This window comes from Seriola dumerili, unplaced genomic scaffold (assembly GCF_002260705.1).
Source record: "Seriola dumerili isolate Sdu_G_001 unplaced genomic scaffold, Sdu_1.0 BDQW01005691.1, whole genome shotgun sequence".
NCBI classification, from domain to species: Eukaryota; Metazoa; Chordata; class Actinopteri; order Carangiformes; family Carangidae; genus Seriola; species Seriola dumerili.
In genome coordinates, this window is record NW_019179946.1 from 148,723 (window position 1) to 209,670 (window position 60,948).

At 40.3% G+C, this 60,948-nt stretch overlaps 5 protein-coding genes across 7 annotated transcripts; 2 read left to right on the forward strand and 3 right to left on the reverse strand.

Moving 5' to 3' along the window:
* Positions 1-3,706: 3,706 nt before the first annotated feature.
* On the reverse strand, positions 3,707-4,945 carry rxfp3 (relaxin/insulin like family peptide receptor 3). The gene has a single exon (XM_022769846.1). The coding sequence runs from the start codon at positions 4,943-4,945 to the stop codon at positions 3,707-3,709; it is 1,239 nt and encodes a 412-aa protein (XP_022625567.1).
* Positions 4,946-10,486: 5,541 nt separating this feature from the next.
* Positions 10,487-17,775, reverse strand: LOC111239887 (probetacellulin-like). 2 transcript variants are annotated; one of them, XM_022769824.1, is made up of 5 exons: positions 17,489-17,775; positions 16,568-16,675; positions 13,054-13,171; positions 12,605-12,751; positions 10,487-11,757 (listed from the first exon to the last, which is right to left on the reverse strand). In XM_022769824.1, exons 1-5 carry the CDS (start codon positions 17,526-17,528, stop codon positions 11,610-11,612), a joined length of 561 nt encoding a protein of 186 aa, XP_022625545.1. In that variant the 5' UTR covers positions 17,529-17,775; the 3' UTR covers positions 10,487-11,609. The 2 variants fall into 2 exon arrangements, with proteins under 2 accessions (XP_022625545.1, XP_022625544.1); XM_022769823.1 differs by having other exon boundaries at positions 13,054-13,174.
* A 2,137-nt stretch (positions 17,776-19,912) lies between these two features.
* On the reverse strand, positions 19,913-21,039 carry gng10 (G protein subunit gamma 10). Its single transcript, XM_022769835.1, has 3 exons — positions 20,871-21,039; positions 20,117-20,244; positions 19,913-20,027 (listed from the first exon to the last, which is right to left on the reverse strand). Exons 1-2 carry the CDS (start codon positions 20,949-20,951, stop codon positions 20,119-20,121), a joined length of 207 nt encoding a protein of 68 aa, XP_022625556.1. The 5' UTR covers positions 20,952-21,039; the 3' UTR covers positions 19,913-20,027; positions 20,117-20,118.
* A 2,179-nt stretch (positions 21,040-23,218) lies between these two features.
* Positions 23,219-26,242, forward strand: nxnl2 (nucleoredoxin like 2). Its single transcript, XM_022769834.1, has 2 exons — positions 23,219-23,820; positions 25,512-26,242. Exons 1-2 carry the CDS (start codon positions 23,519-23,521, stop codon positions 25,678-25,680), a joined length of 471 nt encoding a protein of 156 aa, XP_022625555.1. The 5' UTR covers positions 23,219-23,518; the 3' UTR covers positions 25,681-26,242.
* A 3,667-nt stretch (positions 26,243-29,909) lies between these two features.
* csgalnact1 (chondroitin sulfate N-acetylgalactosaminyltransferase 1) lies at positions 29,910-60,748 on the forward strand. Of its 2 annotated transcripts, none has more exons than XM_022769821.1 (8): positions 29,910-30,035; positions 40,718-42,051; positions 44,888-45,104; positions 47,291-47,392; positions 56,131-56,309; positions 56,398-56,492; positions 56,732-56,813; positions 58,440-60,748. In XM_022769821.1, the coding sequence occupies exons 2-8, from the start codon at positions 41,247-41,249 to the stop codon at positions 58,733-58,735; spliced, it is 1,776 nt and encodes a 591-aa protein (XP_022625542.1). In that variant the 5' UTR covers positions 29,910-30,035; positions 40,718-41,246; the 3' UTR covers positions 58,736-60,748. The 2 variants fall into 2 exon arrangements, with proteins under 2 accessions (XP_022625542.1, XP_022625543.1); XM_022769822.1 differs by lacking the exon at positions 29,910-30,035 and adding an exon at positions 31,565-31,695.
* Positions 60,749-60,948: the final 200 nt, after the last annotated feature.

Below are 60,948 nucleotides of genomic sequence, written 5' to 3' on the forward strand. Positions count from 1 at the left end.
ACATTACTATTTTGTTTACAAACGGAGTGAAGGAAGGAAATAAAAAAATGTGAAATAAAAAGTTTTGGCGTCTTCAAAGAAACATAATATGTCACAAAGTCCTCGTCCCTTTCCTCTTTATATCATTCTGAGCCCTTGCAGCTTATCGCACTCAATCACTTCCCAGGTGACGTCAGTGAAGTCTGTGAGGGTTCAGGACTTGTAGGCTTCGGGGGGACATTGGGATTGGGCCTTACTCACTACGACACTGGAAGGCCGTTTTCCTTTCCTTGCCATCTCCACCATCATCTACATATCAAGATGATTCTGTGTCATTACAACTAGTTTGGAGCCAATCCTGGTCCAATGTGGAGCTTACACAAGATATTTTGTGTTCAGCATTCAAACTTTTGAAATGAAAAATAATTGCATGTCCATAGATTCTACATATTTTACAATGGGGGAGGGGAACAGACATTTTTTTTTAAAAAGTTAGCTAAACTTTTTTTGTGGAAAAAACTACATCAGAAAGAAATGATTATTCTGAGCAGAGGTTTTTTTCCCCATCTTAAGAAATGTCTGCAGGAGATCTTTAAACTTGTCAAAAATACTCAAAGTCTAACTTCTGCGCAGTAAAACAGCCTGTCTAATTTAGCTACTGGCGGGAAGTGATTTGCAAAAGAAAAAGAAAAGTGACTAATGTGTGGTAACCCATGGGTGCCACCATCCTTTGGCAGCCATGTAAGATTTTTTACCGGCCCATGGTGAGGAAAATTAGTTTTCCTTCTCTGGCCCTGATTATGTGACTCCTCCTGCCTCCAGAGTTTGGTAAGGAGAGAGATCAGTGGCTCGCTCACTTTTCAAAAGCTTAGTTTCTCTCTTGTCTGTTATTCTCTTCTAATGTACTGACGTCTACAGAAGACAGCTGCTGCGTCTGAAAAACCACTATAAATATTTCTACCAACATTTCACAGGTTTCAGATGTTTATCACTGCGAACTTTCAAACGTGTTTTCATGTAAAAATCCCTTCTTTTTTTTTTAAATAATCGAGGTACACAACAAAAACATCCATAAAATATCAAAATATCTTTGAAAATCTGTTTCCTAGACATTCAGAACGCATCAAAGGGTCTTCTCCAGCTCGCTCCAGATTATCTCTTGAGGAATACATTTGAATGAACAATCTATTTCCATGATTGTGATTGATGTCATTTCTCTTCCACAACCAGATGAAATGCTCTTTGTGTGCGTTGAATTGATTCATGCGTGTGTCTGATGCAACATTCACATGACAGATAGCTCTGGTGGAACAATTCCCAGGTCCTTTGGGCCACTGGCTATTTATTTCATAATTACATTAGCCTGTCGCTATGTGCGTAAAATTAGTCCCTTTGCTCTCAGCTATTTAATTTAAAAGAAAAATAAACAGTGTTTATCTCAAGTTGTTTATTGTTACAGTGGGTTTACCAGACTCATGCTTGTCTCATCTGTCAGATATGCATGTATTGCTTCTGTTGCCAACAGTCATTGTTTTGTCTAACACTCACTCTCTCTCACACACACACACACACACACACACACACACACACACACACACACACACACACACACACACACACACACTTTCTATTTGTATCTTAGTGCAGAGTTCCCTTAAGAAAAATGATTTACCTTCAGCCACAAATATTTCATTAATATCGAAACATAACTGGCTGCAGTGGGCAGCCATCTGTCGCATTTGACTGCTGTTGAGTTGTTTTTAAAGGGTGATATTTGGACGTATTTAGTGTTTAGGTTGGTGATTTTTATTGGAAGTCACTGATGATATTCCTGCACATGGTCCTGAATAAATGAAGTGAGAGGAATACCCAGGAGATTTACCCGTCTGACTCCCTGCACATCGCAGCAGTTACTGTAGATTAAGTGGTTAATGGTGCTGCTTGCTTCCCAAAATCAAAAACATTTTATTCCTTAAATGCTCCCAATTTTACCATTAAACCAGCAACAATTAAGGGTTCATATGTATTTTTAGATGAATTATTAATGGTTAGATTCATCAGTGGTAATGGAGGGATATTTAAATTCCTTTTTTGCTTGGTTGCAATATGACTAATTAAATTTATCCACTAACTGTTTATCTTAAGTTGTACTCAATTTGACATTTAAAAGTATGCACTTGCACTTTTTTGTGCTTTAATAGCAAATATCACTAGAGTTAAAGGACTCAGAGATGAAGTGTGTTTTAATGAGTTTCTTCATGAAAGTTTCATTAAGAGGAGAAAGTAATTTATGAATATATTCACTTAATGAATTTGAGGGGAGTTGTGGATAAATTATCCTTTTCTTTTTTCTTTTTTTTTTTTTTAAATGTGTCTGATGTTCATATGACAGTGTGTACACATCCCAACATGTTTTCAGACGCTTCCAGAGACAGAAACAGTCTCAGGAGCAAAAAAAAAAAAGATGCTCACTGAATAAATGCTCCCAAAAAAAGCATTTATTGAACACAGATATGACATTTCAACTTCATGACTCATCGGTTGATGTTCAGCATGTGACCAAGAAGGCCCACATATAGATTTCACAGAGTCTTGTGGATCCCTGATTGAGCCGATCAATAACAGCAATATGGGCCACAGATCAGATTATTTACAATATTCACGACACAATACTCAGAGCTATCAACTCCATATCCACATTCCACACAAATTCCCTGAGACAAGAATAACCATCTGAACATAGTGAATCTTGTTAACTTATAATATTGAGACTGTAGCACATATCTTCCTCCAGTGTGAATCTGTACGGGAGATTTCCGTCTTTCATTTCAGAGCTGGCTTCTAGAGACATACTGCTGCACCCCCTACATGTGATGTCAGTTAAAGCTCATTAAAGATTTCTCATAAACAACTGGATTTCGTCAAGTAAACACTTAATTCATAGATGTAAATGTTTAAAAGGTTAAACATGTCCTCATTGCATGACACAGAAACCTTATTATTTATTGGACCTGACACGTTATGTATTTCTTTCTTTATCTTGTATACCTTGTATAATAATAATAAAGAGGGAGAAAAAAATCCTCTTTGTGAACTTGAAGCCAAGAGAACATTTTGGGGATTATAGGCTGCAAATCTGATGTAAGAAAATGCTACTTTACTACATCACTATATAGCTATACTGTAGCATCAGGAGTAATAGAACTAGTATAAATCACCTTTGTTGAGAGTATTAATGCAGTACTTTTCACACCATATGGGTTTATGACACATATTTTAGGCATTAATTCAACTTCTTTCCTCACAGTTCCACATTTAAAATTGGTATACCTCCCTGTGTGAAACTCATTTGACTCATTTTTATCTACTGTACCATGAGGCCATGGATTTCTGCGGCTTAAAAACTGAATAACTGGATGACTGGACTGTCCACCTGAGTGTACACATTCTCAACCTGAACCAAGAGAAGGACACTGTACATTCAAATTTTCTTCGACAGACGAAGCACATTCAAATGATGTCTTCTTCTTTTCTTATTCACAGGTGAAATATGTGAAGCGGCCAATGGCAATTTCTATTTGAGCGTTTCTTACTTTCTCAACAACGCAGATCCAACTTGGACTCAGACCACAGTTCCGCTGACAACTGCGAGGTAAGAAATAGTCCAGTTAACATAAATGCATAGAAATAACACTCACAGAGGATTTAAAAAACTGTCCGTGGCACTTTAAGTGCTGTTCTGCGGCAGGTCTCGCCTGTCACTGTACATGACTGCCCCCGGAGGATAAAACACCACAGCGGGCTCCTCGGGCGCGCTGATGGGGACCGGGACTTGCCCTTGCCCGTAAATCTCTGGCTTTGTGGTGGCTGTGATCGGCCTGATGGTGGTGATGGTCGGAGAAGTCATCCGCCAGAAGAGTTTTTTCAGCGCTTTTCTGAACTCCCGCCTCATCAGGCAATACAGGATGGGGTTCAGGCAGCTGTTGGAGTGCGCCAGGCACACGGACACGGGGAAAACGTACACCTGTGTGGTGTAGTACTCATAACTGAAATGAACCACGTTGAGTTTGATGAGGATGCCCCAGGCTGTCAGCGCCTGGTTGGGGAGCCAGCAGAGGAAAAAGGACAAGACCACGATGGTGACGGACTTGGTGACCTTGGCGCGTCGTTTGGCGCTGGAGGTGTTGATGTTTTTGGAGGTGATGAAGCGCAGAAGGAGCAGATAGCAGGCAGAGATGATGCCCAGAGGCACCACGAAGCCCAGCAGCACTTTCTGAGAATGATAGAGTCCGAGCCAAAACTGCGAGGTTCCGTTGGTTTCAGGGAATTTGACGAGGCACAGGTCCTCATTGGAAACTGTGACTGTTGTGGAGAAAACTGCGTGCGGCAGTGCGGCGGAGACAGCGGCAAACCAGATGAAAACGGTGATGCACCGCGCGGAGCAGCAGTGTGTCCGTCGCCGTCTGCCCTTGAGCGCAGAGGCGAGAGACCAGTACCTCGCCACGCTCATGGCCGTCAGGAAAAACACACTGGCGTACATGTTCATAGCCGTCACATAGGAGACTATCTTACACATAGCTTTGCCGAAAAGCCAAGTGAAGTCCAGCGCGTTTTCCACCGCCCAGAACGGCAGAGTCAGGACGAACTGGAAGTCAGTCACTGCCAAACTAGTTACGAAAAGGTTGATGGAGGATTTTTTCCACACTTGTTTCGACTTCATTAGGTACAGGACCAGCAAGTTCCCAACCAGACCCAGCGCGCAAACCATAGAGTAAATGACAGAGATGATGATTCTCAGAACAGCAGCGCCGTCTCCCACAAAATCTGTTCTGTCAAAGTCTGACAGGTGGAAGTAGTCGCCGGAGGATCGGTTGGTCGTGTTGAAAACACAGCTGAAGTTGAAGGTGGCAGCATAGACTATTTCTGCTGAGCCTTCGTAACTAGTGTCGACGAATTCTTCAGACATTTTAACTTAATTCCCCGAGGATGTTCAGTAAAGTCATCTCCAGACCGAAATTTTAGGTTCTTCCGCCAGCCTCCATGTCACTTAAATAATACATTAATGAACACTGAAAAACTGGGGGGATTTTCTGAGACTCGAAATAAACAGAAAATGACAGAAAGGTAGCTGTGCGGGCGTCAGAGCTCCTCCTCGGGTTGCCGGTGTTGCTTTGAGGTTTAGTTTGTGCGTCTGAGCTCTCCAACCGAGAAGAAGCGTCCTGACGCAGCGCTCAGGCGCAATCTGGAGCTGTCCTTGGTTCTGATTAGATGCCAACTTCAATTCGTGGAAGAAAAAAGAAAAATCATAGAACCATATCGATTTGACTTGGATATAAACAATTTAAACGGTGGGAAATGTATTTTTTTCCCTATGTTAACCCCCCCACCCCCCACCCCCAATACACATACACACACACACACACAAACACACACCCACACACACACTATCCTCTCTCACCACCCCCACCCCCAACCACCCCCACCCCCTCTGTGGATTCAGTCCTCCATTAATTTTAATTTATTTCCTATTGATCCCACGTTACCTTGGCTGGGGGTCAGTAAATTCACCACCAATGTTTCCCACTGGAGGCACTGATGAAAAGGGTGCATGGAGGTTAAGATAATAGGGGAAATATTAAAAAAAGGGAAATAATTCAAAGTGAGGATGAAGGGTGAATTGAACAGTATTAGAGTAGAAGAAGAACGGGGACATGACTGGAGACAATCAGCTGGAGGAGAGGTCAAAAGAGGAGGGTAAATTAGATTGTGATCATATTAGAAGACAGCATTGTATCTATTAGAGACAGTCTAATAATATACACAGGCGGGACTACGTAGGCTATGGATACGTAGGATATGTAATTAACCATTTTTGCATCAGAAATAATGCCTAAGACCTCTCATACTTACATTAGATAAAGTATCAAAACGAAAAGCTCCTCGAAAAGCTCCTCAGACATATTTTAGCATCTTCTCACTGGGATCTAATCCTTGGCCTATTAATATGGAATTCATTATGCACACAGGTGGATATAAAATATACATTTCTATTTTAAAAGGTTTATTCATCATCCATATTCACAAGGAGCATTAACCTTAAGGGGAGCTTACTGAAGTGGTTCAGGCACCTGCAAACATGCAGTTTTGTTTTTCTTTCTTTTCCTTTCATTCTCACTAAGCTAAAGGCTGTTACATTGAGCTAGGATATTAACTATTCACCTTAACAAATTCTTCTTCAAGACATTCAGATCAAATCTGCTTTTGTACTTGCTTTTTAAGTCCTGAAGGATTTGCCCAGGGTTGTTGAACAATGAAAGAAAATTACACCCTTGTACATGTCCTCAACTGAGGACAAAGAGCAAACTCTCCAGAAGTTCAGTAGGAAGAAGAGTGGAAGAAATGAACATATAGTCACATCAGAAATACTCTTCAACAAGAGACTGGTGAGAGTTGTTTTGAGGTTAAATATACTAACTAGCCTCATTTGCTTCTGTTTATTTCTTTCTGACAGGCTGCTGGCATGCTGGGATACCTCCACACAATCTGTTGCCTGAGCTGATGCCCATGCTTCAATAACACAGCCACTGAGTTACTCGTACTACTAAAAGGTGAGTTAGTCATACCACTGTGTATTTAGTCTTTGTTAGTCATTCAGATTTTATTACTACCATTAAGCTTAAAGCAATCAAGCCTTAAAATTAATGATCTTTAATGATCTACATGCTAACGAAGGGAGGGCACTATAATGCTTATAATAACAATGGTAACATGTTCTGATGTTTAGCAAGTAATATTTACCTTGTTCTTCTTCAATATGTATGTTTTATATTGTTTTTCTGCATAGGGATTTAATGCACATTATGCATTGTTGCACCACCAGGAGGCAGAAACACACTGTCAAGCCTTCACAGTTTATACTGTATGAGATTATAAAGTTCTTGCTGCTAAATACTTTAACACATCTAGCAGAAAAAAAAACCTTTTTCTCTTTCTGTTACCATCACAAGTGTAAGTCCTCATAGACTGACCGGTGTTTTCTCACTGGTTTGTTTCACCAACTCATGAAAAAATATCACATTACTCTTAGTTTGTTAGGAATCTTTCAATAGTCACTTTTGTAGGTTGGTCTCCACAACAATGTTTCTTTGTAGGCAGAGAAAGTTAAATTTACATTTCTAATTGTGCTACAGACATCATTTGGCCAAGTTTAGTTCAGGGATCCAAATCAGAATCATAGATGAACATCCAAGTTCAATGTTATACGAGACGGGACACAGAGTGTAAATCTCAACATGTCAGGTTCAGTTTCTAGATGTTGTTATCCAGTATTCATCATGCTGTATATTTGATTTGACTAGACAGATAAGACGGACAGGATCATGAGGGCAAAATAATTCATCATCAGTGCTGATGATAACTGAATGAAAAGGAAACCAAAAATCTCTATTCATTATCCAGGAAGTCAGCAGGGCAAGACCTTCATCCTTATTAAGTTTGCTCCCTGATCCATTTTCTATTCGTGGGTATCAAAGTAGGACAAAAGAAAACCTGAATTATCTGTGTAATGTTCCTTCACCAAACATTTGCCCTTTTGTTTTGGGCTCATACACCGCAAATGAACAAGTCAGATCCTCTCTGAGCCTCTACAGCACTGAGGGAGAAAAATAAACGTCCGTGACAGAAGAAATCTTTGCTATAACAGTTACCTATTCCAGTCACTGCTACCTGTCATCCCTGTAATGGTTTCTTGATCCCCCTGGTTTTGGATGATATCTTCACATGACAGCTGATGTCATGAGGTGGATGAATTTACAGAGGGATAATGATAGTTGCAGAACTCACACTGTATTTATCCACAGGGCACCTAAAATCTCTATGATTAAAATTTCCTCTTTCCCAAAATGGATTTAGTTTTAGTTTACGAGAAACAGATTATAACCATTCCTCTTTTGCTACGTACTTCTGGTACTAATAACAATTAAACACAACTGCAATTGTGTTAGAAGAAATAAAACTGTAGTTGTTAGATGTGAGCATCAGAAAAAACCTTTGTGAAATTTAAAATGCAGTGGTTTAAGACACATTCAAATCTGTTGAAAAAAATACAGATGCTGTATTAGGTGTTATAAAAGTAGCAGTACATATGGAAGCACAATGGCTCATGCCAGTGTTTGTGGTGTTTTGTATTATTATTTATTATTACAGAAGCAGTCATATTTCAATTTTACATCTGGTTGAGGTGTAACTAATTTAAAGTATTTTATATCCTGCAATTTGATACAATACATCATAATTTATATGCTCATTATAGGTTTTTGAAACCTCAATCTGCAAAGTAAAAAGCAACTATGTCAAATAATAAAGCAAATATTTCCCTCTAAAATGTGGTTAAGTAGAAGTATGAAGAAGCATAAGACGGAAATACATGTTTTTTCTCTGAATTAAGGTCTATGTTCAGTATTTTAGAGGGCTGTTGTGTTCTGCTGACCCCCAGTGGTAGTCATGCAAACTACAAAAACTGTACACAAACTGAACAGGGGAGGAAACACACCTAAACAACCCCCCATGTTCACTTCCAGTGCTGACCTATGTGGTGCCCTGTGTGGTGCAGTATCTCCCTGTTTGGTAGTCACAGAACAGTTGTTTGAGCCGCCAGCTTGCCGACATACCAGAGGAGAACAGATGGAACGATTAGCAATCAGTGCGAAAACTGTACAGAATGAGCCCTGCGGTCACATCTACACTTCACCCAAGGTCTAACATCCACTAGAGGTTTACTGATGCATTTCAATATTACTCTCAAGGTTTATGAAAGAGATTTTACTGCGTCTCCGTTCCAAATCAAACATCAAACAGTTTGGCTGGTATCTGTTGTTCTTATCAGCCTCATTTCTAAGTCCTGCAGACACACCCCTCATATAGAAACTCCAGCATTCCACAGCTGTCACTCTTTTGAAGACAGTCAGCCACACAGGCCACCTGAAATTGGGTCAAAGATCCTGACACCTTCATTGTAAACAAAGCAGAGAATAGATGTCCTCGCTGACTGGCAAATCCGTAGGTCAGTGTTCTTGCAAGGAAAAACATGCAGCCTTAAGTTCTGTTTGGTTCCAAAAATATTAATATCGTCACACCAAAATAATGTTGTGAGAAAGTGGTGAGAAACATGCTCTATCATTTCTTGACAGTGTTATCAGTGTATAACATTGTTTTGGTTGCATTTCAATCCATTCTCCTCAAACTTAACTTCATATTGGCTTTGAAATGATCTTACTTTTGAGCAAAGCACTTCACAGTAACAGATGCCATGATGGATTGAAATTAATTAAAGTGGGCATATTGCAAGACACACGCAGCCATGTGTCCTTTTCATTAGATTCAAGCAGACCGTGACCCCAACAATTAGTAACGAGACTTTCAAAAGGGATTTAAAAAAAAAAAACATTATTAATACATTCATCACTGAAACCCTGAAAAATAAAAGGAACAGCTAGCAGGTAAGCTAATGGGAAGAACAGAATGAACAGGATTGTCCAGTAACTTAAAGGAATAGTTTTGGGATATACGCTTATTCGCTTGCCCAGAGTTAAATGAGATAATCGATCACTCTCTCATGTCTGTACACACTAGTATGAAGCCACAGCCAGCAGATGGTTAGCATAGCTTAGCATAAAGAGTGCAGACTGGGTGAAACAGCTAGCCTGGCTCTGTCCAAAGGTAAAAAAAAAGGGGACAAAAATCTGCACCTCTTAAGACGTAACATCTTGTTTCTAAATCTTCATATAATTAGCTAAAGGTAACCCAGTTCCTCAGACAGACACACCATTGAACTTTAGCAGAGAGGCTGCATTCCACATTTTAAAGAATAACATTTAAAACAGTGTTATCTTCAAGGACAAAGTCAGATACAAGATGAGTCCCTTGTGCCTGGAAGATTAAATCACATTATGTCAGAGGACGGCACTGTATTATGTTCACACTCTCACACTGGAATTTGTTGGCTTACACTGCTGGCTCCAAGCTGGTAATATGGCACCATAGCAACAACAGCAACACAATAAAACTATAACCAAAGTACAGTCACCTGGAAAGGTGTTTGTACTTTACATAATCATTACTTAATGTGAACATTTCTTGCCCATTTGTTTCTGTAGTGATATTGTAAATAATGCATGTATTCGATTAAAATTATGAGGTTGACACTGATCATGTGGAGCATGGGTTACAGTGGAGCTCATGGAGCATTCTGTCCAAGTCAGCACTGGTCTTGTGAACTGGCGCTCATTGGATTGTGATGAGATCAAAACAGACTGTGGTCATGTTGAGTAGCATTTCTTAGAAAACGGCAAGTGGCACTGAGTAACTTTCCTTATGAAACACTGCGTGATGATGTGGGTTTCATTGCAGTAGATTACAGCTGTGACATTTTCTGCTGAATTGTTTGAGAAAATAATTTAAATGGACAGCACATGTACAGTAGACATATTTATTCATATAAACAGCAGGAGCAGACTTCACTGACTTTCTCCTAACTCTGCTAATTCTACATTTAGATACAGACATACAGATACACTTTACCAGTGAAAGGCTGGCAGTTTGGAAAGTGTCTCATACAGTGGAGCACTTTCACCTCAGTCGAGCCTCCACACACAGGCTCGGCTGTTCTGCCTCTGTAGCTCGGAGGCTGACCGGCTCCAAATATACAGATCAAAAAAGCCTCCAGCACAAGTTCTCCTTGTCCTCAACCAACCCAAGAGTCCAGAACTGCAACCTTTAATAATATAGGAGACTCTTCTTGGCTCTTCTTGCATTGCTAATGTTTACAAGTAACAATATTCTGTGTGAGCTTACATGGAGACGTTGCTGTGCACAGAGGAATAGGTGATCATGACTCTTGATTTTGTGATTAAGATTTTGAAATATCAATACTGTGTATTTGTGACAAAACACTGAAGCAAAAGTAGCAGTAAACAAAGTAGAAATTATATGACACAAGACTACAGTATACTGTACTGCTGGTACTTTTTTTTTTGCTATTTCTATACATTCAATGATTTATTTACGAGACAAGAGTTCCCTAAAGAGAACATGGAGTATCTTCACACAGTCCCTTTCCTCTCATTTTTAGCATCTAAGTGTCTCCAAAGCAGACCAAAAACATGATCATCTCTTATCACTGGCTACCAGCTGGTGTCACAGCTTTTTTCCAACATAGCAACAATTCATTTGGTGCTGTGCAGTCAGCAGCACTCAGTGAAAGGCTACATGTGCCTGTTGCTCTCCAGTATTGGAAAAAAATGCATCCTTGCCAGCCCAACACTCTTCTCCAATTTGTGTTTATTATAAATCCTGGAAGGCATCGTCTTTGCTCTGCACTTTTCGACAAGGCTGCCCTTTAAGAGAAGCGGTACAAACTGTGCTCCTGCTTGATCTAACGCAGCCAGAGACACAGTTTATCCACAAGTGCCCCCCTTAGAGCACGCCTCAGTCCTGTCCAGCACAGAGGCACCTCCTGTAGCACACTGCCGTCACTGTGAGACAAAAGGCAGCCGCTGTCACATGACGGGCAAAATCCCTCATATCTAAACAATCCCCAGACTTGTGGACGCACACGTACTTATACACACTCCTCATACTGTATTTGTGTGAGGTGGCTCTGTTGAGTCTGGCGTTAACGTTGTGTGTGTTGCTCTGGTATCCATCATGCTGAGCTTCTCTGTCCCGTTCCTTGGTTCTTCCCTCCTTCTTCCCCTCCGCCCACACAATCTGCACCTACGACTGACAGAGAAGCAAAATCATCACATAGAGGTCCCACATACCTCTCATTTATATACCGCAGAAATAGCTAAACCACAGTTGTTCAATAATCACGCAGCATCCATTTTAAAGGGAAATAGTTCCACAGTTTGGAAAAAACGTTTGTTCATTGTCTTGTAGAAAGTTAGATAACTTTACGTCTGTGCGGTAAATATGAAGCTACAGCCAGCAGCCAGATAGCTTAGCTTAGCATAAAGATTAGAGGCAGGGGAAAGCAGCTAGCTTTGGGTGCGCCGCTAACAATGGGAGGAGGCTTAAGATCACAGTGCTGGGAAAACAGATTTTAAAACCTGAAGCTTATATCAAATTCACTTTTGAATTCTGGCTCAGTGGTGGATTAATTCAGCAGCTATGGCGCCATGTTTTGTTCATAAACTTCACTACAAAACACACCTCTGATTCTGCATAGCAATGCTAAGGTGGCCAAGGCTCATGGGTATTGTAGTATTCACCTCTGACCCTCTGTAAAACCACAGTTTGTAATTTTCACACTTCAATTTTGTATGAATTAAACAAACCAGATGTAATGTGTTATTATTTACTTTAGCACAGAGCTAGGCTAGCTTTTTCTCTCTGTGTCTAATCTTAATGCTAAGCTACGCTAACTGTCTGGCTCCAGCTACCTTACCGTTCAGACATGTGAGTGGTCTTGATCTTCTCTCACTCTGGGCAAGAGCATGAACAAATATAGTTCCCAAAATGTCAAACTGTTCCTCTTAGCTCAGGAGCAACACACACACACACACACACACACAGACACACACACAGACACACACACACACACACACACACACACACAAAGCCTTACTGTGAACAGATGCAAATGAATACAATGAGCAGAATGAGGAAAACAAGCCCTGCAATGACGCAGGCAATGATGATTTGTCGTTTCTCGCCGATCCGCCAGTCCAAGTCCACATATTCACACCTGGGGCCAACGAAACCACCCTGACACCTGAGACAAGGAAGGAAAAAAATAACTTTAATGGCTTTCATTTTCACATGATTTTGTGACAGTTTTCCTCACAAACATCTGTTTTCTTCTCTAAATTCGTCAGAATGTACTGTACCATTCCAAACCCAGCGCAGGAACATAACAAACAAGAAACAGTTTCGCTCTCATCCTATCTGTAATGAGATCATCTTACTCCTTCTTTGTTGCCAAGTTTCTCCTTCCTGTCCTTTTTTACAAAGTTATATCTAACTCTGTACAGTTCCCAGTCATCATTTCCATTTTTTGTAGTGGAGGTTTCTCACCTGCAAGATGGTGCCTTCTGTTCTTTAATGTAACGGCACTCTCCGTGGACACAGTAGTGAACTAGTTCCTCGGGACATTTTGAGAAGTGGCCATTCCACTGTCCCGTATCTGTTGTGTCTGCTGGAGAAATTAACCGGCACATTTTAAAATTTGTTTCAGATGAGTGCAGCACTTCAGTTACGTCACCTCAGTTAAGGTTCACAGTATATGGAAGGATACAAAAGTTTCGGTATCCCATTGCAAATTACATGATGATTTTTGAAGTGTAAATACAGACATTTAAAATTAGTGTCGTCAAATGTGTTACTGTCCAGACTAACAGGGGAATCAGTTAGTCTGGACATCTTCAAGCACCTCTGAGGCTCACAAATTAACACGTCTGCTCCTGGCCAAGAAATAGTCCACAACATAAGCCCTTGTAAAACTGCACCTTTGCTGTTAGGTGGAGGCTAGCTGTTTCCCCTGTTTTCAATCTTTATAAGCTAAGTTAATCACGCCACAGATGCTTTCTTACCTGATTGCCATTTAAAAAATTAAACCTCTTTTGGATCTGATACCATTATGGTTAAGGTGTGATCAGGTAAGTTAGGAAAATCCTGACCATGAATTCCTGTTAAAAGTCACATAGTAAGCATTACAGTTGCTAGACAGCTTACTTGAACATAAGCATATGTTGTTTTTGAGCATTTACTGAAACAAGTGATGAATGATGTTTTTCTTGACACAATCTCCATTTAGTGTAATGACATCTCAACTAACTTTTGGCAATAAACAAAAAGCAAATTTCCAAAAATGTTGATCTATTTCTTTAACTGTGTCATGTTTTGTCAGCGTGCTTCTCGAACTTGCACCCTCCCCTCCTGGCATGGCCTGATATTATAAATAGAAACTTCGCAATACGATCCCGAGAGGAAGCCTGATCATTCAGTGCCAGAAAAAGCCTGGTGACATCAAGGTCTAATTAATCACACTTTTCAATTAATATAATTCTTCACTAAATGAAACACATAATACAGTTGGGATATAATTAAAATTTCCATTCTCCTCGTCTGTGTCCCCTTTCCTTTCTTCCCTAGCCTACTCACAAACACACACTAAAACACACCCCGCAGCTGCTAGTGGGCCATAATGCTGAACTTCTGACCACCAGTTGCATATAGTGCTTCTCATGCCACAGGCCGCCGCTATCTTTACAACCCATTCCCGGGAGATTATCTTTTCAAACGAGCTCGTAAAGCAATACTGCTGTTCAGGTGACATCAATGAGAGCGCTTCAGTTGTTAGTCGAAACATGATATTCGGCTTGCTGCCGTGGCCTCGGTGCTGAAAAGAAAAATATCCAGTTACAAAGTTTAAAGGGATAGCTTGGGAAACGCATATGTTTAAAATGCTTTATTGATGAGTTAACCTAGATGAGTACATCAATCAATCAATCAATCAAAATGTTGAGTAATTTGATAAGGAGGTTCCTTTATGGTGAAAAATATTTGTTTGCACCAGTTGTAAATAGTTTTCACTTCAACAACCGAGTCATTATTATGACTGGGAAGGTTTTAAAGCCCATATCCGACTTGGCACTAAAAAGTATGGAAGAGCCAGCACACACTGTTAAAGGTAACTGAACGCTGCAATTATACAGTTCAATTTGCACTCCTGTGTAGTACCTAGCCATTAATAGTGTTTTTTTTAAGAAAACAGTTAGTTTGCTAGGTGGTCTTTGAGGAAATTAAGCTAATGTTTGTGTCTTTCTGTTAAGTTTTATTGATGTTTATCTATTATGAAAGCTGAAATCTCCAGTAATGAATAAGTATCAGTATCACAAGAAGACTAAAAAGCTGCCATTTTGAGTTGTCTGGTGACACAAATGCTCATAAGTCGTAAACATCATTATTTCCCCCCTGCATGATGCGAATGAGGCATTCAACTGTCAGTAGTTACAACAAATACCCAGCAGAGTCAAACCTAGCCTAGCTCTAACAACGTTCCACAATGACAAAAATAAAACTTTTAGGAAAACCTGAAATATCTCATTCTAAGTATTTAAACACTTTACTCTGTACTTAGTTGAAGCACCTTTGGCAGCAACAGGCTCTGCACACCTTGATCTTAGGATTTTCTGCCATTCTTCTCTGCAGGAAGATGGGTATTGTCGGCGGACAGCCATTTTCAGGTTTTTCCAGGGATGTTAGATTGGGTTCAAGTCAAAGTCTGTGGCTGTGTGCTTAGGGACCAGGTTTCATTACTTTCTGTACTTAGCTGTGTTCATCTTTACCTAAATCCTTTTGGGCAGGTGATGAGTGGTGCCTGGTTTCTTCCAGACATGACACTTAAAATTGAGGCCAAACTGTTAAAACTGGGTTCCATCAGAGCAGAGAATCTTGTTTCTCATATCTGAGAGCGCTTTAGATGGATGTTCAAAAACTCCACTGATGGATCCTTCTGGCTTCTCCCATCTCCACACAGGATCTCTGGTCAGCCAGACTGACCATTGGGTATCTGGTCACCACCAAGGCCCTTCTCCCCTGATTGCTCAGTTTGGACAGGCAGCCAGCTCTAGGAAGAATCCTGTTTGTTCCAAATTTCTTCCATGTAAGAATTATGGAGGCCACTGTGCTCCTGGGAACCTTCACTGCAGCAGAAATGTTTCTTTAGCCTTCTTCAGATCTGTGCCTTGACACAATCCTGTCTGTGCTCTGCAGGCAGTTCCTATGACCTCATGGCTCGGTTTTTGCTCTGATCTACATTGTCAGCTGTGAGACCTTATATGGACAGGAATGTCCCTTTCCAAATCATGTCCAATTAATTGAAACCCTAACAACAGGTGGACTACAACGAAGATGTAGAAACATCTTTAAGATGTTTAAGAGAAATGGGAGGCAAATGAACTAAATTTCAAGTGTATAGCAAAGGTTTCAATACTTATATAAAAAATTCTGTTTTCACTTTGTAATTATAGGGTATTGAGTGTAGATTGATGATAAGGCTGCAATTTAATACAATTTGCAAAAAGTGAAGGGGTTGAAGTACTTTCTGAATTTACAGTGTAATAGCTTGTGATGCTACATTGACTTGACTTGTTTGCATAGTTCATTGCTCTTGATCAGACAGCACTACAGATACTTCCAAGCAACCAATTCACACATTACTAAAGTCTTTGGTAGCTAACAAGCAGATTTAAAAGTCACTGGTTTGAAACTAACTTGTAGTTACTAAGAACTTCGGAAGGATTTGTTCAAACTTAGTGATGGATTTATGATAAGCTGGTGGGACTCAGTTCTGGTCTCTGGGCAGCCTGGAATATGACTCCTCCACAATTACCTGCCTCTACCTCTGTATTTTTCTCATTTTCTTTCTTTCCTGTGAGGTGTGTCTGTGCACAGGTGTGTTTGCATGTTTATATCCACAACCGTGCTTTACCCATTCTTCTATTAAACCTCCACCTTAAACCCTCAAAGCAGCCAACCATTTATGACACCATGAAGGAACCGCCCCTCACCTCCTGTCCATATCTACCTGTGCAATTGTCTCTGTTGCCATGGCGATGACAGTGGGACACAGTTCGATTGGCAGACTCCTCAGTGGCATTCCCCTGTGCCAGGCAGTGTTTGCATAAGGCCAGAGCTGCAGCCACAAATACAAATGCACAAAAGCCCATCACACACACAAACAGACCACCACAACAAACAGATATGTGCACAATGCTCGAACATTTTAATCAATTTGTGACCTACTATGTAGGAGCTATGTAAGAGATAATGGGGAAAAAAAACATGATCACAATATGATTTATTGGTGCTGGTGAGTCATGATGGCACTGAGCCTTATATTTCCCCTGTTCACACCCACTTCTGTCTCAGTAAACCCATTTCAATACAACACACACCTCTACCACTCTAAACACAAACCATACTGACTGTTCTGGTCACTCTCAAAGCACTTTAATTACACAACCAGCATTGTATAAACCTTTATATATATATATATGAGGATATTTCCCAAATGACATATTTCATTCCACATTAGCAAAGCCTGTTTTGACAATGATTAGTAATCACAACAGATATATTGCTGGTGTGTGGACTCTTCATTCAATCATTAACCGACACTTAAGTCTTCTGTAGCAGTTGAGCACCCGCTTCAAACCTGATGTGGCTGCATTACACATCAGGTGTAAAGTGAGCCAGCTATCAAAACGATATAGGATAAACCAATCCAATGATGTGTTTCTGTGTTTCCCTAGAAAAGTAAACTGTCACTAGGAACGTGTAAAAATTTATCACATGTAATTATAGGTAAAAAACACTTTGTGTCTGTCTTGAGGCCCTAACCCTACTATGATAATATCTACATTATTATACTGTAAACCAGCCCTCTGTTCATAGGGGAAGGTGAACACTGATTCAAGTAAAAGGATAAAACAACAGTAAACCTTACCTGTTAGTATTCCCACATAGAGTCTGTACACCTTGGCCATCTCCTCACTTCATATAAGTGCTCATGTGCACATGAAAGTTCAGTGTCATTGGCGAGTAGAAGTCAAACTGGATCAGTCATTTCTCAGAGGTCAATGACCTTTGAAAAAAGTGTGGACAAGCTGTGAAAGTTTCCCAGTGGCGGGTCGTATTGTGGTCCTTCATTGATGGCAGTTAAGCTCATAGTCAGACAGGAGAGCTTGAGGCTATAACCAAAGCACACATACAGCCCAAGGTTGCTCCCTGGACTGTGACTGGACTGCAACTACAGTGTGTATGAGAATAGAAAAGGGGGTGGCACCGAAACCCAACTCTGCTCTCTGCTCCCCGCCCACACCTTTAAAGGAGAATACCACTCCATTCAAGCTGCTCAAGTTGTTTCCTCGTCAAAGAACAACTGCACCTTTATACCTGACTTTCCTTTTCTTAATGAAGTGACAGGAGGAGCAGTCATTGACAGCAAACAGCAACCTGTTTAACAGCAAAGCATTTAAGAAGACATACTTTCCACTGCATTGTCTTACAGAGGAACAGACTGAACTGAGTTTTGCAGGTCCCTGCACCAACAGAAAGTAGATAAATGTAGGAGACACTGAGTAACACTGCTGCAACATCTGGACTTGTTGTTGGTCTGGACTGACTCCTGCAGAGTATGATTGAACTGGAAGAAAGTTCAATGTGAAAGTTCAAGTGGTTACAACTAATCTGTGTACTTTACCTGGGTGTTTCCATTTCATGACACCTTATACTTTTGTTTCAATACATTGCAGCGGGGAATATTTTCCTTTATTCCACTACTTTTATCTGACCGCTGTAGTTGTCTACAGACAAAACATATGATGCATTGTTACTGCATTGCTGATGACACATGAATGCATCAGTGATAATGACCTTATACCATAATATTTAATAGTGTAACACTCACATGGGCCTTTTTTTGAAACTGGATACTCTAACTGTTGATACTTTAATTACATTTTGTTGATACTACTTACATACTTGTACCCAAGTAACATTTTCAACGCAGAGCTGAACTTCCATTCCATAATTGAGTATTTCCACTCTGGGGTATTGTTACTTTTACTGAACATGAAGTGCATCTTCCACCACTGGTTATGCTGCCTTGGAAAAACTGAATGCTGATATTTTTAGTCTCTAAACATGACCAGCAGATGGCATAAGTTGACATGTCCCATCATGAATTAAATAAATACTTTCAACATATCTTCCAACACCTAGAATTGTACCCTTAGTTTGTATGAGAGCCTTTTCTAAGCTTTGATTTTTACAATACCTCTGTATTGCCAACTAAAATGACAACAGCTAAAGTTATAGTTAAGTTTATAATTAAACCTCTCTGGGCCTTTCTGATGCCTTTCATGTGATTTAAATCTACATATGACAAACAGACAACCCATTTGGCAAAGAAATATAAAATATAAGGGAGAACATAACAGAGCTTGTTATAATATTGTTATTTAAGATACATTTCATATTTCAGATGTTAAAATTTTTTGTACCCATTCCATTTTAAATCGCAACATAAACATTATTTTATTCTCAAGTGGCCAAAAGGAGGAGCATCTCATCCTCTCAGTGTGGTATAAGCTATAGTCAAACAAAGGTTGTTGTGTGAGGAAGCATTAAAATGGGAAGACTATTGAGACTCGTCCAGAAGTGTACTGAGAGGAAAAGGAAGTGACAAAGTAGAGAGCCATCTCATGACTGGCTAGACCTCTGTTATGCTGATTTAGATGTTTTCTTTCTGGGGGAATCGATATCTTTATATATCTATAGAACAAGATCCATGTTAAACAGTATATACGAATAAATAAAATAAACGTGCCGATTTAAATGACTAAGCACAACTCACAAAAAAAAAAAAAAAAAAAAAAAAGGGGGCAACATGATTCATATAATCCAATTTCGATACTATGATGTTTCATCGTCTATTTCTAATCCATCATAGCCTTGATGTTAAGGTAAGGGTATTAATACGTCCAAAAAGCTTTAAAAAGCTCAAAGGCTGATTGAAGTGTAACTCTGTGTTTAGTGTCTTTGCAGTTTTGGACAGGAAGAGCCAGTTTCCTCTCTCTGGCTGAGCTTCTAACTTAGACTGAACATCAGGAAGCTCTGACGCCATGAGATTCCAGGGTGTAATTTAGAGCCTGGCTATAAACATCCGCTTTGTATAAGCCATAGATAATCGCTATATGACTCTGCAACTGCCAACTGTGTAAAGTAGTGATCACACTTATACAGCACTAGATTTCAAAAGGTATTCAAAATAAAGACTAACATGAAGTACATAATGACTTTTAATGTGTTAAAAATTTTTAATCGATATACAATAAAACAAGACATTTATTTGAAAACAAATGTTCATTTTGAATGTTTTTTTTTCAAAAACATCACATTAAAATCATATAAAAATGTCTAAAAAAACAAAACATTCTTTTCTTCTGTGGGTAAGATGCCACATGTGTCCACCTCTTCTTCCTCTGCAGAAAGTGCAAAACTTTTTATTCTTCATTTGAAATTCAGCAACATAGGTAACAGGTGTTTACTTACAAATTTTGTGGACCCTGACCTTCACACTACAGCACAGGAGCGTGGTTCTCTGAAGGGGTTGCTGCCTGTGGGGACTCCGACCAGAAGGGCGTCTTTGCCTGCGTTCTGCAGACAGTACTGCTGGAGCTCTGCAGCTGCCTGAGACACCTGGGTACACAAACAAAGATGTTTGTTTATGTGGTATCACTTTCTAATAAGTCACTCTTTGTAAAGGGTTTATATGCATTTATTAATGGATTCATAGATTTGGACCAAAGTCCCTATATAATCAGCCTTTTAACATGTACAGCTGCCAACTTGATGGATTACAATAAGATTTTTTTTTATCAATGATTTTTAAAAATGTATTTATGAATGGAGACAACATAAAGCATTCTATTGATGACTTGTTAACATTAACAACAGCAAACAAGATGTTATTAGAAAGTGAGAAACCTGTGAGACTTTAATTACTTATCAAAATTTATAAATGTAGACATGGTGACTTATTTTACAATTTATTAATGACTCATTAATGCTTTTCACAACCTGGTGACAAAGTAATTCTTATTAATGGCTTAGTAAGTGCTTTACTCTTGCTCATACAAAATTAATATTTTCTATAAAATAGAAGCAAAACATCATATTGTAATGTGTTACACCTAATACAGTGGGGCAGTACTCATATTTAGTAATGTAAAAATAAATAAATAAATCAAGAAAAAAAGGTTAGTAGACCCCAAACTGTAATGCTCTTTAAAGATATCATCTTCTGTTAATTTCTTTTGCTTTACCTTGATGCGCTCCACGCTGGCCTCAAGCTTCAGTTGTTCTACCAGCCGTCGCATGTTGGATAAATTGGAATTAGAGGTCATGTTGTTGGAAATTGTTTTGGAGAGAAGAATTCCTTGATAACAAAAAAAAAAAAGTCCCTTCAGTCTTTCAACACAGCCGTTGACTCCACTAATAGGCAGCAAAAGCTCAACAAGAAGGGAGTGGCCGGGTTTCTTTCCAAATGACCTGAGTGCTTTCTCTTGTAGAGACAAGGAAGCGCACTGACCTCCACACACAACTGTTTTAGTTGTTTTCTAAATGTGAAATGAAACTGTTCCTACAATAATTCAGACACATTGATTTTCTATAAATTTGTGGTCATTTTACCTTAGAACTTGTTTATCATTGCACATTAAACTCTTGTTTACTTATTATACTTCATCGGGCCGCGAGATGTTTTAACTTGGGGCGGCTGTATTGGGAGGAGTATTTTACCCCAACCTATACAATACAACCCATACAAATACAACATAGGCCTACAATAATACACACACACCAAAAAATAGCAGCAGTAACAACAGCAGCAGCCAGGTCTATAAAAAAGGACTCTAATGCTATGGTACAAAAATAGCTCACAATAATGCCAAACATTGCAATACACATGTCCAAAGGCACATTGCGCACGCCACACAAGAACATATTCAAATACGCACATTTTTTCAACAAAGGTATATCAGTGTGATGTTCAAACTAATTAAACTGCTCGGCGGCAGCTTAAACCAAACAATTTACCTTGAGCTGCAGACAATGTGCTCCAGTAGTTATAATAATCCAAATGTGGCCTTCCGCTCAGATGTTGTGGAAAGTCTAGCATCATCGCATGGATGTCCAATGAGTTAAAAATGTCAGTGTGGACATGCATCAAGTAGGAGGTAATTTGTCTCTCTTGGGTATTATAATACATCCAAGCTCCTGGGTCATGGTGTTGCGTAGCCATGTTTTCACTCGACGCAAGGCGGAGAAGGCCCGCTTGGATGAGGCCACATAACTATGAGTTTTTAAGCTACTGTAAACAGAGTGAGTTTGTTTGTTTGTTTGTTTGTTTGTTTGTGGATGGAGGTTAGATAGACATGTTTCTTCAACTTGAACTGTGACACGAGACTCTCTGGTAAAGTCGCCTAGCATTTTGGCTAGAGGTCAGGGCGGCCTGGGTCCTGCTCCTCGGGAAGGTGAAGGGGCGCCGATTCAACAGGTTTCCCTCTGTTGCCTCTTCACGCAGGCAAAACACACAACCGGACCACACTGCGCCACGTAATGAAGCCACTTCCATTTAGCAAACCGAGTTCGTGTGAATACACGCCTGAAAGTTTCTTTCCCAAAACGTCTGGCCGGAAAACTGACGTTGGGTGGCTGAGGAGGCTTTTCAAATGCCGCCAAGTCAATCCTAGCCTGACACCTGTTAACAGCAGGATCCTCGTCCCCGAGGAAAAATTACGACCAAACGAAAACGATGCTGGTGGAGCTGCTCTCCTGCAAAGGCTGGACTTCATTTGTGCTCTCTTTAGCTGGTGGTTTGCCAAAAAAACAAAATCTGCAATACGCTTTCCTCCATTGCGACTTTATCCTGTGATTAGCTATCGATGCTGCAGCAGCCGGATGTAAATTTACGAACCCTACTATATAGAGTTGACATGACCCGCCCTACACTGCCTCTGATTGGCTAATGGTTGCTGCCTTCGCTGGTTGGATTGGTTAGATTTTATTTTCTTTTTTCTGTAAGTGCTGCTTATCCATAATTGTTTTTCATTCATATATTTATTTCATTTATAATGTTTATAAATTTTTTTCCTCTTAAATATTGTTCTTGTATGTCATTATTTTAATTCACAAGTTTATTTTATTTATTAATTTGTTTGTTTTCCTTTTTCCCTATGTTGTAGTTGTGTTAATTTTTGTTTGTTTAGTAATTCATTCATTTATTTTTTCCTTTTCTTACTTTTTTCTATAATGTTGTTCTTATAATTATTAGGCTATTTTAATTAATTTGTTAATTTTATTTACTGAGTATTTATTTTTGTTTTCTTTTTTGATTTTCTATAGCTGTGGTTCTATATATTATAATTCCAATCAATATTTTATTTATTTTTTGCTTTTTATATAAATGTTAAGGTTTCTTCTGCTTAGATAATTGGCAATTTGCTTGTATGTTTTAAGATACAAAGCCTGAAATGTTTGTTGAGTGATTTTTTTTTTTAAAACGCACAAAACGAAACACAAAACAAAACTACGCATGCGTGAGTGTGTGCTGCCCGAAAGTGCTGCGAGATGTCGTGCTGCTGCTGCTGCTGCTGCCGCTTCCGCTCTTGGATGTATGATTATAAGCAGCAGCTTTCCCCTCCTGAAACCCACGTGGTTAACGAACCACAACACCGTCCTCTCGTGTCCTCATTGGCCCACAGGTGATTATCGGGATTGGTTGTAAGTAGCTTTTACTGAAAGGTAAAAGTTAGAGGAACCTTCTTCATTCAAAGAATTACCACTTCTACTGAAGAACAGCGTCGAGGTGTTGAAACTAAACGGGGGAAATGAGCTAAAACTACAGTTAGAGCTGTCAAACCTCCCGGATTCTTTAACTTGAAGTCTGAGTCTGTCTGAGGGGTTAGCAGACATGGTAGAGGTATTTGCCGGGCGGACACTCCTGAATAAAGACGGGGATTTCGTCGACTCCGAAGAGGCGTTGAGGAATAAAGTGGTGGGGATCTACTTTTCTGCAGGATGGTGTCCGCCTTGTCGGGACTTCACACCCATCCTGTGTGATTTCTACACGGAGCTGGTTGAAGAGAGTGAACCTCCTGCTCAGTTTGAAATAGTTTTTGTCTCTTCTGACAAGTCGAGCGATGATATGGTTGAATATTATCATGATATGCACGGAGACTGGCTTGCTCTGCCCTGGACGGATGACTACAAACAGTTAGTATTAAAATTTGATGAAAAGTCAATGGAGTTTTGGTTATTTAACTTAGAAAGTTTCCCTTTGCTCTCTCACTTTCTCTTCAATATTCTTCACAGAGATTTTGAGCTCAACATATGTCAAAAATATAATTAGCTGCAATTAGTTGTGCTTTATTTGTCTTATATCTCATTAGGATTTAACACTATTGTCTATACAGCTTATAAGGCTGTGCTCCAGCTTATGTAAAATGCTTATGTGGGTCACCCTCTCAGGGATTAGGTTTAAACTTCCTCCCGCATTAGTCTGAAAGTGACTTTAAGACTGGTCTATTCAATGTTAATCTTGTGCTTTATTTGATTTCAATTTATATATTCTTTCTATACATATATACATTTTTTTTTATTGAGTGTCCAGGTCCCAGGTTGGATTGAATATTTGCTTTTTGTTTGTTTTTTTATTTGTGAATATTTGGACAAATATGTGACAAATATTTGTATGTTGTTTATTAGAGAATCTAATCCTAATTAAATCTGTCTGTGTATGTACAGTACCAAATGCTTATCCTCTTATGTAGATCAAGCATCAGTGGTGGAAGAAAGTACTACATTTTCTTAAGTAGACATAGGATTACCACAATAAAAGTCCTGCATTCAATCAGGTAGAAGTATAGACTTGATGTGTCAAATGTGCTTGAAGTATCAAAAGCACACATTATGAAGGCAACATTGAACCATGTCAGTGTTATGTCAGTGAGTATTATAATCTCAGATAGCGCTCTAACTAATGATTATTTTCATTATTTAATTAATCTGCTGCTTATTTTCTTGATTAATCACTCAATTTAAAAAGCAATCTCAAAAATTGCAGAGTCACAGTGTTCCAGAGTACAAATTGATGTCTGTTGGCATTTATGCTTGAAAAATAAGTGAAACCATTGATCAACAATAAATCACAGTATATAAAATATGAAATCTCAGAGCCATAGTTATCAGATAAATGTAGTAAATAAAAAAAATACAGTATTTCATAACCCTCAAGCAGAAATGCCAAATATTTGTTGGTTTCAGCTTCTCCACTTTGGGGATTTTGCTGCTTTTCTTTGTCAATTTTGATTGTACACTAAATATGTTTGGGTTGTGGACTGTTGCAGTTTGAAGATGTCACCTTAGCTCTTGGAAATCAATGGGTATTTATATATATATATATATATATATATATTATAATCAGAAGATTGATTTTTATAACATTCCAATACTGTTAAATTTACTTATACTATAAAAGTAAAGTCCACTATGTAGGATAAGTGGCCACTGTTGGCTGAGTTATTCTAGGCTGAGGCTGAGCAGAATCTAGCTGTCTTATATACTGTCGGGTGGTTTACTTTACTACTGTATATGCTCATTGTAGCATTTTAAAATCTTAATCAGCAAAGCAACTACCAACTCTCCATCTGTCAGATAAATGTGGTGGAGTAAAAAATTACAATCTTTTTCTCTTAAATGTAGAATTGAAGTATAAAGGTTGTGTTAAATAGAAATGCTAAAGTCCCTCAGATTTGTGTACAAGTACTGTACTTGAGTAAATGTACTTTACTGTCAGGTCTAGTACTCTTTTTTTTTTTCACAGAGTAGAAGCAGCAGAGCAGTCGTTGATTCCAGGTGTCTTTTTTTATAATAATGTGTCCTTGTCTCTCTTCTCCGCCTCTCAGTGAGTTGAAGCAACGCTACAAGATCACAGCGGTGCCCAAACTGGTGATCGTGAAGGAGAACGGTGATGTGATCACAGACAAGGGCAGGAAGCAGATCAGAGACCGAGGCCTGGCCTGCTTCAGGTCCTGGTTGGACGCTGCAGAGATATTTCAGAACTTTAAGGGTTAGGAAACAACGACAAGGAAAAGGTCAGCCCATCTTTTCACGTGGGCTAAAGGAACCACAGAGAGCGCTGAGCAAAACCAAAGTAAAGTCCTTCTACATTCACTTTAATAGCAGTAACACGGTAAAATCCTTCAAACTAAACAATCTGAGAAAGAAAAATCTGACTTTTGTTCAGCTTCTTACAAGTCATGCCTTGATGAGGGTTTCTTTTTACTAACCATCCTATGCATTTAAGACAAATCTCAGGCATGTCTGTTGTGGTTCACGTGTTAAAAAAAAAAAGGCTCTGCTTTAAAGGAACTGTGTTTAGTTGAAATAATACAAGCCAGCTACTGTAGTTTGCAGTTTATTTAAAAGTATATTGGCTTATGTTCTCTATAAGCTAGTGCACTAATTAAACATACAGCTGTCTTACCTATATTAAATACATACCTTCTTTCCAGAGAGCTTGCCTTTCTATATATTTCCAAAAGTTTGACTTGTAGTTCTACTTTGAGCTGCTATATTTTTATATTTTGTTTTTTATGAGTTGCTAAGACTGGTTATTATTAAAAAATATATATATTCTGTGAGTTTTGGATTTAGATTTATTTTTCATTGTCTCTTTCATCTAACATTTCTGTCATAGTGTCAAGAAGCATAAACATATAAACAAAATAATTCCCTGTTGTCTCATTAAGGTGCAGAAAGCCCACAGGGCTTTGTTTCCAGCATGCTAGCACATTCACATCCTTTGGCCCTAATTGCCTTTTTCCCTTGTGTACGCTGACACTGCTGTCATCACTTTGTACATAAAAACATGCGTGATGACATTATGATGAGTCTGCACAGGCCCGTCTCTCCATGCCTGTCTGCTTTGCGATATTAAATACTGCAAGTCTTCAAAGAACGTGTCACACCAGGTAATGCCCCGAGGCTTCGCTCAGGAATACATCCAGCCGGGGATGGTGGTTCTCTTCAGGTAGATTCGGGTGTGTTTATGCCGTCCTCCATCACAGGTATGTCTCAGAGGGCTGCACAGAGAAAGAGCTTTCTCACATCTCATGGCATACCACTGAATAAAACGATGCAACTCCTCAAGGTGAAAGAGAGAGACGGAAAATGAAGCACAAGAGTCCAAGTGGCATTTTAGGAAGAGACACAACAAACCTGCAGAGATCTGCTGCACCTTTTTAAGTGAATGTGTATCATCCAGTAGAAATTGAGCTTCATTGAGCCAGTTTGTATCATTATCCCTCTGCTGTGCCTGTTGCAGTTTAGTAATCTTCCATCTGAGGTCACTATATTGTCACATATGAAAATATGGTGTTAATTCTTATTTTACCTACATTTAGGACAGTTCATCCCACTACTCACATGCTCCACTTGATAGTGTGAGTATTGTCAGCAAATATCACCAGCAGAGTGATCAATATAAGGGAATATCATTTACAATTTAATCTAGAGATTTGTGATTGTGTGGCTTATCATCTTAACGCTCAATCAAAAGTCCCATTCTACTAAAGGCTTTTATTGTTAGTACACTTGGATGTTGGAGTTTCACTGTGCAGAATGATATGTGTGCAGTGTGATACTAGGAGACTGTTCACATTCAGCTGTTTTTTTTTAATTCACCTTACTGTAAATCCATGGAAGGATTACTGAACAGGCCTACGGGGCACAGGGGCACAGGCCCAGAGGCCCGAGGGATCAGAGCCTCAGTATGTAAGTGACTGTTATCATCTCGTGTTGGAAAGTCAATCTAACGATCACGAATAGATGTAAAACAACAAAAATGTTGACAAAGAGACAAAAAATAACCGCACAGAGACACAAACTGTTAGTAGTTGAAACAGACACAGAACGGCCTGAAAGTCTCTTGGTTTGGCTGCCAGTTGCTTCTATGAGTCAAAGAGGCAAACAAATACTACAAGGAGAAGAAAACTAAACAGACATCAAATAACCATAAAGAGACACAAAATGACCCCAAAGGCCAAAAACAACATTCAAACAACCGCAGACTACACAAAAGGTTTGTAGCTGGAAGAGCTGAAAAGCAACCACCAGAACTCTTTCAGGCTTGATTCTATGTAGGGGTGGGGGCCTGTTGCATGTCTGTGTCCGGGTGGGGGGCCCATAGCTTCATTATCTGTCAGTGTGTAAATCTGAGTTTAACATGTGCGTACTAAATTATTTTGGGGCATCACAACTAGTTTGGAAGCCAGTCATGGTCCGAGGTGCAGCTGAAACCTTCAGTGCACCAACACTGAGAATTGACTTTTCAGTGAGCTCAGAGACATGGGCTACAAAGGCGAATATTTTGATGCTAATACCTTTGAAGGCTTCTTTTATTTTTGGTTGAATTTTGAAAGCATGACTTTTACTTGCAACAGTGTTACAGCTACTTTTTCTTGTCTGATTGAAAACGTGCTCTGGCGTCACACACTTTAGGCTACATGTGATGTGTTGAATAAAATCTCACTTCGGCTCCTCTAATTGTTTGTATTTGCTTCCTGCCTGCTGCCTGATTGAGACCCCGCAGAGCCCGCAGCGCACAGCCCTCAGGTCAGTTTAGATTAAGACGGATCTGTATGTCGCCTTCACATTTGGAGTCAGTCGGACTTCTTGTTTGCTTCAGAAATGAAAGGCAGTAGTGTTTCCTGCTGCTGCAACGGTGTCTTGAAGCAACTAACAAGGCTGTCTTTATTTGAGAGCAGGGAGGGGGGGAGGCGGAGCGCTGGGTGGACCAGCGGACCTGCACGGAGGGAGCGCCAGCGTCAAGTTCACAACGTTAAGGAACAGGATTCTGCTCAAACTTTTCAAAATAAGATACTAAGTCATTGACACATGAATGGGCTTGAATGTTTATCTTTCCCAGTTAATCAAGAGAATTACATTTAGCCATATATGGTGCATTTAAGGGTATATTACATATTAAGGGGATGTTATTTGGGTTTCTAATGTTCTGCCCTCCTTCATGTTTGTGAACGGGAAGGTTTGTGCAACACCACCTTTTACTATGACATCAATAATACACATAGAATTGAATTTACACATTTCTGACAATGCCAACAAAAACTAATTGTTTATCATCATAAGCTTTACTTGTTAAACTGACTCACTGCCCACACGACTGTATTATCCGTATCCCAATTATGATTTATCCTGGCGTGGACCATATTACATTGTTTGCATGAAACATTACTAACCTGGTTGCTCATATGCGATTCTTACATGGCAAGTGAACTGCAGAGATGGGAAAGCAGAGAATCTGCAGAGTCAGCCCCCAGCAGAGTCCTACAGTCTGTCTCCTCTCAGTGTCAGGTGCTTAGTGCAGGATCTAACACTGTAGCTGGACGTCAGTGGCCTATGCATTAAGCCCAGAATGTGCCGAAGGTAAGGTTTACCTCTTTAATACTTTTCTATCTATTGGCTTTTAATATTGTCATGGTATTGAAGAAAGATTTTGTGCACATTCAGCAGTGGGGTCTGTGCAACCCCAAACAAAGAAGTGGTAGCGCCAGGGTAACATTCAGGTTATTGCCCATTATTCTTTATTGTCTCTAAGTAATAAAACTAGTTGTATGTTAACAACAAAGTGACACAGACACTCTTGTGTCAAGTTCAGGGCGAGCTTGAACGTTTTATTGTGCTGTGTATTGCACGTAAACTGCCAGCAGGTTCTTCAGTTATTGTGTTCATCTTTTATGTGTTTATGCTTCCTTGCTGCACAAAGAATTTCCTCTTGCGGGGCAATAGAGATTCGAATGGAACTGAAATGAACATAATGAATATGATCTGGTTGCATGGGGCCAGACTTAGGCGTTCTTATACAGATCTTTTACACCAACTGCAATATTAAAATACCATATGTAATATAATATAATATAATAGCTGAATGATAACCACGGTCACAGGACATTAGTCATCAACATCAGTATCACCAATAAAGCCATGGCCAGATTAACCTCCAGGGGTTCTCTCCCCCAGGCCAAAAATTTGTTGACGGGTTCCTATTGACCCCCACTATTCAGGACAGTTTTTTTCACTATTTTCTGACATTTTATAGACCAAACAATCAGTCAGATTTATTGATAATGAACGTAACTGCTAAAAGAATTGTGTTTGTCTCGTCAGAATTTAATGGAATAAATTATTTTATTTTGAAGGCAGAAACCCTCAAGTTCCGGTGTGACTCTGCCTCTCTCCGGTGGACTTCACGGTGCTCCGCGGTACAAACGCTCACGCCCGCTCCTGCACCCCGCAAGTGTCGTCTGTGGACCGGTGGAGGTCTGCAGGACGGGACCTGGACCGCAGCACCGGGACAAAACAAAACCTCCACTTAGGATGGACTGAACTGATGACCGCTGGAACAGAGGGTAAGTTGGCCGGGTGAGAGGGCATGTTCACAGTGTACACTACAGATGTATCCCGCCAATACAACCACAATGTTTAAGAATGAATGATATTTGGATAGTGTCCGTGGTGTGAGTTTACAGTGATAGCTCTCTCCCTGCTCAATGAGAACTTTATGTTTGATGTATTTATAGGAGATATCCGGCTACTTTTCGTGAGGAGTCATTCAAAAAACAACTAAAAATTGTAATTCAATCAAGTTATATTCCTCCCATAACGCACTTTGTAGAGATACGTTGAAAATGAAAGCAAACACTGGCAAAAATGTGGGTGCGATTTGCTTTTCTCTTTGTTTAATTGTGTGTCCACACATTTCTGGCATATTTAATGTAAATGAAACATCAAATATTGTTACAGCACAGCCAGGCTGTCAGTATGTGAGTCATGTTTTAGGTCAGATGAAAGTAAAACATGGATTTAAAAAACCAAAACCACCCACAGTAATTTGTAGTGGGTAGACCCAGATAATAAAATTATATGCACTCAGTGAAAGTGCAGGCTTTTGCACTGTGTTCCTCTGCATCTCACTCACATGCATACAGTATACACAGCACAACACTGAGCGGGCTGGAGATTTTATCGGGGAAAATGGCTCTAATCCTGCTTATTGCATTCACTAACAGGCACCTAGCACCCTGAAATATTTGGTTTGCAAGCTGGCAGTTGTTTTTCCTCATGTTGGAAGAATGAAAGTAGAGATTATGTGGGATTTGAGGTTGTTCAGCAAGCAGAGAAGAGAAGGACTTGAAAGGAGTGTACACATACTCATATACTCAATATCTAAATTATTTTACCCTATATGAGTGACTGAATGATGTGATACATGATGACATATGTGTGCTGACTGTGCCTGGAAGATAACGTTGCCCCTTTAGGATGCTTAATACATGAGTGCATGTGTCCTAGATGTGTGTTTGATGCATGTCTGTGTGTGTGTGTGTGTGTGTGTGTGTGTGTGTGTGTGTGTGTGTGTGTGTGTGTGTGTGTGTGTGTGTGTTCTGGCTTTTTGTTGCAGCTGTACATGTATTCTCATGTTTCACAGATCAGATAACAGAATCTTTTAGGACATTCACCCAGTGACATTTTAACGGCGCTGATGTAACGTCCCTGCAGCGTATTGACAAATTACCCCTGATGATATTACATTTGCCTTTGCTCATCTAGATGATGCCGCTTTACAAAAATCTATTAGATTAAATGGAGACCTTATGAACGGCACTGACGGGTGTATTGCCTCAAGGGATGACTGTCAATTTCACTCATGTAAAACCAGTATAAATTGTCAACAGCAGAGCGTGGAGCTGGCTGAAGTTGCAGTTATTTCTGTAAACATCACAAAGACCTTTTTTAACTGCTCTGAAGCCAAAGCACAAGCCTTTACCTTTGCATGTAGGACAGGCTGCAGTTTAGCAATGCAACCGCCGTGTGGTGGTTTACTGTCCAGTGAGAAGAGGGAAGTAATGAGCTCTGGCTCTGGCTGAACTTGGCTCGCACTCATTAACGTCTTTCTCCACTTGCAGCATTTTGCCCAACAAACATTTCTGTAGGATAAAGTCGATGAAGCTCTGTCACACAAGTGGCAGAGGTGGGGATGTGCAATTGTGACGGTGCTTTGAATTGAAGGTGAGTGGCTCAGGCTGTGGGATGAGCAGTTGTTATTCGTGGACACAGTGGCTTCAGTCGTTTTGTGTCAACCTCAGTTGTTTGCTCTCTTGCCATCTCTAGTATCAGCTATTCATAACTGTTGGCTCGTAAAATCACTCTCAACGACTGTGAAGCATGCGACAAAGGGAGTGTCTTTCTGTACAAACTAAGATTTATTATACTGCATCATAATTATGCATAGATGAGCTATGTCCTATCAGGATTGTATTGTGGTTTGTCATTGTGTTTTACCGAATGAGGGAGTGCCCACTAGTTTCTCCTCTCGGCACAGACATAGTGCACAGGGCACACTGTGGAACTGGGTGGTGCTTGTTATTGTGTCATTGGTTTATGTTTTTGTGTGATCACAGATTGTTTTTGACTCCGCCGACCATTAAAATCGACGTTTGTGGTCTCCACTGTCCATTTTGGATTGAAATCAGAGCAACTTGTTTCTGATGGCTGACAGATGCTCTGTCTTTAAACACATCTGCTTATTCTTTAGCTTGACTGATGCTGGATTTTTGAAGTCAATAACCCTATATCAGCTGATCAACACGATAAGGATGCCTCAAATTTAGTTATTGTGACTCAGATCTCAACATTGTGCAGTTGGGAAACCTGATCTCTGTGAAGTATCTGATTGTGATGCTGTTTCTAAATTACCTCAAACATATGTTTGGAAGTTCTGGCTTGACCAACACTGGAATTTTGAGGCTGATCGTGATTTCTATATTTGAGACTGAAAAAAATCCTCGGACTCTTCATTGGCCAATAGTATTTATTTATTCTCGAGGGGCTGAGGAAACTGCAGTGGGAGGTGTATTTTTCACATTACACATCATCATTTGATCCACTGCTCATGTAAAAATATTGATTAGTGCAGTTATGATGTAGTGAATGGTGGTGGATTGGTCAGGCTCTGTTCTTGACGTACTCTGTCTATGAACATGTGCGGTAACACTAGGGCTGCAACTAATCAGTCTATCTATCTATCTATTTATCTATCTATCTATCTATCAGTCCGTCCATCCGTCCGTCCATCTACATTCTCTGCCGCTGAAATGACCCGTTTTCCGCAGGGGACCATTAAAGTTTCATCTGATACAATCAAACCTAACTGTGAAGAAATGAGACACTTTGAGGACCAACAGAGAGAAAGGGAGAGGGGAGGAGGATGGTGGAGGAGGAGGGTAGGTGGGAGGGAGGCAGGCAGGCGAATGTTAACACGGGGCGCTTGTAGTGAAGTAGAGGAGTATAGTGTTTTTTTTTTTTTTGTTTTTTTTTTTAAGGGCCTTCCAGATGGCACGTCGACAGGAAGGTTTCGGGGAAACGGGCCCCTAATGAATGGGAGGGAGAATCACCTGAGGGGACAAGAGACATCAAAGAAACCTTTCTCTGCCTCGCGCTCTTTCTTCCCCTCCCACACGCTCACTTTATACTGACTTCTCTCTGCTCTTCATTTTCTCCTCACACCATATATCTAATCTCGCTGCTTAGTAGCTGCCCTCAAGTAATCTGTGGGCACAGTTGACAGTCCCACCAGCCTCCTTTTTTCCACTCATTTTTAAAATTTATCTTAATTAATCTCTCCTCTCCTCTCCCTCTCCTCTCCTCTCCTCTCCTCTCCTCCCCTCCCCTCTCCTCTCCTCCTCGTTTACCTCCCTCCCTAAAGGACATTCCTCATTTTTACAGTGAGATAGCCGGAGGGCAGGTTCAGACAGAGCTGTCTGAGAAGAAGCCCTGACATTCACTGAGGCCAACATGCACATAAATGCATTAACGTCCTTGACCTACAACAAATACACAGCCTGCAAGAGGCTGCGGTGAGACATGGACTGACAGTATGGAGGGGAGCTTAAACACGGACAGTTCAGGGGTTTATCAGGTTGTTTGCAGTGATCGCAGAGGCCACTTACACAGAGTTAGTGGATGTGTTTGGGAGGAGAGGGTTAGGGAGGAGGGGTGCTGTTTAAAAGACTAATGCATCCATGCTCTCTCATATAAACATGTGTGGATGTGTGTACTTTATGGATGTGTACTGGCTGAGGAATTAGAAGTTTAAAGAGAAGGCAGGATTGACATTTTTAAAGGACTGAACCAATAATTTCACGTTAGTACAGTATACTTAACACAACAGCTAACAATTGTGGTTTAGAAATTTTCCCGCCGCTCCAGGCGTCTGTCGGTTTTCTACCAGCAATTTCTCGTAACTGGCGTTAGTTATGTAATCCCTGTTTGCTCAACATCAAGTCTGCGTTAATTTTTGTCAAAGTTACGTTATTGTGGCGAGGTAATGTGGTGCAAACTGTTCAAATCAGTCAACACTTAGAAGGGGAACTCCCTTCATTTTATACATCAAGATCAGTTTGCTCATCATTCAGACCACTGAAGTCTGTGAACAAGATTGTATAATATCTTCCGTGGCTCTGGAGGATTTGTCAAGTGTGAGAAAAACAAAAAGACTGCGTTATGAGGCGGGGGTTTGGAGTTACACATATCTGGGAGGTTATCAGGTGAAGATGGTCTAACAAAGAGTCACTATAGATCTTTTGCAGAAGAGACATTTAGACAGGAAAAATCACAGGTGTGTTTAAAAAGCTTACCCACTCAGGAAGGGGCAGGTTGGCTGTTGTTCATGTTATTATTTGTGTGCTTACGATATTATCACCTGTGCTGTGACAAATCAAAATGTGTGCTGTGAAATAAAGTATTTTGGCCGATTGATGTGAAATGTAGGATTTAGTGTTTTTGGAGCTAAGAGCTCTGGATAAGTCTGGATATTTTAAGCCACATTTGTACCTGACACGAGGGGTTAACAGGAGTTAACTCCTACAGTGAAGGAGAGATTTGTAGAATAATCTCCACTGACGTCAGAGACTTGTAGTAGAAAACACAAAAACAGTGTTTGACCATACCCACCAGTCGCAGTTATTGCTGGTATCACAACAGCTGCTGTAGCCGCATCATTCACTTGTGTCACAGAGGTTACGTGCGTAGGCGTTGTAGCTACTATATAACCCTAACACACTTGACAGACACACAACTGTAAATCCAGGTTCAGCTTCAACTGCACAGATTCCTTCCAGATTATTATTATTATTATTTTAATTTTCTCTCTTTCAAGTCCCCCAACTTTATGCAGGACTAAATCAGTGGAGTACTCCATTAAACTGATTAACCTTGCAATCATTATTATGAAACAATGGCAAAACTTAATGCAGACTTGATGTTCACTGTGATGGATTACACAGCCTAAGTAAGTTTCATTAGTCTGCTAATAGATTTTCATACCATGCAGAAATGAAATTTAAAAGAATGGCTCCCTGGAACAGAGGGAACAAAATGTTTTTTTAAAACTCTCAAACTCTCGAGCATACATTTGAACATCATTAGCACTTTAAGAGATAAAATCTGCAAAATAACTGATAAGATCCTTTAAAGTCGACATGTTTCCTCTGTGGTTTTTGCTCTGATGGTCTGTTTTCACTCTGTCCTGAGTTCTCACTCACAGTCTCTTTCACACACACTCAGTTAATGCATCTGTAAATATCTTTTGCATTTGAAAAGACGATATACAGTATGTTGTCAGTGCGTACATTATTCTTTAAGAGTGGGGTTGAATTTATTAAACACCAGCAGAGAGCAAAGAGAATCTGCTCTTCAAATCCAACAGCAGGGCTGAGATGCGACATTTTTTATGATGAGAGGGTCACAAGGTTTTTTTTCTCCGATGCCTCAGACATTTAAAGGACATGTAAAGGTTGACCTGTGTGGGCTGTAGTAGAAAGATAACCTGTCACCTGTGTGTGATTTCTGCTGTACTAGTGTGACTGTCAACCAGAGATGGGGCGTAGGCCTGAGAAAGAAATTCATTCTTTCTTGTTTTCCCACAGCAGACTCCTACAGCTCCCACTCCTCACTCAGTACTCAGTACTAATACAGATACAAACATACACATATTCCCACATAGATATACACAAACTGAAGCACACACACACACACACACACACACACACACACACACACACACACACACACACAGAAATGCCCTGTGGGCAGGAAGCTGCAGCAGGAAGGGAGGAAGTGATTTCGGAGGCTGAACCAGACGCTGCAGAGCTCTGCTTTGGAAACATCTCCAGTCGCCAGACACTAAATCATTCTCTTTCTCCTCTCTCTTTTTCTCTTCTTTATGACAGCCTGATTATTTATTTCATCTCTCTGTCTCTGACCCTCTCCCACACTCATCTCCCCATCTCTGTTTCTATTTCTAGCCGAGAGAATGAAATATGTGATAAGCAGGAAAACACATTTATCAGTTATGTCATCTCAGGAAGTGGAGGAAATGTATCCTCTGCCTTGTTTCTCTGTTGGTAAACAAGCTTGACAGTGCTTCTATAGCATGAAGATGTATAAGCTGTGTTATGCAATGGAGTCTTCAGCGAATGCATTTCCATGAGACCTTTGATTAGAGGCTGTGTCAGAGCAGCACAAACAGTTAAGGTTGAAACAAACAGCAGGAAACTGTTATCAGGTGCTAGGCACAGAGTTAGAGAGGGAAGTCACAGTCCCACACTGAGAGAAAACAGGAACTGTTGAATATCATGAGAGTGACTTTTGTTTCTGTTGAAATTGGGAATGTACTGTGAAAATAATTACAACATAAAAATTGTGCACAGTATTGGGTGAAGTCAGCACAGGGTGTTGTGGTAGGTGCCAAACAAAAAGTCACAGTCAAATGGTGTAATTTCCTCTCAGTGTCAGTTTGAGTTTACTGGAAATCTCCACTTCTTTGATTCTTGGATGAAGCTTAAGTCTTTCATCAATATTCAGTACAATATTCAGATAAAATACTGTAGAGATGAACTGAAACACAAGTGAAAAGCTGTCTAGAGGAAACACAACTGACATACCATCACCTTTTAAGGTGATATGGTGAACTTGGTTGCAAACTGTTTATTTGCACATCCTTCAGATACAGAGCAACGTAAGCAATTATTTGGAGTCAGGTCTCTGTTCACCTGATGAATTTAAGTCGGATATTTACTCTCTTTTAGCTCTGTTTTTGGTCTCCACCAACTCCTGAGGAAAATATCTGGCTCTTTGGCAGCAAAATGCTCCACTCTGTTCACCAGTCTCTGACTGTGACTGTGTGACTGCTGTTTGGTGCTGAGCATGGATAGTGTGCAGAGGGTTTATTAGAGCTTTTTCACAGAAAACAGATGCCTGCTAGTGCGAGAACAAGCGGTGGGAGCGGTGAGAGTGAATCAGAACAGTAAAGTTGCGGTTCGGAAAGCTTAACAATGAGTTGAAACTTGCTGTAAGACTGAGTAAAGCTGAGGGGAGCTGTAGATTCAGTTGATAGTTTTCTGAAGGTTCATCTCTACAAGCAACCCTTTTCACGTTGTGACATTGTTTTCATATTGTCACCTGATACACTCTGTCCAATTATAGCTGCTTTCACAAGGCTAAGAGTCCAACGTTTAACATGTCCACCAACTTAGTTTAGTGTGTTAGCATGCTAACATTTGCTAATTAGTACTTAAGTACAGCTGAGGTTGGTGGGAATGTTAGTAGTATCTGGTCATAAACTAAAGTACAGGACAAACTATATTTTGACTTCTTCATAGGGCTAATGGCCACTAATAAAATTTATTAGATAGATTTTAAAATCCATGGTGTCTTCTTTGTGGATTCTTTATATCTCTTATAATAAGGATTGCCTTACACAGTTTGTGTAAAAGATATATAAATATCATATCTAAACAAACACGTACACCTTCAATAAAGATAAAGATAAGTTTTACATGGGCACAACAACAGCAACACAAAGCAGGAAATTAGAGACACCTGTTCAGACATCCCAGCAGCAATAAAATCAAACATGATTATTTAGCTGCCAGTGTTCCTGTGTTGCAGCCATGCCCTTCCCCACAGGGAGTCAAATAACCAGGGCTGAATCAACTCATTCATTCCCGATGAGACTCAGTGGTTTGACTGTGAGTCTCTGCTCATAAATCTCAGTCACACCAGTTTCCTCTCCGGTGATGAATCTTTCTCTCATAACTTTACAGCAGGGACTGACTGCTTTGCCGCCGAGGATCGTCTCCTATTGTGTTTGTGATATATTTGGCAGTTGCTTCTAAAAGCAGTGTGTCTCAGCAATGTCACAGGAGAAGAAATACAGCGCTGTCTAGTAGAGACATGCATCATTATTGTTTCAGTATCATGTATAACATCAGTATATCATATTTTTAATATGTTTTGTACTAGTGCTGAAATCATTAGTTGAACAGAATGACCAGTAATAATCAATTAATTGTTTAAAGGAATAACAGTCTCTTATCTATCAATACACTAAATATGGAGGTACAGCCAGGAGATGGTTAGTTTATCTTAGCGTAAAGACTGGAAGCAGAGAGAAATAGCGAGCGTGACTCTGCCTGAAGTGATTTTTTTGTATGCATTAAACAACGTAGATATAATTTGTTAATTAGTGAGTTTTTGTTGATTTGCTCTTTTTTCTTTTTCTTTTTTTGCTTTTAAAAGAGCCAGGCTGGCTGATTCTCTTAGTCAGAAAAGTAATTAATAGATTAATCGATAATGAAAACAAGTTATTTTAAAATAATATGCTCATTTTATGTTGTGTTACACAGTGTATTAATTTCAATATTTAGAGAGCGATCTCTCAGCAGAAAAGAATGAAAGATGTGTGTTAAAGTCAAACATTAGCTGCTCGTCATTTCAAATTTGACAGCAGAATATTACTGTTGGTGATTTTTGTGTGTGCCGATAAGTGTCAGTGCTCCCTCTGTAACTGCCGACATCAGGCTTACTGTAGTTAAAAATGTAAAGTAGTGCATTTGCTCCTCAATGAAAAGGCAAATTGACCTTCACAATGTCAGAGCTAAGTGCATGCTCTCATTTGTGTGAATGGCTTGTGGTCACTTTCACTGGCATTAGTGCAAGTATAGCTGTGTGTTACAGGAAATCATGAAACCGGGAAAGTCGAAGTCATCAGGGAGAAGTGATGTAATTATTTAAAGGAGTTTCCCAGCCTCCAATCACATGGCTATGAAAAACTAATGACAGCCGCTTGTGAAAGAAAGAAAGTGATTAAACTCCTACCACACCATTAATGTCATGCCATATTTTTCTAAGGATTTATGGCTTCATATAATGACATCATGAGGGATTTTCCTGTAATTGAAAAGATGATACTCCATCACTCCAACTCACTCACTCGACCACTTCTCCCTGAGCACCCTCCCCTCAAACATTTTCTGAGTCCGCAGTGGAGGTCCTGCTGGAGAGACGCCCTGTCTCTCCTGATTCAGCCGTCTGTTGGAGCACAGTCCAGTATTCACTCCTGCCATATACTAATCCTTTCAGTCGGCTTGGCATCTGGCAGCCCTGTAAAAGAGCTGACTGTGTGGGGAGTCAAGAGAGACCAAGACTGATACACAGAGATACATTTACAGATACGTACTGTAAGTCAAACACTCAACCACTTACCCAGAAAAAACATGAAAATATACTCATTCAGCGTCGCTCACGTTTTTCTAGGCTGGTGTTGGATATGAGACAATGTCTACTGTCTTTATCTTATATTTTCGGCTATATTTCTTTACGATCATATTACGATAACATCATTATCCACTTTTTGGCTAATGATGCCATAAAATTAAACTATAGCCTCTTTCATACAGCCTGTTCAAGGCAGGAATGCCTTTATTCCTCCTCAACATTTTGTATAAAGGGTTAGAGCAGGGAATGGAGTGGGATTGTTGCTCCAGCAATAAGCCAGCAGCAGAATTAGTCACAGGGCTGGATCAACATCTGTTTAAAAGAGACAGACTCCAACGCTGTTGTGTTACACGTTACGCCACGTTGTTTGGTTCAGTGTAAACAAGCAAAATGTAAACTTGTGACCACTGATCACAGGTTATGGCCTTAGTGTGGTCATGAACCATGAGCATTTCAAGCAAGGAGTGACTTTTTTCTATTTTAGATAGAATCCTTTTTAACATTTTTAGAGGCCTGAAGAAAGTATCCAGTATTTCTTAAGAAAAAAATAATATTATAGAAAGAAAAAAACATACAGTGTTATTCTGTTTCTTAGAATTTAGTTTGTTTGTTATCCCTGTATACTTATTCACATGGGTTCAAACCATGGATACCAGGGTTATGTGGTATAAATCTTTAATCATTAGGCCACCATGGCCTCATTTTTAATGCCTATCTGGAACACAGTCCATCCGTTATCAATACTCACATATCCTTTACAAGGTCGCCTATCCCAACTCACAACTCTCTACCGAGACAGTTTGCCAGTCTGTCGCAGGCCTCACAGAGAGACAACCATTCGTAATCACACCTATGGGTTATTTATATTAATCTACGCTACATGTCTTTGGATTGTGGGAGGAAACTGGAGCACACAGAGACAGATTTGCACCCAAGGTTTAAAATAACCTTCATTTGGAAATGTTACCTTTGTATGAGTCACTAAAACGCCACATTAAAAAATGCTTCAAGATGAGTGTAATGGTTTTAAATTGGCAAGGACATAGATAGAGAGCTGTCTGACAGTATGTCACTACATTCACCGAATGGGTATATAGTCCAGTTATATACACAGATATATGTCCTAGTTTCTTTGCTGTGTATCTACCGAACACACACTCTCACAAAAACACACAGATCCTACACTGTCAAACACGCACACACACACACACACACACACCCCTGCACACTGCCTCATATTCACACACATCGGTGACAACATTGTTTTCCAGGAGCTGTAGTCCTAGAGGAATGCTTAGTTTTGGCGTAGGCAGTTAAACCCTCTGCCATCCTAAACTAACATGTCAAAGCAGTCTGGCATGTTTCTGATTTGTTACGAGTGACACAGCAAACGGTAATGAGATGGAGTCAGAGGAAGTCAAGACGGGGAGAATGACTATCTCTCTAATGACAAACTCTCTGTCTCTGTTGTCAGGAAAACAACATGGAAAAACCCCCGCTGACCACCGAGCATTTGCCTTCACATGGAAGATAACATTTTTCTCTCAGTACATCAGCCAGCTTCATACTCAGTCATCTCAAGACGCAGGCATGCAGACAGGAACAGGACGCGATGGACTGACTGAGACAGTCGGAGAACATTTGAACAGATGAGTCACATATGAGTGATAGATGATGTAACAGCGTCTGGGACAGTCTTCTAGCAGACCATGGAGCTAATTGCACCAGCAGAAAGAGAAAAGGTGCTTTTTTAACAGCTTGTGAGCGTCATACATTTATTTTGCCAATGACAAAACAAGTTACAATCTCAGGCAGTGGTGAGGCAATGACCTAATTCAGATTAAATGACCTCACACCGATAAGTAGCCCGCCTCCTCACTGGGTGATGGAACATAATCACAAATGGGCTCTTATCATAGAGGCTGGAGTGTGTGAGGTTACATGATATTTCTGTGTCTGTGTGTGTGTGTGGATGGCTGTTTAACTCAGAGGAGTGAGTTTGGATGCTACATGCAGCAATGTTGCGGCGTGGACTGCTAGCCTGGGTCTCCCGTGTTGGGGGCGTGCTGGTGCTCCTCTGCTGCTCCCTCTCACTGCTCTATGTGATGACCTGCAGCCCTCCACACTCTGATGACCCTCCGCTGAGTCATGCTTTACCCCGTGCTGGACCCAATCACCCCAGCCTGGGGGGCACAGGGCCGGGGATTGGAGCAGGGGCTGGTGGGACAGGAGGAGCTGGTGCTGGGCCTGCTCAAAGTGGTGGATCACCAGGTGTCCAGTCGTACCAGGTGCTCCTCCAGGAGCGTGAGGAGCAGCACCGCCTCCATATCACCTCCTTGAAGAGGGAGATCGCTCAGCTGAAGGAGGCTTTGCAGGAGCGCAGCCAGCAGCTGAAAGGAGTGCAGGAGAGCCTGAAGAGAGCCGCGGGGGGCACAGCAGAGGGACAGGAAGCCGGGGCTCAGGGAGGTGGTCTCGGGGAGGCACCGGGAGCCAAGAGCCAGCAGGCTGATCTCCAGGAGTTCCTGAAGAGCCAGCTGTCAAAGGCCGAGGTGACCGCCGGCATCAGGCTCCCCAGTGAGTATGCGGTGGTGCCATTTGAGAGTTTCACCCTTCAGAGGGTGTACCAGCTGGAGATGGGGCTGACGCGTCACCCCGAGGAGAAGCCAGTGAGGAAGGACAAGAGGGAGGAGCTGGGGGAGGTGCTGGAGATGGCTCTGCACAGCCTCAACACACCTTCATCCCAGCAGGACGGCAGGGGTGCGGCGGAAAGGGCCAGCAAAGTTTACGCACCGTCTGACTTCATAGAAGGTGAGGACACATGACATACACACACATCTTTGATCTTAACAAGCTTTTGTTACCTAAATCTAAACACAGCCCTCCACATCCCAGGAAAATGTGATGACTGAGTTAACGGCAACCTCAATCTCTCAATGTGACGTTTGTCATCACGGGATATTTGGGAAAACAAATCAGTTCTATATATAAACGTCATTTCCTGGAAACAGGGAGTGGAAATGTGAACCTCTCAAACTTTATGTGTACTCCTTTCTATTATTAACAAGTTTGTTTTTTTGTCAGAACACTACACTCCAGTGTCCTCTTCTACCTTAAGTTACTTTGATCTTTTTGGTACATGAATCCCTGGAAGGTCAGAAACATGTGAGTGTTCTTGTGTACTAGTAGAGCCGGGATATCCTCCTAGATTGTTTTACTCAGCTCTGATCATCACACCCTCAGGAAATGAACACAGCTGCTACTGATTCACAGTGGAGAATCTCTTCAAACGTGGTATTTTAGTGTGTGTGTGTGTGTTCGTGCATGAGCTGCTCTTTGAAGGTCACCATCTTCAGTGCGTGAGTGGGTGGAGGTTTAAAAGTGAGTAATAGGGGCACCTAGCTCAGAGGAAATGAGCCATAGGTCACTATATGGAGCCTCTTACATGTGCATGAGCCTGTGTGTGGTTTCGTGTGATCTAAGTGTGTGTTTATGTGACGGTAATCTTCATAGATGCGCATACATTTGTCTGCATCTGTGTATATTCACATAAACAGCCTCTACAGCAAGTCAGCAGGAGAGTGCAGCTCGCTTTTAATGAAATTGCGACTCCCTCCTGTTCATATTTTGTACTTAATGCTCCTTAATGGATTTAGCAATTGATTTTAAGCAAATCTTGAAAAAGCTGCTTTTTATCCAACCATGCAGACAAGAGAAAAGCAATCTAGATGTCCAGACTGACAAAAGCATCTTCAGGGAGCTGTCAGGGCTGCATTCACAAGCCTAGTGAGCTGAAACTGCACACAAACACTGGAGGTATGCAAAATGAACTTGCCAACCACAGAGTTCTGTCCTTAGAAAGGGACAGAGAGCTACACTTAGACAGAAAGACAGAGACAGGAAGTGAATGCATTTAGTCAAAATTGTTCAACATATTTACTAAATGAAAGCTTATCGTGTCCCTGTGGGAAATGAAGCCTCCCATCACAGGAAGCTGGCCAACCTATAACAGGAAAGCCTTAATTCAAGCTGCTATCAGCTGTAAATCTTAGCCCACAGACATCTTTCTGTTCACTCGCTTCTTTTTTTGACTTTCTTCTTTTTGAGTGTGTCTGTCTGATCTTTTTCTGTCATCTAGACTCTCTCTTTGCAGACCATACTTCCTTCCAATTGTGTGTTTTCTTCCTCTTTCTCCCTGTCTGCTTCTTTTCTCTCTGGTCACACTTCTAACTTTCTGTTTCCCATTTCCCTCTTCTTTCTACCGTCACTGATCTCAGTGGGTCAATTTGCAAGTAATAATCTTAGTAATAGCAAGTTAATTGAAAAACAACTTTCTCTCTGGAGGAACAAGCTGACTCAAGGCCTGCAACAAAAAAGAAATGGTATTGATGACCGTAATAGCCTCTCTTTCAGTGTGTGTGTGTGTTATATGTGTATGTATGGTTATGGCTCTTTGCCCTGCAGCAGCAGCAGCAGCAGCAGCAGTGTGCATGGACAATGTCTCATTTGGCCTCATATGCACTATTTTTCCTTTCCTTTCCTCCCCACATATACACACAGTATCAGGCTGTCACAGAGAATTGATGACACATACTCAAATAATGGTGCAACTGATGCTAAAAATGATGTTCCCTTGAAAGACGTTTATTTTTTGTGCATTTTTTAAAATTAGATATTAACTAACTGGGAAAAGAAAACATGATCCTTTGAACTTGGAAACTCAGAAATCTCAAGGGGTTTAAACAAAAGCTGCACCCTGGAGAAAACTAGGAAAACAAAATCATTGTGACAAAGAAAAAGCACCGAGGAACAACAGGCAAAGAAGCTAAGGTGACTAAACTCACTATATGCAACTGAATTGAATCAGCCCCACCTCAGGTTTCATTTACATTCTGTGAAATAACCTTTCCTGCTGAGAGTTAAAAGAGAAGATCAATACCACTCTCATGGCTGTGTGTTCACTAAGATGGAGCCAGAAGACAATTAGCTTAGCTTAGCATAAAAAGTGGAAGCAGAGGCCACTTTTACACAACTTGCAAACTACAAAACAAAAAAAAGTCAAAACTACAACTTCATGTAGATATTCATGCTACTCTCAGGATGACTGGTGATTTTTTAACCATTTTTTAAACGTTGGTTTATGAACAAATTCCCTCAAAATTAACAATATTCCTACCAGCATCAGCTGTACTTGGGGTTTAGTGTTAGCATGTTAACATGCTAAACTAAGAATACATGTTAAACATGTAAATATTATACTTACTTCATATCAGTGTGTCACATGAATTTCCCCTAGGGGATAAATAAAGTATCTAACTATCTAAGCACAGCGTCACAGATCCACTAGTGTAACATGGACATTAGTTGTGTTAGTGCTAGCTATTTCTGCTTGCAGTCTTTATGCTAAGCTAAAAAAAAAACATCTCCTAGCTGTAGCTTCATGTTTAACAGACAGATATGAAATTGCTATCAATCTTGAACCAGCACATTTCCCGAAATGTTCCTTTAAACAGGTTTATTTACTTTATAATATTGGTTTACATCAGTACAGTGCTGATTATCACAAAAAAAAACATGCAGGATTACTGTCACTGTATTTTTAAGTTTGACTGGTCATGAGTTTGTGTCTCTGCGTCTCACCCATCAGGTATCACTCGCACAGAGAAGGACAAAGGGACGCTGTACGAGCTGACCTTCAGAGGGGAGTCGAGTAATGAATTCAGACGCCTGGTCCTCTTCCGTCCCTTTGGACCGCTGATGAAGGTGAAAAACGAGAGGGTGGACACAGCCAACGTCCCGATCAACATCATCGTCCCACTGTCCAGGCGCACAGACAAGTTCAAGCAGTTTATGCAGAACTTCAGGTGAGACTCAAAGATTGAACCTTTTTCTTGAATTCTTGATTTATTTACTGCGCTTTGGTCTCTGTCACATTGTTTGTGACAGAGACAGAAGCACCACAATAAATTATTCAAGGCGGTTCTCTGTATCACACATAACTAATGTGGGAAAATGTGATACTCGGTTATTCAAACCCAGTTTTGGTTCCAGTCTTACATTTTAATTGGGGATCAGGGAGACAGGGACATGAAGTGGGGAGATTAGAGGAAAGAAAATTAACATGAGAGAGGCTATTTTTTCTCTTCTGAAGGTACATGTGATTTACATTTCAAAATCATCAGTGAATTTATTTTGGTGCTGGTATGCATAATCAGAATGTAAACAATCTGAGAGAGATTTAAGTGATTCAGACAGGAATATGAATAAAAACAGCCGTACAGTTCGGAGCTCAGTTTATATCAGTCACTACATGACCACAGGAAATGTAATTTCATACATTTCAATGCATCACAAACAGCTCCAGACCTCCATGTTTATGTGATGAAACTAAACTATGAAGGGTTGATTTTTTTGTCAACGGATCCCAGCAAGGTGAAATTAAAACGAATAACTACTGTCATTTTAAAAAAAAGAAATCACATTCATATTTTGACAAGCTCTCAAAACTCATCAGCTAACAGCAAAATGTGCTTGTTTCAGCTCCACAGTCCGTCACCATCAGCTAAGGAAACATCCTCCTTAATGTCTGTGATTTATTGTGCTGCCGCTGCTGCTTATCACAGCTCTTTTTACATGGTAAATCCTGCTTAGTAGCAGTGTTGAAGCCCATTAAAATGCCCCCCTGGGCAGACCAGCAGAAGTTGATATAAAGCATAGCAAGAAGTGTACTTACTTGAAAGAGTCAGCGAGTCGCTGAGCAAACACTTTATCCTCATCCATATTAAAGGTGTGTGTGTGTGTGTGTGTGTGTGTGTGTGTGTGTGTGAGAGAGAGAGAGAGAGAGAGAGAGAGAGAGAGAGAGAGAGAGTGGGGGGGCTTGTTTTATTATATTCATGGGGTCCGAAAACTTGGAACCCACTATACTTGTGGGGTCCAACAGCTCTGTGGGGATCAAAATGCTGAACCCCACAAGCTTAAATGGCTGTTTGAGAGTTCAGACGTGGTGATTAAGGGTTAGAATTAGGTATGGATTAGGCATTCAGCTGTGATTGTTAAGGTTAGGGTAAGGGGCTTGGAAGTGTATAATGTCGATGATGGGTCCCCACAAATATAGTAAAACAAGGATGTGTGTGTGTGTGTTTGTCTGTTAGTTTAGGGGGTGATAACAGTAAGAAACTGCATATTTATTAAATGTTCTTTATACACATTTAGACCCAAAAATAACAGCATTTCTGATTCACTGTGGTATGTTTCCCCAGCGCAATATAAAGAGATAAAATGTGAATTCACACAAACAGCAAACATTTGCAGACAGGCTCTGTGGAGTTTAAAAGAAAACCTCGCTCTTAATACATGATAAAATAATTATAACAGATTTTTTTTCCTATTCTGTGGTCCTACTTACCTCAAATAATACTGTCTTTTATAGAGTCTTTTACACAGCATCTATAATGACAGTCAGAATTGGTATATTCATGACTTCTCAGTACCCTCTGCATGTATTCAGTCATTTTTAAGCATCTTGTGTTCATCTAGTTGACTTTTATGAGACATTTTCCCTGATGTGCTCCGGGGAAAAATTCAGACAAATGTTTGTGCGTCTTGTGGGAGAGGAGGGTGAATTATCTTCAGCATGTGTGTGATATATTTGACACGTTTCCATCAAACTGCTCGCAGGCATCTCCCACCTGGTCTCTCTTTTACTCACACACAATCTTTCCCTCTTTCTGCTTTAGCATAGTGTCAGAATAAGGAGAGTCAGGATTGCATGTTTTTTTTGTTTTTTTTTATTTATTAAGTAATCCTTTAGTCTATAAATGTCAGGAAATAATGAAAAAAACACATCACAATCTCCAAGACTCCAGGGGCGTTATCGTTTTAATTGTATGTTTCATCCAACATGTATGATGATATAAAACTCTTTACAATTAAGAAGCTGAATCCAGCAAATGCTTGACATTTTTCCTCATGAATGTAATCACCTCTCTTTAGTTTGAGAATGCTTTCATCCATAATGTCCCTTCCTGTGTGTGTTTGTGTATATGCACAGGGAAGTGTGTGTGCGTCAGGACGGCCGGGTCCATCTGACGGTGGTGTATTTTGGGAAAGAGCAGATGAGCGAAGTCCGCAGCACTCTCGAGAACACATCCAGGTGGGTTGGAACCACAGCCAAGATCAGATCTTTGAATTAGAGGCCAAACGCAGAATATGAAATGCAATTTACGTAATGAAATGAAGACTGACACAGTCACGCACTCGCTGTCAAGAGTGCTGTGAAAACATTTTAGCTATTTCCACACATGCACCAGAAACCCCTTCTCTTCTTCGTGTTTTGTAATCTGTCCTGCTCTCTCACGACACACACACACACACACACACACACAAAACACACACACACACACCTCCTGGATCGGCGTCCTGCCATAGCCAGTCATCTGCCTGATGAATAATGGAGCAGTGTGCCACCCATGCTGAGGAGCTGAGAGCTATACCAGCCAACACAGATAAATTACAACAGGCCTGTGATCGTCCCTGATTCATGTTGCCCCCTCACAGGGACCTCGACACCCACACCTCTGGAGACGATCGCTGTGTGTGGCTGATCAGGAGTCAGATCCACTGTGGATTGAGCCACAGATTCCCTGAGGGGGTTGCTATGGTGATGCTTGTCGATTTCCCAGCCCCGAAGGTTTTTTGTGTGGCCTTGAATCAGTCGGACTATCTCCAGTATCACACAGCGTCTCTTTGTCTCTCTGTGTCTCCTCCTGTTGCTGTCGCTAAGGGGAAACTGTGGAGATGAAAAAAACAAAGAGGCAGCATTAAATACTCCTGAAGTGAAGCGTCACATGAAGGATAAAGAAGGTAAAATCAAAACCTGTGAATGTAGCAAGAAGAACACAAACATCCAACAAACCGGTAATATTGTAGTATTGATATTGATTTTACTGTGGGCGAACTCTTCAAGGAGTGAGACGGTTGTAAGAGAAACACACTGAATTGAAAAAATTTGGAGCAGAAGTAGTTGAAGGTACAGTCAGGGAAAGACGGGTGCTGAATAAAGCACACTGACCTGTAATTTCTCTTCCTGAGCTGCAGCTCTGCCTTGAACCCTTTTAGGCTTTTTATATTGTTCTCTCAGTCTAACAATGCATTCATCAGTTATGTAGCAGCTTATCTGAGTCTGAATCAGTTCCTGTAATCAACTCTGTACCCCGATTTTCTTTTATCTGGCTTTCCGACTGTGGTTGAAATGAATGGGAGTCATCATTGGAAGATAACTACCTGTGGTTCCATTATCTGAGACCCCCAGGCAGACACACACATACATTACATATACAGTATCCGCACAGATACAATCGCAAACTGCATACAGTATATGCTCACAGTGGAAGGTGCATGGCATGTGTGCATGTGCAATTAGGCTGAAAGTGAAAGTATGATTACCTTTTAAAGAGTCATCTATTGATTTATCTATGAATAACTTAATTGCTTAATCAATAAGTTGCCAGGATTAATGAAAGTAGTACTTCACAAGTTACTGGAGCCGAGAGCAATGTCTTAAAATAAATTTGTCAAATTAACAGTGAAAACATTCATTTTACATTAAAAACACCTTTGAGGTATTTAATATATATGATAATACATGGAAATATACCAGAATGTCAACAGCCATGCTAGCGGCTGTGTGAGGCTGTACTGAGCTAAATGTTAACGTCAGCATGCTAACATGCTCACAGTGACAAACGATAGCATGCTGATGTTTAGCAGGTATAATGTTTGCCATGTTCACCATCTTAGTTTAGTGTGTTAGCATTCTAATATTAGCTAATTAGCAGTAAGTAGTAGAAGTAAGTACAGCTAAGGGTTGATGAACAAATTATAATTTTGGCCTGATGATGGTGCTAAAGGAAAATTCAAGTGATCAACAAGTTATTACAGTTGATGCTTAGGATGCCATTACAGTTTGTACTAAATTGCATCGTAATTATTCTCAAAACAACTCATCTAAAACCACAATTGTGAACCTCATGGTGGTGCTAGAGGAAAAGAGTCAAAGTCATGGGGTTTTATCCTCTGGGGAACATGGATCTGAAATCTGTACCAAATTTCATAGCAAGCCAAGCCATCTGCCAACTGTTGAGACATGTCACAATAAAACAAACATGTCAACCTCATGGTGGTGTTAAAGGAGAGAAGTCAGGGGAACTCCAAAGTCAGGGGGATTCATCCTGTAGGGACCAAGAATGTCCATGTCCATAGAGAATTTCATAAGTATCGATCCAGTGGTTTTTTGGACCATTGTCCTGGACTAACCAATCAACGCTGCCATCTCTTGAGCCACGTGACTAACATGGGTAATAAATCAAGCACAAGCAAATCTTTACATTTGATAAGTTGTATTAAACCAGTTCTGGGTAATTATCCTTGATGACTTGAATAATTAATCATTTATCACAATAGTTTTTAATCGACTAATCTGCTCATCTAATTGACTAAAATCCTCAACAACAAATGCTTATTTTATTCAGTTTTTAAGCTAAAATAATCTTTATTCCATTGTTGCAATGACATGGGAATCCTAAAATGCTTTGCATAGATAAAATCACAAGACTTGTCAAGGTTGTGTGAAGATTGAGTCCGGTACATACCAAAACACAGCTGCAGTGATACCAAGGCAAAAATGTTGTTCAAAAGCTTAACCCTAAAAGCCAGCTGCTAACTCTAACTGAATAGTTAGTTCACACAAAGCGTGCGCGCGCGCGCGCGCGCGCGCGCACGCACACACACACACACACACACACACACACACACACACACACACACACACACACACACACACACACACACACACACACACACACACACACACACACACACACACACACACACACACACATCTTCACTCACAAACAAGTCAATATCTGTTCCCAGCAGTGATGGCATCATTAGTGGCTGATCTGATTCTACACTGCCCTTCCTACAAATTAAATTCACCTCCAGAAACTGGTTTCGTCTGAATCTGCTCCCAAATCACCTCTAGCTATTTGTCCTTTTTTTTCCCCTGTGAAATCACATGCAGTCACACTCCAGGCGTTTTAGTAGCACAGTGTCCCTGCTCAAATTCTTCCAAAAAAGCATTTGCGTGAGTATCAACAGCCAATATAAACTACTTGAGGCAAATTTCCCACGAGTCTAAAAAGATCTACCGTAAATTGTCCTGGATCTACACCAAGCTTTCTAACCCCTATCAACCTCTACTGGGTTTAAAAAAGGTTAAAAAAAAGGGTTGGTTTTTATTGCAGTTTGTTGTTTCAATCTACAATAACAAAAGCCAAAACAAGTAGAAAACAGGCGGTAGAAGGCATTGCTCCAGAAAGAGCTAGAGGGCTGCATCAGAGCCTCAGTGTTCAAGCAGTCTGGCAGACACCAGGGATATCGTTTAAAATAGATAGGATCAGCTGCCGAACTTTCAAGTATATTGCTTACATATCCGTACTTCAAAGCCTGAACTTGGGCTGAAATCATCGGGGGGCATGTACGTTTCTGAGGTTTACATATTCAAGAATAAAGATTCCCAATAAAGATTCCCAACAATGTGAGACAAAGCGGAGGAGATAGAGATTGAAAAAAAGAGGGAGCGGGATAGTTTGAAAAGGAGGGAAAAGAATGAGTGATCTGTTTTAAAGAGATACTCATTGATAGGTTATGAATAATTACTGTGCTGTAACAGAGGAGGGACGATGACTGAGGGGAGAAACTGTGAGAAAGGAAGCTATGAGGAGGCGTGTAAAGATAAGATAGGAGAGCAAAGCAAAGTTGGAAAAATAGACAGACTTTCTGAGGATGGAAGAAGAGCGTCAGCAACCATCTCAAAAGGAAACTGGACGTGCAGATGAAAGAAGGGGCCAGAAATTTGGGCAGACAAAGAAACGGAAGATGAGATCACTCGTCTTGCCTGCGACTGCAACCTTTCTCTCATCTTCCTCTCGTACCAACTTGCGACAGCCTCTCCGACGAGCCTTTGATGCTGTTGTGGCATTTCATTCAGTTCACAGATGGGTCAACAACTCTCTGAAGAGCCTCTGACAGCTCAGAGGAAGCAAGAGGATAATGCTGAGCAGAAGGTGACTGAGAGAAGATTATGAGTAGATGAAACGATAAACAATTCAGAGAGGAGTTAGAGAGCTGTCGAAATATTCATATCATAGAGAGCATGTGTCTTTACAGATCGCCAGTACGGACCCATTCTGCAAATTAACTTTATGTTAACAACTGGCATAGCTGTTATGCCTAAGGGCTCAGCCTCCGAGTGATCACAAGCCTATATTTTTATAGCTTGCACTTACCTCTCCATTACATGCACAGGCTGCTGATTCTCCAGCTCACCGTAAAGCATGAGGGTTTTCTTTTCTTCGCACAATAGACCAGAGAGGATACACCAGCCTCCCTGCTCTGTAAACAACAGGAAGGTGACAGACATACACTGAGAAAATGACTTAGAAGCATAGAAAAGGCTTATAGGTAGAAGAAAGCCACTGAGAATGTCAGCGAGCACGGAGAGGTGACGAGGAAAGCTTCTTTAGTTGAAATGTATATGAAGCAACAAGACTGCAAGCAGCTCTGTGAGGATGCAATTAGGCACAGCAGTGCTTTAAGCTAAACGCTAACATCAGCATTAAACGTACTCACAATGGTACCGCTAACATGCTGATACTGTTGGCAGTGTTGACTATGTTCACCGCTTTTGTTAAGTGTGTTAGCATGATATCATTAGCTAATTAGCTAATTTGGAAAGTCATTCGTTTAGCAGACACTGGGTCATAAACCTAAGTATTGGACTAGAAGACGGTACCAGAGGAAAAGTCACTGGATCACCACAGTCTTTAGGATTCATCCTCTGGGGGAACATGACTACCACTACAAAATCTTCTGCCAATCCATTTAGTGGATGTTGTGAAACACTGACCTGCTGGTGGTGCTAGAGCAAAGGTCGGAGGATCATTGATGTCATTAGGATTTATCCTCTAGAGAACATGAATGTACAAAATTTCATGGTAATAGTTGAGATATTTCAGTCTGGACCAAAGTGGTGAACCGACTGACTTTGCCACCCATAGAGCAGTGTCACTAGCATGGCTAAAGAGCAAGCATGCTTCTCTGGTATCTTTAATTTGCCGAGACTGAAAAGAAGCCTGGTTTTGGCCGCATATAGGGGCTTACAGTCGAGACTTTTCACATTCAGTAAGCACCATGTCTGCAGTCAGGCCTCTAGCTATAACCACACACAAGCAAATACATAAAATGGTTATACAGAGGCACAGTTTCACAGAGGAAGAAAAAGAGAATCTGGTCTCCCCTCCCTGTCCTGAGCAGAACTAACAGGATCATGCCTTCTGCTGAGACACAACACGACAGCTCTTTACAGGCTTCTCACTCTGACACAATTTCAATAATTTAGCCGCTACTAGATACCAGCCATCACGCCTACAGTAAACAAATTGACTATTTTAGGCCATAAGAAGGGGTGCTGATGCCTGTGGGAGAGGGGGAAGAAAAAGAGCAGGATATAAAAAGTCATTTAGAAAACAAGGATATAGCAGTTTTTAAGTAGACTTTTCCACTTGGCACACAACAGTAGTGCCTGTCTGTCTGTGAGGATTATTTAAACAGTCAATAAGATCAGGCCAACACACAAACCATGCACTTAGCAGAATGAACAATATAGCAACTCTGACTCTCTTCAAATGGAGATAATTACATTTTCAACTGAATAATATTAGTAATCACAAAATAAACGATTAATGAATTATTTATAACTACGTGAACATGTACTACATTTAAAATGTAAATAGGTACAATATAATTCGTAAATGTCAAAAGGAGATACTGACTATATAGATGTGCTTTGGATAACTTAAGTTGTCTGTGTAATTGAATTCTGAATATGCATGTTTGAACAGTTTGATGTTCTGGGAAATACACTCATTCGCTTTCTTAAAGAGAGGTCTTTACACTAAATATGAAGCTACAGCTAACAGCTGGTTTATCTCTGGAAAGAACAAGGCTAGCTGTTTACCCCTGTTTTCAGTCTCTATGCTATGCTAAACTAAGCTAAGCTAACTAGCCGCTGGCCATAGCTTCATATTTAGAGTACAGACACAGAGAGTGGCATCAATCTTCTCATCTAACATCTAACAGACATAAAGCAAATGATCATATGCTTGAACAAATCAACCTAAAATCTAATTTCAAATCAACATGAAATTCTGTTTTGCTAAATTCAATCAGAGACACTTCTCTTGAAAATGTGCAGTTTTGGCTTCATTTCTGACAAATGAGCCTCTTGCTCCATTAAAGTTGAGACTGAATCAACATGTGAATGTAGCTGGTGTTGCATTAACGTTGTTTGAGACAATCAGAGCTATTGTGCTCTGTCTCTGCCATCTGTGGACAGTTTAGTGCCAGTGGGTGGGTCTACCTCTCCTGGGACTCTGTGTAGATTGTGAAACAGATCTGGTCTGTTTGGATTCACAAACTGTAGACGCGAGGAGACTGGACTCTGTCTGCTGACATAACGACTGACTGACAGTACATAAACACACACAGACAGATGTGGGAGCATATCTTGATACTTAGCTTATTTCCAAAAATGTGAACACAATATTTGTGACATTTTTGGGATGTGAAGACATTGCTTTTGCTGGCCATCTGGAGGTTAATCAGACAGGCAAACAAGATGCTCATAACTGGCATCATGTTTCTGTTTCTCTTGGATTAAGGGCCACTCAGGTTGAAGAGGTTTTATTATGTCTTATTTATGGGAGAGGCTGAAAGGATGGCAGCAAGACAAAGGCTTTTTACACAGTAATAGACGTGAATAAATATGCTGATACATAGACACAAACACACAGCAGTGAGATGGAAATGTGGGGAGCATGATTCAAGCTGCCTCAGGCAAAAACAAACTGACCATGTTTCCTCTGGTCATCCTGGTTTCCTCCAACAAAGCTTTGTATGTCTGCCTCTGTCTACTCACTCCCTCTGTCTACTGTTTCCCATGTGTTATGTCACACAGCATCACATGAATGAAGGAGGTTTGATCCTGTTTGTTCTGCCTCGCATTCAGATGTGTGAACCAGTTTTTCCTCAGTATCTTCTATCTGAAGTTGATACAACTGTGTGTGCGTGTCTGTGTGTGTGTGTCTGTATGAGCATGCATGAGTAAAGGATTAGTCACTATTGGTGTGAATTGTTATGGTTTAGGAAAAGGCCACAGCTGTACACATCTGGATCCAGCTGTTTCTCTTTACTCTCACCACATCCTTGAAAAACCTGAGGCCAGTGATGGAGGAGGCTTTGTTATGCCATGCAATTAATTTTTGGTTGGAGTTGGACCATGATCATATCACGACCAGGATCAGAGTGAGAGCAGCAGGAGCTGGCTCATGAACATGTCGGGGGAGTGAAATGAAGTCAGACCACGAAAGTTTGTGCTGATGTGAATTTCAGAGAGAGGATTTGTGAGGTCATTATGTCTTAATCTTTGGGTGGAAAATACTAAAGGCGGAAAACAGAGGATTACCAGGGGCAAATTAAGCCACTACAGAAGCCCGGGGCAAAATTGTACTGTGGGCCCCTACTGACCTTCACTCTGTTGCATTTACATATCCACTGGGCACAGTGCACATGGCAGCTTCATTATATTTTTGCTTAGAGTCATAGAAACCAACCAGTACTTGCTGTTCTGAAAAACTGACCCCATGTTTGGCGTGCCGTATTAGTTTGTGGTAATTTGATTAAGCACAAATTTGTTTAGGAATAGCATGCATCATGTCAGCACAAAATTAACTGAAATAATGAACATATTTAAGCTGGAATTTGCCACTGGCTACTTCAACAAAACAAGGTCAAACAAAAGTCTTTTCATCAAGTGAAAATTCTGGAGCTAGCTTAAGGCCCTCATCATTTCAGTTAGCAGTATATTACTTTAGTGGTGCATATTCCAAAACAAATTAAGTGACAAATTAAATAATTACCGCAGAGTGAATCCGAGACCTTGGAGCAGGTTGCCACTTTTACTTGGTTGTTAATCCAGCTCCAAACTGATACCGAAATAATGACGACTCTTTGGCTGCAGAGCTTTTGTACATCTGAACTGTTTGGCACATTCTCTGCAATACATAAAAAAGACAACATGAGACAAGTACATTAATGGCCTACAGCAGACAATCATGGTAATGCGTGTTCGTGGAACGTGAGGAGGGGGCTAGGGGCAGGAGTTTACAGTCCCGATGGTTAAGGGAAAAAAGCTGTTGGTGAAACGTTTAGTCTTAGTGGACAGTGACCTGGAACGCCTCTCTGACGGAAGGAGCTGGAAGAGCTGATGAGCAGGATGTGAGAGGTTGATCTTCTTTGCTCGCTTCGCAGTTGTGTGAGTATGTAGAGATTCAACTGAGGGGAGTGGTTTGTCTGTGATTATAGACGCCTTGTTAACAATCCGCTGTTGTTTTTTCTGTGTTTGACTGTTCGTGCTGCCGTACCATACTGTGAGTTGGTGCTTGATCTGGTATTTTTTAAGCTGTCTAAGGAGGTGATGTCATTGTTGAGCTTTTGCGCTGATGTGTTCAGTGTTAGTTTTCCACTTGAGGTTATTGTATTAATTTGTGTTCCAAGGAATTTGAAATTAGAATCTCGGTCTCATTTCAACCAACACATCAATCTCTCTCTCTCCCTTTCAATTAATTACAGTTAAGCTGTTGATATGCTGTTTTGTTTCCAAAGCATGTCAGCACAGCAAGTTTATTTTTGTCAAAAATCTGAATATTTGCTATAAGAAAACTGACTTCTGCTACTCTCTCTCTCTCTGTCTCTCTCTCTCTCTCTCTGTAGGGAAGTTAATTTTAAGAACTACACTCTGCTGCAGCTGGACGAGGAGTTTTCTCGGGGAAGAGGTCTGGACATCGGTGCCCGAGCCTGGAAAGGAGGCAACGTTTTGCTTTTCTTCTGCGATGTAGACATCTACTTCACCGCCGACTTCCTCAACAGCTGCCGACTCAACACACAGCCCGGTGAGACACACACCTGCACACAGACACCTTCCACTGAAATCATATCCTATAGTCGTCTGACAGCACTCTCTCTCTCTCTACATCTCAGGTAAAAAGGTTTTCTACCCGGTGTTATTCAGCCAGTACAACCCCACTCTGATCTATGGAAGCCCTGAACATATCCCACCTGTGGAGCAACAGCTGGTAACACATACCAATCAAATCTACCCTTTCCATTTTTCGAACTCTCTGCAAGCCACTTGTGGAAAATATCATACTCAGTGTGATGCTATATAGCTGGGAGGTTGGGAAATAGTTCCCCTCTCCAGCTGCTAGGTGCACAAATCCAAAGAAGGATCCCCGTTAAAGGACCTCCCGTGTGTATCGAGATGATAAATCTCTGCTCACAAACTGTCTAAGACCTGCATTTCTTTTCCCTGTAGGTGATCAAGAAAGACACAGGGTTCTGGAGGGATTTCGGTTTCGGCATGACCTGCCAATACAGATCCGACTTCATAAACATAGGTAAATGTTAGAGAGCAACAGCATTTAAACCACAACATGCGCTGCAGTCAGATTCATCACAACATCTTAGCAATGCAGGAATTTATAAACAGTTGCTCCTAGGGGGTTGATTATCTGTGCAGAGGAGTTGCATAACACAGGGTAAAAATGGGCCTCCCGAATGGCTACAAAAACGTGCACTGCTACGTTAATGGTGCCATAGCTTAATGGATATGAAGAACATGATCAGAACACAAATGGTTCAATATTACATTACATTTCTTAACTTGGATGGGATTTTATTACATTACTCTGCATGAAACAGCTCTGAGGAGCAGTAGCAGCATACATTAGCATATCTCACAGCCCCATGTCCTCTCCATCTGTATATTAGCTGAGGAATATTGGCTCTCATGGCAGATTTACATCAATTTAGTTTCCCTCCAAAGGGGAATCAATTACAGGCTTCAATGAAATACAACGTGTTTCATTGTTTTGGATCCAAACAAACACACACAGACTAACTGTGCCAAAGGTGTAACACAGGCTGGCCAGAAGTCTGGTTTAAAGGAATGGTTTGATATTTTGGGAAAATACTCTTATTCACTTTCCAGCTGAGAGTTATATGTGAGCACACACAGCTTAGTTTATCTTATCTTAGCTTAGCATAAAGACTGGAAACAGGGGGAAGCAGCTAGCCTAACTCTGACCAAAGTTAACAAAAACAATCAACCAATCTCTAAAGTTCAGTAATTAACACAACAATTAACCTTAAGTGGGTTATTATTATGACCATGATGAGGAAGGCTACCTAACCGTAACTTTGATCAAAACCGTTATCTTTACCTAATCCTTATCAAGTTGTTTTTGTGCCTAAACTTAACCAAACCTTAACCCCAGTAGCTCAGACAACACTTCTATGCATAATTCCAGAGAGCATAGAAAATTAATTTGGAGGACTTGTTGTGTGTGCTGAATCTGTACAAAAACGAGAAGTTGAGGTTTTATAGGGGGTAATGTGCGGACTGTTTCTTCACTTCCCATAAAATGACAATTTCTTGTTTTTATATGGATTACACAAGCAAGTGTGCTGCCAGGTGGATTTTTTTTTTAAATACAGAACCAGCTGTTTCCCCCTTTTTCCAGTCTTTATGCTCAACTAAACTAACCAGCTTCTGACTTTAGCTTTGTATTTATTGTAACGACATCAGGGTGGTATCAATATTCTCATCTAACCATGAACAACCAAATTCCCATATTTGCTCTGTTTAGCCCTGGAAAAAGGAGACAGAAAGAAAATAAAAATGCAGAGCAACACAAAGTGTGAGCAAAAGCAGACATGAGTTGTTTAGATGTGTAAAGATGCATGTTTAAACATGCCTGGTCAAGAAATGTTTTGCTGTAGATGCCATCAGTCCAGAATTTCCTCACTTGCCCCTAATGCAACAACAAACCAGGCAGTGTGGAGAGGAAACTGATTATGATCACACATACTGTACACTTTAATCAGGATTCATAATCAGCATTCCTTTAAGAGGTAGGGAACACAGCTATGAAAACAAACATTGCTGAGAAAAGTGTATGCATATCAAGAGGTTTGAATGATGATATAATAAAAGGTTTTTACATTATATTCTGTTCTTATAGGGGGTTTTGACATTGACATCAAAGGCTGGGGTGGTGAAGATGTCCACCTCTACAGAAAGTACCTTCATAGCAACCTCCTGGTGGTGCGAGCACCGTCACGAGGCTTGTTCCACCTGTGGCATGAGAAGCACTGCGCTGATGAGCTCCCTCCGGACCAGTACCGCATGTGCATGCAGTCCAAGGCCATGAATGAGGCCTCGCACGGCCAGCTGGGGATGCTGTTCTTCAGGCACGAGATCGAGGCTCACCTTCGCAAACAGAAACAAAGGCAAAATTCAAATCCCAAGAAGACATGAAGGCTCATTGTTGGTTGAATTATAATCACTTGCATTGACTGCAATCAGTTAAGACTGAGAAGAAGAAGAGATTAATTCAACTGATCTGATTTTAAAGGAATTGTTAAAGATTACGCTTATTTGCTTTCTTGCTGAGGGTTAGATGAGACCACTCTCATCTCTGTATGCAAAATATGGAGCTAGAGCCAAGAGGTGATTAGCTTAGCATAGCATAAAGACTGGAAACAGGGGGAAACAGCTAGCCTGGCTATGTTACGTGATAGGGTTTTACAGTGGCCTACGGTGGTTGAGATGGCACCAATTTAACTATTTCATAAAAGACTAGAAAAAAGTTTCCCTTCAGAATTTAATTTTCTTTATGGATCAATCACTAATCATTTCAGCTCTACTTGTGTACATTGCTGTGTACTGTAGTTTAATCTAAAAAAACATTTTATTCTTGCATAGAATAACATTCTATGCAAAAACCTTAATCTGTTAAACAACTAGTAATTAAAGCTGTGAAATATTTGTAGTGGAGTAAAAAGTACAGTATTTGCCTTTGAAATGTTGTGAAGTAGAAGTATAAAGTCCAAGTGCTTTAAATTTATATTTAAGTACAATACTTGAGTAAATTATACCACTTAAATTAAACCAAGCTAAGCTGTAATTTCATATTTTGCATACAGATGTGAGAGAGGTACGAATCTTCATCTCAGACAGAAAGCAAATAAGCATATTTCCTAAAATGTCTATGACCTTAATGAAAAATGTGAAGACTTTTTAATCAATGTTTCACAGATTCAGAGCATGTTGTTGCTCTAATGTAGCTGTGGAAAGGACAACATAAAGTTACAGTTAAATGAAACTGACTGAACAGCTTGAGGCATTTATCTGAACAACTGCAATCGACTTTCAATCTGTTGGATACATCCATCTGTAATATAGTGTCCATTTCTGTATTCCTCTGTGACTGCAGCAAGGCCTTTCAGAAAGAAAACATAAAGTGTAATGTTGAGTTGTACCATGTGCCTTGTGTGGATAAAACCTGAACACTGTCTCCTCGTGATGGCCAATGACAATTGAACCAACCTACAGGTTTTTATATGTAGGGAAACAGAGCCACCTAGTGGACTGAAAGTTAAACATGTAGGTGAAAAAACAATGAAGGACTTTTTCAGAGCCTGTAAAGGCCTTGTAAAACATTTTATAAATTATTGATTAATAATTGTAATTTTTTTATTTATGTTTGGTATTATTTTGTAAATGCCACCATTTATACGTTTTTTTCTGTTCTCTCATTTCAAATGCAGTATTTTTGTGTGTTTGTGGGTCATTCACCTCTTTAATGAATTGTGAATTAGTGTTAAGAAAAATATGCCATGAATTGCTTTATCTATGTATTTGTCAGCAAAATGACTCTTTTCTCAAAAGCCTTCTTAGTTTAAGACATATGTATGTATGCCCACAAAATAACTAAACATAGGATTATTTTTTTAAATGTTTAATTCAAAAGATAAGAAAATGTGTGTTTTTTTGTCACATAATTAATATGTGGACACATAATGGATAGATAAAGGATAAATTATTGACTGACGATGACTTAACAAGTCAGAATAAGCCTTTTTGATCTTTATATTTTTGTTTGTCAATCAAATGTGACACTTGTGTCATAAATAAAGTCCAGAGTGCAATAATGAAGAGAAAATGTGATATTAAATGAGCAGTCACAGAAACTAGAGAGAAACTGATGTGGGCTTAGAGATGTAAAACCATCTTTATCAACTGTCTCAATTGTTACTTTATATTGGTTTTAATATAGTCACCCATAAATCTTTCTCCAGCACTTCTTCAGTCCTTAGAGGCAATCAAAACAGTCCGTATTTTTGTTGGTTGACCAAAGATGTGAAAATAGGCACTTTTTGAATTATGTTTGTTTTATTCATTGAAACATTCCTTGTAATAATACATCAAATAACTTTCATGTTTCAAGTTATCTTTTCATGTCATGTAAATAAGTTGAATAAAACATTTGTGCATTGTAGGCCTTTATATTTTAATGACCATAAGGTGAATATTAGTGATATTAGAGATGATTAAATGTATTACTTTTGTTTCTTGGCTACCCCATTATTAATAATACATAAATATAATGTAGTTACCTCACATTTACCTTTATTTTTCACCCAGGGACACATTGAGTAAGAAAATTATGGAGAGCCAAAGTGTTCAAT

Bases quoted from the DNA above. Each gene is read 5' to 3' on its own strand.
- gng10 (XM_022769835.1), bottom strand. From the start codon at position 20,951: ATGACCTCTAATTCCAATTTATCCAACATGCGACGGCTGGTAGAACAA. The intron at 20,245-20,870 runs GTAAAGCAAAAG...TTGTGTACCCAG, and splicing joins CCAGCGTGGAGCGCATCAAG to GTGTCTCAGGCAGCTGCAGA.
- nxnl2 (XM_022769834.1), top strand. From the start codon at position 23,519: ATGGTAGAGGTATTTGCCGGGCGGACACTCCTGAATAAAGACGGGGAT. The intron at 23,821-25,511 runs GTTAGTATTAAA...TCCGCCTCTCAG, and splicing joins TGGACGGATGACTACAAACA to TGAGTTGAAGCAACGCTACA.
- rxfp3 (XM_022769846.1), bottom strand. From the start codon at position 4,945: ATGTCTGAAGAATTCGTCGACACTAGTTACGAAGGCTCAGCAGAAATA.
- csgalnact1 (XM_022769821.1), top strand. From the start codon at position 41,247: ATGCTACATGCAGCAATGTTGCGGCGTGGACTGCTAGCCTGGGTCTCC. The intron at 45,105-47,290 runs GTGAGACTCAAA...GTATATGCACAG, and splicing joins CAGTTTATGCAGAACTTCAG to GGAAGTGTGTGTGCGTCAGG. The intron at 56,310-56,397 runs GTGAGACACACA...TCTACATCTCAG, and splicing joins CCGACTCAACACACAGCCCG to GTAAAAAGGTTTTCTACCCG.
- LOC111239887 (XM_022769823.1), bottom strand. From the start codon at position 17,528: ATGGCCAAGGTGTACAGACTCTATGTGGGAATACTAACAG. The intron at 16,676-17,488 runs GTAAGGTTTACT...TTGTGGCTGCAG, and splicing joins CTATGTGGGAATACTAACAG to CTCTGGCCTTATGCAAACAC. The intron at 11,758-12,604 runs GTAAGGCTTTGT...CTTCTCTGTCAG, and splicing joins TTCATTTGCATCTGTTCACA to TCGTAGGTGCAGATTGTGTG.